Source organism: Tiliqua scincoides, chromosome 4 (assembly GCF_035046505.1).
Source record: "Tiliqua scincoides isolate rTilSci1 chromosome 4, rTilSci1.hap2, whole genome shotgun sequence".
Classification (NCBI taxonomy): domain Eukaryota; kingdom Metazoa; phylum Chordata; class Lepidosauria; order Squamata; family Scincidae; genus Tiliqua; species Tiliqua scincoides.
The window spans coordinates 136,887,107-136,959,195 of NC_089824.1; positions in this window are offsets into that span (position 1 = coordinate 136,887,107).

The window sequence follows — 72,089 nt, forward strand, 5'->3', positions numbered from 1 at the left end:
AGCCTGGGGAGGCTCTGTTCCTGGTCTTTTTTTTCTTTTTCTTTTTTTAGGGAGACTTGTTATGTGGAATAGAGAACCTGGAGTAGGGCCATCTTTTGTAGCTCTGCAGATGGAATAACCTTCCTAGAGAGAATCAGGCCCCAATACCTAAAGAGTGTGTGCCAGCTCACTGCCGAGGTACACTGTCACAAATGTGTTGTAAGGCACGTTTGCGGGCCCTAGCACCGGTGGAGCACCGGGCCTCCACTGCTTGGCAGTCACGCGGACTGCTGGGCAGCGGAGAGGTAGGTGGGGGTGTAGTGCAAGGCGGGGAGGAGGCATTCCAAGTCGTCATAGAATCGAGTAGCTCCATTGCGGGGCTACTTGCTTTACCTGGGGAAAGGTGACAAAAGACTGCCTGGAGCACACTGGATGCAGCGGTAGCCATTTTGGGGGCTGCTGCAACCCCGCGGACTGGGCAGCTCATGATTGGGCTTAGTAACAACAAATTTTCAAATTTAACAGCTAACTTAGTAATAGCAAATTTAAGTTTTTGAAGATTGGCATAACCCAGAAGTTCCCAATATTTTTCAACTGGCAGTTCCCTTGACCTACTAGACCAGGGGTGTCCAAACTTTTTGGCAGGAGGGCCACATCATCTCTCTGACACTGTGTCAGGGGCCGGGGGAAAAAAGAATTAATTTACATTTCAAATTTGAATAAATTTACATAATTTACATAAATGAATATATTAGAGATGGAACTTATATAAATGAATGAAGGTCTTGCAATAGTTCAAGGCCTATAAAAGGCCTTGCACAAAGCAAAGCTGGCCTTTCCATCACTGCCACTGCTGCATCACAGATGTGAAACAGCAAGCAGCGGAGCTTAACTAGTTGCCCTACACTGAGAGCAGTTGCCTTGGGCCAGCACAGGCTCCAGAAAGTCTCTGGAGGGCCAGAGGCTCATTGGAGACTGGGGGCTCCCCAAGGGCCAGATTGGGAGGCCCTGAGGGCCGCAAGTGGCCCCCGGGCCAGGGTTTGGGCACCCCTGTACTAGACCATTGGCTGTGGCTTCCCATTAGGGCTGCAGTCCTATACACTGTATTGGGGAGGCTCTTTCATGAGGATTCTGTGGCTCCCCTGGCTGGTTTCTATAGCTCCCTAGGGAGCCACAGCTCACATTTTGGGAACCACTGGCATAACCTTAAGCAATCTCATTTGTTTGGCACTTGATAATGGCTGTTGGTGTTCTTTCCTGGTAATGACTGCCTCTTCTGTTTGTCGAGACTGTCATTTTTATGCTCGTGTTTGTGTTTTGCTTTTTTTTTTTAGAAGAGGTGCAATTTACAAATATTAACATTAAATAAAAGATGGAATATGGAGAAAGCGAAGACAATGGCATACATTTTTCAGCTCGTTTTTTGCCGTTGTTTAAATTGCAACGTTTAATCAGTCTGTGTTATGAAGTTTGGTACAGTGGATTTTTTTTTCACGCCACTTGGCATTGTCAAGATAGACGAAGGAGAAATAAAAATGCTCCAATGACCTAGCATTTTATTGTTCTGTTTGGGCCTCTTTTTGGAAGCAATTTTGGAGATGACCTTGTGTTAATGCTCCTCATTTAAATTACTCAGAGTCAGTTTTCGAATCCAATTAGCGTGTAATTCGGCTTACATCATTTGACAACGGGCATCTTGAAAGCTTCCTTATAAGAGTGTGCTTATTGATTATTACAAATACCCTGGTTGCCCCTCCCCTTTTCTTCTGATATTTACAGTAGAACCCCAAGGTGACATGGAGAATGGAAAGTCGCGGCGTAGTACATTGATAGTGAAAATGAACATACTGGGTGGTCACTATTGACTCATCTCAATCTTTGCTGTGTAAAGTGAAGGGTACTTAGGCATGCTTTGTGCTTTGCTTACCAGAAGGTGCTTAATGAGCTACCCAAGTTAATAACTCTTGCTGGATTTTTTTTTATTTGTCAAGAGTTCAATATTTTTCTGATATGAGTTTTGCTTTCTCGTGCCTTAAATAGCAATTTCTAACTAATGGTACTTGAATGTATTCCTCTCCCTCCCCCCACCCGTCCTGCCCCCGGCCCCAAATTCATACAACAGACTTGGTTGCAATTTATAAGTGATTTTTAAAGTATAATTAACATTCATCGTTACAAGATATATGCAAACAGATATGCAAATTTGGAAATAAATATGCACACATATAAAATGCTGTTGGATTAAGTAGTCCTTAACATTTTTAATGAAATCAATATTTTATGCATATTTTTTTTGCACAAGTTATGACTCACTAGGTGTCAGTTTTAGGACTGCTTTTGAAGATTACAGAACTGTTTTGCCAACCCACGTATCGTTTAGAGAGCTCGCTTATGGGGGAGAGAAAAGATAATTGCAATGACTGAGGTGATGTGTATGGACACGGATGTTGAATCCCTCTAGTTTCATCCATGAGGCAACTTCTCTTCCTTTTAGAGGGTTTAACGCTTATTTCTGTTGCACTGTACCTCACCGCCTCCAACTATCTCTACTGTTAAAGAAGGATCTCTCCAATCTGGCAGCAAAATAGCAGATGCGTTTCAATGTAACTAAGTGTAAAGTCATGCACATTGGGGCAAAAAATCAAAACTTCACATATAGGCTAATGGGTTCTGAGCTGTCTGTGACAGATCAGGAGAGATCTTGGGGTGGTGGTGGACAAGTCGATGAAAGTGTTGACCCAATGTGCGGCAGCAGTGAAGAAGGCCAATTCTGTGCTTGGGATCATTAGAAAAGGTATTGAGAACAAAACGGCTAATATTATAATGCCGTTGTACAAATTGATGGTAAGTCCATACCTGGAGTATTGTGTCCAGTTCTGGTCGCCACATCTCAAAAAGGACATAGTGGAAATGGAAAAGGTGCAAAAGAGAGCGACTAAGATGATTACTGGGCTGGGGCACCTTCCTTATGAGGAAAGGCTACGGCGTTTGGGCCTCTTCAGCCTAGAAATGAGATGCCTGAGGGGGGACATGATTGAGACATACAAAATTATGCATGGGAAGGATAAAGTGGATAGAGAGATGCTCTTTGCACTCTCACATAACACCAGAACCAGGGGACATCCACTAAAATTGAGTGTTGGGAGAGTTAGGACAGACAAAATAAAATATTTCTTTACTCAGCGTGTGGTCGGTCTGTAGAACTCCTTGCCGCAGGATGTGGTGACGGCATCTGGCCTGGATGCCTTTAAAAGGGGATTGGACAAGTTTCTGGAGGAAAAATCCATTATGGGTTACAAGCCATGATGTGCATGTGCAATCTCCTGATTTTAGAAATGGGCTATGTCAGAATGCCAATGCAAGGGAGGACACCAGGATGTGCTCCCTGGGGCATTTGGTGGGCCACTGTGAGATACAGGAAGCTGGACTAGATGGGCCTATGGCCTGATCCAGTGGGGCTGTTCTTATGTTCTTATGTAAAGTCATTTTGTGGTTAGTTGCTTCCTGTGTGGTTCTTACTCTTTCGATTCAGCAGTTGTCCACAAAATTTGATTACTGCTGAGGAAATTGGATAAACCATAGGAACGCATATGAAAGAAAGTATGGGGCAAAAGCATATTGCATGGAAAGTCACTTGGGTTTTGTGTATCCACATCAGGTGCTGGGTAGAAACTCTCAGTCTCGGTTACTGCAGTGAGTGTGACAGATATTTCCCTGTCATAGCATTATTGGCTTCCTGGTAACTACAGGAGAATTTCATGGGGCATTTGTGGTCTGTTGATTCTGAACATTTTTGAAAGTACATAGTATTAAAATTATATAATGATACTTCAGGGGATATCTTGTTCCACATATACTGTCCTGCTCTTTAAGATCTAACATAGATAATATTCTGTGGTTGCATCTTTTATTACAGTTGGAGACCATCATGGAACAGGCTTCTTGGTGGTGGCCCCTGTGAAAGAAATCAGACCTCACTCCTTTATAGCCAGGTAATCTTTTTATTACCCTCCGGGTGATCAAGTAGCCATAAACCCTTATGGTCACTGAGCTCCCGCAGATCTCTCCTAGGCAGATTGCCAAATAGCTCTTAAACCGCAGAGCTTCCACTCCTGATAGCCAGGATAAATTTGGGGAACCCTCCCCCTTGAGTCGTACTCCAGCTTATACCCCCTTGGGCTCAGCTTAACAAAAGGAGTAGGCTCCCGTACAGGGTCTCCAGGGCCCACCCCGGTCACACTGGATTGCCTCCCACAACCAGTCCCTGTACTCTCTTCCAATCCCAATAATCCAGTCAGTTGTAATAAGTAGGATTTATTGCATAAAGGCTTAAAGCTGGGTTATACAGACAGCACTGCATAGTCTAAAATTTAGGAATTTAGGCAAAGAGTATAGCATTACAATACAACACTCAGTCTAATAAAACAATAACAACTACCTCCTAACTCTAACTATCACTCACCAAAGTCTTAGCATTCCAAATTCCGATCTAGCCCATCTTGCTGCAGTCAAGTTGGGTTCACTCCTGCCAAGGTGGTCAGGGATCTTAGGCCCCCTTAGCCAGAGACAAAGTCAGCCCCGCATAAGCGTCCCTCCCTCACCTTTATAGGTCTCCTGACCCATCCACCAATCAGAACTCGGTGCCAGCCGAACATTCTAGGGGTGAACGTGCCACAAGCCTCCTTACTCATGGTGGAATCTCCCCTCCTATCCCGAGACACTCACAGCTGAACACTGTTGTAAATCAAGCTGGCCTTGGAGCCCACTTGGTAGCTTGGTACGATATCAGAGGGCCCTGTGAAGCAACCTCCTCCACAGTTCTCCCAGGCTTGGTATGCACTAATTAAGGTTGGATACAGCTGAGGTCTGACACTGGGGCCTACCAGCATGGCTACAAGCAGATCTTTCTTTATTCAGATGTTACCTAGTCCTTGATTTCCCTTTTTTGTAACAGCCCCAAGGTTATTGAATCAAGGTATTCCAGACTTAAGCCTATAAATACTTAAAAAAAATAAGAAAGTATTATGGTTAGCTGACCTATTTTACAGTTTTTGGTTCCTGGTGTTCTGTTTTTCCCCCCCACTTATGGCTTATTTTATTGATCGTTTTAGTTATATTTGGTGTTACTTTGGTCCCCAGCTTCCAGACATGGTAAATGGAAAGGTGGATTGTAAATTCACTTAATACAACAAACAAATAAATAAAAAGAATATAACAGAATAGCTGACTCGCCAACAAATGTACGGGTAATCCTGCCCTCAGCTCTTCTGCTCTACAGTCCTAAAACAGCCCATCATTTTATCAGCTTTATTTCATTGTGAAACCCCATTGGTTTCAAGGGGATTTAAGTGCACTCAACTTTTCCTAAAATCATCCTGCACCTCACCCCATGTACAAAATGATGGATGCATTTGGGGTGGAAGTCAGATCTGCCCCATATCACCTCATTAGCCTCATCACCTTGAGAAGGCCCTTTTCTATTTACTTACATGAATTAACTTCTAATTTCAAAGCGAGCATGTTGTAAATACATGGGGGTACCCTTAAAAACTATTTGTAGTGTCTTGCTATTGCAGACATGTGGCAGTGTGTCTCCTATGGTGGATGGTTTGCTTTTCACAACAGCCCTAGTTGTGTTAGCTGGTCATACAAGCCTAGTTAAAAGATGAATTATACTATTCTGAGTGGGGACTACCATATATAATAGTTTCTCTACTCTGTGTTTGAGAATGTCCTTGTAGAACAGGAGTAGCAAGACCCACAAAGGATGGAAAACTGAAAGATGCACATTACATTAATAACCCATTTTCTGTTTTAAGGGACAGGCAGCCCAATCCTGAGCTGCCTGGTGTGCGGGGCTGTTGTGGTGCGAAAATGGCTGCCATGACACCCAGCGCGCCCCAGGCAGCTGCCGCCACCTCCTTGGGGGTGGGGGACATTTGTCCCTTGGGTAAGGGAAGCAGTCCCGCAATAGGGCTACTCAATTCTATGGCACTCCTTCCACCTGCTGCACCTCCTCCCTGCCCTCTTCCTGCCTTCCCCCACCTCCCACCGCCCCAGAGTGCCTCCTTCCTGCCTCCCCCCACACCCATTCTCATCTCTCTGCTGCCATGTGGTCAGGGTGACTGCCGGATAGTGGAATGCGGGCCCAGCATTGGAGCTGGCCCAGTGTGAGCTCGCGCTGGACTAGCTCTGGTGCTGGCTCATGTTAAGGCTTGCAAACATGCCTTACGGCACATTTGTAACTGTGCTTGCTGGCGGTAAGCCAGTGCACATGGACTCTGGATAAGCCTGAGGCTGTGATTCTATTCACACTTACCTGGGAGTAAGCTCCATTGACTATAGTTGGACTTACTTCAGAGCAGATTTGTATAGGATTGGGCTTTGAGCCCTTGCACAATTTTTGTGATGATAACACATTGTTGAACCTGGCTCAGATTAAACCAGTGAATGCTAATGAGGTGTGCATTGATGGTGGAAACCTTAATAAGGTTGTTATCCAAAGGGACTTGACTGAAGGCGATACATTTCTTAAGGCTAGTCCAGTAACCCACACTTGTTATATGACGTTAATCCACAGAAACCACCTTCATTAGCAGTCTCACAGTTCTGCATGTGCCTAAAAGTTTTCAGCTTGCATTTACTGAAATTGCAGCTTATTTCTGTGACTTGCTTAAGGCACAACTCATTCCACCGCTGCTGCATTTGGAGTTAGAAATTGGCCTATTGTTACCCTTTCTCCCCCCCCCCCCCGAAAGCCTGTGATCACTCCGAAATAAATGCATGTGCAGTATACTCCAGGTCCAGGTGACGGTCGAAATATTGTACATCAAACTGCAATGCAAATTATACAAATGTATTTGGCATTGCAGATGCTGCCCAACTGTGATACTGCGTCAATGCAGCCAGACCTATAATTAAAACGCAGAGAGGTTGTGCTTATTTGCTGCTGTGTTTCAGGTAGAGTGGGCAAAACAATGCAGCTGTTTTCCCCAAGCATCTGTGGAGGTTTCCCCATTTACCCTATAATTGGATGCAAAAAGGACCTATTGCACTTAGCCAAATGTCATTCAGAGCTAGGCAAATCCCTCTACTTGCCTGCCAAATAACCTTTGTTATTAAAAGACCATGACTTCACAATCAATCTGTTCCATATGCCTTTTATTCTCTCAACATATTTTGAGAGTGTTCCCCCACCCCCACCCCAGTGTCTTATTTCAGTGAGCTGGGTTTCATTTCAGCACATTGGGCAATCTCCACTTTTCATTCTGTCATAATTGTTTTGTGAATTGTCTCAAATTCTCCAATGGATTTATGACAATCTTAAAATTGACAATGGCCTCTTAATTGCACAGGGCTGAGTGAGTCACAAAACCCTTGCTTGACCGATTTTCTTTCTCCTCACTAGAGTCTGAGCCGCCCTTAAAAGAAAGAAAGGCTTGCAGTGACGAAATGCATGTACACGATGCCATTTTCCTTCTCGAGTTATCTCCTCTCTTATGGAACGAGACCAGAGGCTTTCCTATGGGCCAAAGTGTTATTAGTCACAATTTAAGAAAAAAAACACGCACCTATCCAGTAAAATGTGATTTTTCATGGTGCTCAAGTGGGGATCGTTGCCTTCAGACAACAGAAGGACATGCCAGCTGGACCATATATTAGGATTCAAAATTATAATTAGCTCATGTCTATGGAAATATGTTATCTACAACAATATAATTTTTTGCCAAATTCTGGTCAGTTCCAGAATGGTGTGAATTTAATTGCCGTTGCAGAGGGAGTGCATTAGGTATTGGAAACCACCGCAGTGCTTTTTGGCTGTGAAAAATGCAGGTTTTGGAATAGAATGGCAGCAGTACGCCTTCTTCCTTATCGGGTCCTTCGATATCTGTTACGAAAAAGGTGTGCAGAAAATGTTATTGGGTTAATGGTGAATTAGACCGAAAACTGTGAAAGTTGTTCTGTAGAAGCATCCATAGGAGTGCTTGGAAGGATGTTGAGAATGATGATGATAGAGAAAGTAATGGCTTTAGCTAAAGTACAATCCACTCTTGGATGCACAAAACGTGTGTACAGTTCAGGCTGACCCCTCTCAAACAGCGTGTAGTAGAATGGCAAAAAATTCATTAAAAGGGCAACAAAAATTATCCAGAAGGGTTGGAGCACCTTCCTTATGAAGAAAGGCTAAAATGTTGATGGCTTTTTAATTTAGAAAATAAATATGACTAAAGGGGATCACAAAAGCGGTTCACATGCGAATGGTGTGAAAAGTGACAGAGAGAACCAGCTCTCATAATATCTGAACTTGGAGCCATCCCATGAAACTAATTGGTGGTGAATTCATGGCAAGCAAAAAGTAAATACTTTTTACACAAAGCATAATGAATTAATTACCTATGGCAGTGGTTCTCAGACTGGTGGGTCACAACCCACCAGTTCGTGTAAAGGTTCCCTGTCCCTTTAAGGGGTAGGGTTGCGGTTTTCAAATTCTCAGGGAGTTTGAAACCTGCAGTAAGGGGTAGGGCTGTGGTTTTCAAACTCTCAGGGAGTTTGAAACCTGCACTATTCTTGCACATGGGGGAGGGGAGGAGCTTTTTATTACCAATCTCCTTGCATCATTGTTCTTTTCATTTTCTGTAGCAAAATAGTGCTATTTTGCTATAAAAGATGAACAGCTAAAATAATAATGAGGAAACCAGTAATTAAAGCCTTTGCTCTGTCAGAGGGGAATGAGACAATGGGGATATTCATGGTGATTGAGGCAATTTGAAGGGCAACTGACAGCCCAATTCTACTAGCCTGTTGTGCCTCTGGAACAAGCGTTCCAATGGCACAATGCGCTTTCCAGCAGTTGCAAAGCATGACCCACTGGAGTGAGCTGAGAGCAGTGAGTGGCCACAGCAGCACAGTGTGGCAGCAAACATCCACCACTGGAGGTAAGAGTGGTAGAAGGGAGGTGAGAGGGAGGGGAGCAGAACGGGGTGGTGATGGGGCGGAGAGGAAGGCGGATTGGGCAAGGGGTAGGTTTGGTGGCATGGTACCCACCAAATCCTAACCCCTTCCTGGGCCAGATCCGCCTTCATGGGTCCATGGGTCTGAGTAGACCTGCTGAGCCAACAGGGGCTTACCCTGAGGAGGTCTTTGGAGGCTGAAACTCCTCCATGGGATGCAGCACCACAATGGGAGTTAGTTAGGATTGGGCTGAGAAAGTCTTAATCACTGCTCACTCAGCTGTGATTAACAGAAAATAATAAAATGGATCCACACACAGGAAACCTTTAAAGGTACGGGAGCGCCAAAAATCCTCAATTGTTCCTTGTCTGCCAACACTGAGCAAGACAGTCCTGCAACTGCATTTTATTATCAAACAACTCCCCCCCTCGCTCCCTAAAGCAATCTCCACCATTCAAGTGTGAAAAAACACATGACAACACATATAGCACTGGACTGTAACCATCTGACAATGATATTGTTTGAATTTTATGTAAAACATTAGTAAGCAAAGTATAAAAAGTAGCATAAGCTAATTTATTTTAGGGAGTGCCTACATCCAGGGCTGCTGGTAATTGCTCCTGGTAAAATGGTTATTCTACTTACTGGCCAATCTTACAGGGGGCTTGGAAGATTATTGAGATCATGTATTTGAAGCAACGCTTGAAATTCATTACAGCAGTGGTTCTCAAACTTTTAGCACCGGGACCCACTTTTTAGAATGACATCATCAAGCAGGAAAATTTTTGACAATCCGCAATCCTACCCATACTTACCCAGAAGTAAGTCCCATTCACTATCATTGTTAAAAGCATATACATAGTAGCTTGTTAAAAATACAGATCAGTAACATTTCCCCAAATGCAGTCACATACCATGGTAGCATCAAATCTAATATACTAAAAATAAAATATTGAAATGGATGGGGAAACTGCCTGAAATTGGCTTGTGACCCATGTAGTGGGTCCTGACCCATAGTTTTGAGAATCACTGCATTACAGTATATACATGCTAAATGTTATTGTTAAGTATTATTCCATATTTCACTGTTTTGTCTTTGAACTCCCATTTGGGATCGGCTGTTACAGACAATACGCTTATGGGTTGGCGCAGCTCTGGATTTGGAGGTCTACAACATGTGGTCCATGATCAACATTTGGCACAAATGTCTGTTTTTTTCTATCACTTGCACGCTAATAAGTCATTTCCTTGATGCAGGGATTTTAATTTATGAAATTATTTTTTTAATTTGTTTTGATTATCTGCTTAATTTCATTGCATCAAGACTATTAAAAACATACTGGGCCAACTTTTGTAACTCCGTGGATGGCAATGAAATAGCAGGGATGAATCTGTCACCTCAATTTTAAATTTAGTGATTGGTTAGGAACACTCTCTGCTTAAATCCAGTGTTGCTTTATCCTTGTGTCAGCATTTAATTCCATTTGCATATAAGCCTATTTCCCTTCTCTAAATTTAATTTGTTAGAGTTTGGCCCTCAGCAACAACAACTACAAAAAGTAATTGCATCTCAGTGTTGGGCAATGGTGCCAGCACAGCATGTGCTATAAAAGAATGCTTCACACACATTTAAAAAATGTAGTCATTAGTGTCATTCTGCCTAGTAACAGGAACACGATGGCATTAAAATGTGTGATGGGTTTTTCATACAGACATGTGTTGTACCTTCTCATATGCACAGAGTGAAACCTCTCCTCAGGGACATATTTAATTATTTAGGTCTACGAGATTATTTAGGTCTCGTAGATTTCTGTATATATTGAAATCAGGGGTAAAGCTGACATCAGGACTATAGAGTACGGTGGTCTGATAACACAGGCCAACACAAATTTTGCTTCCTTAAATGTTACACCAATTCCTGGGTATATTTGGGGTGCCAATTCCAAAAATGGCATCCGTTTTGCCCTATCATGTCTAGTTTTGGAGATATAGTATAGTCTCATTAGTGAATGGTTCAAGCAGCTTAAGAACATAAGAACAGCCCCACTGGATCAGGCCATAGGCCCATCTAGTCCAGCTTCCTGTATCTCACAGTGGCCCACCAAATGCCCAGGGAGCACACCAGATAAGAAGAGACCTCATCATGCCCTCTCTTGCATCTGGCATTCTGACATAACCCATTTCTAAAATCAGGAGGTTGCGCATACACATCATGGCTTGTACCCCGTAATGGATTTTTCCTCCAGAAACTTGTCCAATCCCCTTTTAAAGGCATCCAGGCCAGAAGCCATCATCACATCCTGTGGCAAGGAGTTCCACAGACCGACCACACGCTGAGTAAAGAAAAATTTTATTTTGTCTGTTCTAACTCTCCCAACACTCAATTTTAGTGGATGTCCCCTGGTTCTGGTGTTATGTGAGAGTGTAAAGAGCATCTCCCTATCCACTCTGTCCATCCCCTGCATAATTTTGTATGTCTCAATCATGTCCCCCCTCAGGCGTCTCTTTTCTAGGCTGAAGAGGCCCAAACGCCGTAGCCTTTCCTCATAAGGAAGGTGCCCCAGCCCCGTAATCATCTTAGTCGCTCTCTTTTGCACTTTTCCCATTTCCACTATGTCTTTTTTGAGATGCGGCGACCAGAACTGGACACAATACTCCAAGTGTGGCCTTACCATAGATTTGTACAACGGCATTATAATATTAGCTGTTTTGTTCTCAATACCCTTCCTAATGATCCCAAGCATAGAACTGGCCTTCTTCACTGCCGCCGCACATTGGGTCGACACTTTCATCGACCTGTCCACCACCACCCCAGATCTCTCTCCTGATCTGTCACAGGCAGCTCAAAACCCATTAGCCTATATGTGAAGTTTTGATTTTTTGCCCCAATGTGCATGACTTTACACTTACTGACATTGAGGCGCATCTGCCATTTTGCTGCCCATTCTGCCAGCCTGGAGAGATCCTTCTGGAGCTCCTCACAATCACTTCTGGTCTTCACTACTCAGAAAAGTTTGGTGTCATCTGTAAACTTTGCAACCTCACTGCTCAACCCTGTCTCCAGGTCATTTATGAAGAGGTTGAAAAGCACAGGTCCCAGGACAGATCCTTGGGGCACACCGCTTTTCACCTCTCTCCATTGTGAAAATTGCCCATTGACACCCACTCTCTGTTTCCTGGTCTTTAACCAGGTCTCAGTCCAGGAGAGGACCTGGTCTCTAATTCCCTGACTGTGGAGTTTTTTCAGTAGCCTTTGGTGAGGGACCGTGTCAAACGCCTTCTGAAAGTCCAGATATATAATGTCCACGGGTTCTCCCACAACCACATGCCTGTTGACCTTTTCAAAGAATTCTATAAGGTTTGTGAGGCAAGACTTACCCTTACAGAAGCCATGCTGACTCTCCCTCAGCAAGGCCTGTTCGTCTATGTGTTTTGAGATCCAATCTTTGATGAGGCATTCCACCATCTTACCCGGTATAGATGTTAGGCTGACCGGCCTATAGTTTCCCGGGTCCCCCCTCTTTCCCTTTTTAAAAATAGGCGTGACATTTGCTATCCTCCAATCTTCTGGCACCGTGGCTGTTTTGAGGGACAAGTGGCATATCTTAGTCAAGAGATCTGCAACTTCATTCTTCAATTCCTTAATAACTCTTGGGTGGATGCGATCAGGGCCCAGTGACTTATTGAACTTTAATTTATCAATGAGGTCTGAAACATCTTCTCTTTTAACCTCTATCTGACTTAACTCCTTGGTCAGGAGGGGCCGTTCGGGCAGCGGTATCTGCCCGAGGTCTTCTGCCGTGAAGACAGATGCAAAGAACTCATTTAATTTCTCTGCCATCTCTAAGTCTCCTTTTATCTCCCCTTTCCCTCCCTCACCATCCAGAGGGCCAACCGCTTCTCTGGCGGGTTTCCTGCTTCTAACATATTTGAAGAAGCTTTTATTATTCCCCTTAATGTTGCTGGCCCTGCATTCCTCATAGTCTCGCTTGGCCTCCCATATCACCTTCTTACATTTCTTTTGCCACAGTTTATGTTCCTTTTTATTCTCCTCATTAGGGCAAGACTTCCATTTACGGAAGGAAGCTTCCTCATGAGGAAGCTGCTTGAACCATTCACTAATGAGGCTATAATATATCTCCAAAACTAGATGTGATAGGGCAAAACGGATGCCATTTTTTGAATCGGCACCCCAAATTCATATCAAACCACCATAAAGTTTGGGAGAAACGTTTCTGGCCCTCAATTTTGTAGGCCTATGTAATCAGTGTGTCCCACAATGATGAATAACAGCCATCATGGAGAGGTAGCCTGTAGTAGACAAGTTTTTTTCCGCTGTCTTAAGGAAGTTGTCCATACCTTTTGTATGATGATGAGAGTAGGACAGTACTAGTTCACTTCTCCTACCTTTTGGGTTCATTTGGACAGTGCCAGTGTGCCTGTGCCAGATCTGTGCCATTGCCCCACCCCCACTACAGTGGCATAGCAGGGTGGCATGGGCAGGCTTTCTCTCAGGGTGGCATGGGCTGGGTGCCATGGGCAGGTGAATATATATATTCACCTATATTAACCAATGTTGCAGTCGACCACCCCCTGAAGGCCACCCTTCCATTTGAGGGCTGAACTATGCGCTAAAGCCCTATGTTGAGTTCCTCCAGTCCTTGTTTCTATCATGTGGTAAAACGTAGTCTGTATTGTGATGTCATCACATGGTGTATATTTCCCTGCCTTTACCAGCCAATGTAAGAACAATTTCTTTCAAAGAGAAATCACAGAAGTCTGTTGGGCTGCCAGGTTGGTTTTTGGCTGTAGCAAGCTGATTTGCAAACTGGGATCATTAATGTCGTGGAAAAGGGTGGTGGTTTTCTGGTTTTGTTACTGGTCCGCCTCTTTCTCTCTGAATCTGTCCCTCCCTGCCCTCCTTTACTCCCTCCTACACCTCATCCTGGTTATGATATGGCTGTGCTGCTTAGCTGAGCAAGAAGTCTTAACTTTGTGCTCCTTACATTTGACAATGTTACATTTGACAAACTTTTCTCTTTACTCAGGGAAATTTAACTAGGCCAAAAGCCTGAGCAAGATTGCTTGGTGCACAGCCTAGACCATCCTGTTGGAAGAAAATGCTTTGATTAGTAATTCCTCACGTTCGTACAGTCTTTAGCAACATTTGTGTTGCCTTGAAGATCAGGCTAAATCTTCATTTGCTGCATCTCTGACCAGAGAACTACCTTTAATATTGTTTGTAATAGTCTAGTTAGGAATAAAGGTCAAATGACAATCACACTTAATTTCATGGGTTTTGCACCTCTCATGTGTGTGCTATACTAGGCTGTGTCTGTGTGTTTTAATGATGTGATGTTCTTATAAATCACTGCATTTAAAAGGTGCTGCATAGGTTAACTTTGGTTAACAGATCTTGCTTTGTTGGTTGACAGGCCTCAGGATTGAATCCCATAATAATTGGAATCTCTCTGGCCTTCTTGTTTTACTGCTTCTGACCTGATCAGTTGTATATCTGATTGGCCACAGTGGCTGTCTAATGAGCCTCTTGGGAAATGTGGACAGGTTTTGTATGCAGATTTCTGAGGCCTCTGTGGCAGGTGGGCAGCTGTCCGGTGCATGAGTCTCCTGCGGCACCAAAATGGCTATTGTGGGACCTGAGCATGCCAGGCAGCCACTGGCAGTTCCTCAGAGGAAGGGGACGATTGTCCCCTTCCCCTGGGTAAGGGAAGTTGCCCTGCAATGGGGCTACTTGATCCTGCTGTAGCTCTTTAGCTGGTGCAGAATCAAGGAGTCCTGCGTCGGGCCACGTATCCTGATATGGGGCTCCAGATCTGGCGGAGCTGAGCTCCACTGGTCCCACCCCCTCCTGCCCTGCAGTGGCGTCACTAGGATTCGCATCACCCGGTGCAGGAGGCCTGCGCGTCATCCCATGCAGTGGGCGGGGCAACGCCCCAGGTGGTGGGCGTGGTGATGTACCATTGGCCCATCCCCACTGGTTTTTTGGCTGTACCTTTTGTTTGAACACAGATATTTCAATGTGGCTTGTTTCATTGCATTCTGCATGAAATTACGCATTGATTGATATATAACATGATGGTCTTATTCCTCCAAATTCTGATTTTAGTGATTTTGAAAACTTGTAGAGTCTCTCTCTCTCTCACACATACACCCCTGTGTCAACTTACTAACAACTTATTGCAGCATTTCTCAAACTTTTAGCACCGGGACCCACTTTTTAGAATGACAATCTGTCCAGGATCCATTGGAAGTGATATCATGGCCAGAAGTGACATCATCAAGCAAATTAAAATAAATAATTATAAATAATTAAATTAAAATAAAATAATTAAATAAGGGGGAGCCAGTCCTGTCCCTCCAAGTGGATGGAATACTTCAAAGTCCTATTGTGGTCAATGGGGCTTACTCTCAGGAAAGTGTGGGTAGGATTGCACCCTGTGAGCCCAATCCTATGCATGTCTACTCTGAAGTAAGTCCCATAGTTGTCAATGGAGCTTACTCTGTAGTCAGCCTGCAATAACACCCCCCCCCCCCCAAAAAAAAAAAAAAGAATCAGTGAGATTTCCAGTGCCCAGTTGAAAGTTCTTCTATTTCAGGCACATCAGAATAAAGACCCACCTGGCTTCACAAGTGCAAAATAGAAAACTTTCCCCTTACCATTCAAGCCTCTTTTTTGTTCTTTTTTTTGGGGGGGGGGGGAGGCTGCCTTTTGGAGCAGCTCCATCGGATCAGGACCCTTCTGGTGTCCTCACATTCCCCTTTGCCTGGCCTGACCACCAGCCAAGGCACGTCTGCCTACTCAGGAGTAAACACGACTGTGAGGCGGCTTTGCTTTCCATAGGGCTCCATAGACTGGGAGGGAGGCAGCTGGGAGGGAGGAACCTCCTTCTCCGGTGTTTTTGGGGGCTGCACTCATTGGTTGAGGACCATTCTGATGTCCTTGGAGCCTCTCATCCTGCCTCGACTAAGGCAAGTCTGCCTACTTGTGAGTAAACACGGCCACATGGCTTATTTTCAGGCTCAGACTCACAGCTGGGAGGGGGGAGCTTCTCGGGTGTTTTTGGGGGACTGCATTCATTGGATTGGGACCATTCAGGTGTTGTTGGATTCCTCTCCGCCTGCCTTTTCCGACGGACTATGGTAAGTGTGCCTACTCGCGAGTAAACGCACGATATGGCTCACTTTCACTTTCCATAGGGCTCCATGCATTTTTTCCTTCCGGTTTTTTGGCCATAACCTTTGAATGAAAGGAGCAATTTCAATTCTGTTTTTGCACTGCACTCCACTGGTCATTCTACATCCAGCGGTGTATGACATGATGTGGCAGCTAACCCAGCGAAGTTAGCGCATCCTCCCCCCAGGGAGCATCACCCTCCCTGGCGCATCACCTGGTGTGGCCCGCACTCCCCGCACCCCCTAGCGATGCCAGTGCTGCCCTGCTTCCCCTGCCACACCTTCCCCTTGGCCTTCTCCCTCCCCAGAATGCCTCCTCTCCACTTCCCCCCGCCCTGTCTCACCTCTCTGCTGCCCAGCACTTTTCATGGATCGCCAGGTGACAGACCGCAGGCCCAATGCCAGAGCTGGCCCAGCGCAGGCTCGCACTGGGCTAGCTCTGTCACTGAGCCTGTGGTAAGGCTCACCAACATACCTTATTGTATGATTGTGACAGTGCGCGCCAGCGGTGAGCTGGCGTGCAGGGGGCTGGATTGGGCCCTTAGTCCTCTCTAGATCTTGCATGTTTGCTAACCTTTTTACCTGCCTGCACAGAACCCTGCTTGACTTGCCATTTTAGAGAGGTGACACAGGTACCCTGAGATATTATATGCTGGGGTTCCTGGAAGACTCTCCCGCAAGAAGGATTGATGTTCCTTGGGGATTCCATAATACATGGACTTAAGACATAAGAACATAAGAGAAGCCCTACCAGATCAGGCCAAAGGCTCATATAGTCTACTATCCTGTTTCCACAGTGGCCTTCGGGAAGCATAGGACTACACTGTTACAGCCAATCCTACTGGGCTGCCATGCTGATGGAACACACGCTACACACCAGCAGTCTGGTTCCGTTTCTGTTCAGATGGAACACATCCTATTTGGATAGACTTGACGTGTCCCAAAATGTTTTCTAGCACCTGGAAAATGCAACCTCCTCTTCCTGACACCACCATCTCATTCACACATTGAGACCTTTGAGCTTTGCCTGTCTAGCTGGTCTTCATATGGAACAGGTAGCATTCTGAAAATGCTACTGTGGAAGTCATGGCCTTCAGCATCCTACCTAGCAACCCGAATTTTCCTTCTGGGACTGCCTGACTACATTTTTCAGTGTCATTGATGTCTCATCCTCAGAACTGTTGATCAGGCTATCTAGATGATGAATGACCTCTGCAAACTTTTTATTAGGCAGCCATCACCATGCGGTCTGTCTCTTTCTATATATATCCAATGACTGAATCACCCACTGCTAGGAGTCCTCTGCCACTGGAGGACTATCTTCAGCATGAGAGGATATGGGTAATCATCCAAGGAATGGGTGCCTTCCTCAAAATGATGTCTTTCTTCACCAAGACTCTTATAAACGACGACAGTAGCTGTCAGACTGGGAACAGGATGGCTCTGTGAGTTATCACCTCCCTGAAGGTCTCATCCACATACTTCTTTGCCTCTCTCAGTGTCTCCTGCTCAGCTACCTCAGCTTAAAGGGAACAAACTACCCTGAAAGCCAAGAACTCATTGCACCAAGGACATAACCACAACATATTCCCAACAGGCAGAGAGTCATACATATGGGGACTTGGGCAGTATGCTAGAAAGCACTCACTCGTCCGCTGGCTTTCTACTTTCATATTTATTGTGCATTTGTTTTAGTTTTCTTTAGGGTTTTTATAGCTTGTTTACTTGGAAACTTGATCTTTAAGTTTTTTTTTCTGTATTTCGGTGTTTCTCAAACTGTGGGTCAGGACCCACTAGGTGGGTCACGAGCCAATTCCTGGTAGGTCTCCATTCATTTCAATTTTATTTTTAATATATTAGACTTGATGCTACTATGCTATGATTATCTGGATCCTTTTCAAACTGGTTTCAGGCCAGACTTTGGGATGGAAACTGCCTTGGTGGCCTTGGTGGATGACCCACACCAGGGACTGGACAGGGGGAATGCGTCCCTGTTGGTCCTGCTGGACCAACAGCAGCTTTCAATAGCAGCTTTTGATACCATTGATCATGGTATCCTTCTGGGTTGATTGGCCAAGTTGGGGGCATTGTTTTGCGGTGGTTCCGCTTCTACTTAGAGGATCGGTCCCAGATGCTGGTGCTGGGGGGTTGCCAATTCAACACCCTGGCCCTTGAGGTGTGGAGTGCCACAGGGTTCAGTTCTGTCCTCCATGCTCTTTAACATTTACATGAAACCCCTGGGAGAGGTTATTCAGGGATTTGGAGTAGGGTGCCATCGATATACTGATGGCACCCAGCTCTGTCTCTCCTTTCCTCCAGATTCCGGGGTGGCAGTTGAAGTCCTGGAGTGCTATCTGGAGACGGTGGGAATCTGGATGAGGGCTAACAAGCTGAAATTAAATCTGGATGAGACAGAGATTCTCCTGGTCTGGAAATCCTCAATGCAGGTGCTGGAGTATTGGCCTGCACTGAATGGGGTTGCACTCCCCCAAAGGAGTGGATCCGCCTGGACTGCTCCTGGATTCCCAGGTGGTGGCTATGGCCAGGGGGGCCTTTGCTCAACTCTGACTGGTGCACCAGCTGCGGCTGTACTTGGATTGTGCAGACCTGGCCACTGTGATCCATGCCACAGTGACATTGAGGTTAGATTATTGTAACACACTCTATGTGACCGCCCTTGAAAACAGTTTGGAAACAGCAATTAGTGCAGAATGCGGCAGCCCAGGTAATTACTGGAGGTAGGCGGTTCAGCTCTGTCGGGCCAGTTCTCCAGCAGCTGCACTGGCTGCCTATTTGTTTCCAGGTTCAATTCAAGGTGCTGGTTTTGATCTTTAAAGCCCTATCCTGTTTGGGGCCAGGGTATCGTAGATACCACCTACTCCCATACACTCTGGCTCATCCCCTTAGGTCATGAGAGAAGGCCCTTTTAAAGTGCCACCATCCAGGGAAGTATGTGGGGCGGTTATGCTGGATCCCAACCCCCATTCCTGAGGAGTTCGGAGCAGCTTCAAGCCACTCCGCTCTCCTTGGACTTGCGCCTCCTCAGGAGGTGGCGCAAGTTCAAGGAGACCCATGGGGCCAAGGTGCCTTACCCAGAGATAAGGGGAAAAGTTTTCCCTTACCTCTGGCTGAGCCAGTTTGGGCCCCTATCCTGCTCTGGATACAGCACAAGTCTCTTGGCTTGCTTGTTCCAGCTCAGGATAGGATTGTGCACTAAGTATGTAAGTAAATGTGACTGCATTTGGAGAAATGTTACAGATCTGTACTTTTAACAGGCTACTATGTATATAACAATAATAGTCAGAGGGGCTTACTCCTGGGTAGGTTTGGATAGGATTATAGTCTGTAAAAAATGTTCCTGCTTGATGATGTCACTTCCAGCCATGACATTTCTTCGAGATCAATGACATCACTTCCGGTGGGTCCAGACACTTTGTCATTCTAAAAAGCGGGTCCTGGTGCTAAAAGGTTTGAGAACCACTGCTGTATTTTATTTTCAGGAGCTTGGTTTTGAAGAGGTGAGCTGTTGTTATTACCATGGCCTCTTCAACCTGCTGCTCAACTCACACAGATGCTGAACTTGCCTGTTTGCTTCCCATTGTTTTGTCACTGGGGCTCCCTTGTGCTTGTCGAGCTGACTGTCTTGCTTCGGGGTTCATTCTTGCTTAGGGGTTCATCAGCCACAGCTCTAAGGCTGAGTGCCACCAGCTCCTGAGAACCATGCTCCATTAGTTTGTGCTACTTTACTCTTCTCCGTTCCCCCCCCCCCATGCATTCATTTAAAATGTCAGATAAGGCTAATCCTCATGTGACATTACTACAGATGGGCACATGATGGTCTTTACTTAAACCAGATGCTCTTTGTCTGGCTAATCTGAGGGAAAGCGGGTTATCTAAAACAAATCAACTTTATGTATTTTTGATGGTATTGGGTGTAGAAGGGAACCTGTCTTTTTTAAACAAAACAAAATTGGCTGTTATTAATGGATCCTCCTTATTCCCCCCCCTTCTCAATAAAAAGAAAAAGAAAAAATTTGCTGCACTACAGTATACCTGTTCTTAACCTGAACACACATTGGTGTGTACATATATGCCTAGAATGAGGTTGGAAACATTATTCTCTGGCAGATATTTTAATTTTTAATTCAGTGCAAAGTGTCACGAGCCAGATGTTTGGTGCCTGTTCAGCATATTCATGGGTTCAGTGTTATCAGGCAGTCCTCAGGCACGCTACCCCAAATTAATTGGCAGCTTCCGTTCACAAATTTTGGGTAGTGTTTGATGGCAGGAGGACAGTGTGCGACGCCCCTGAAAACGGTGGCACCCAGGGACTGTGCGTTTTTCATCAGATCAAAGTAATCAGTCAGAAAAGTTTGGGCAGTAGTTCAAATACATTTTAATTTCATAGTTAACCTGCATGTCTGCATTAGGCCATCTGGGTGGTATTTGGCATTAAATTATTTACATGTTTATAGATGGCAAGGAATAAACCCTAGCTTGGCTCATTTCATTTGAAGACTACCTCTGGTGCAGACAGGTCTAGCCTTACCCCTAGGTGGCTGCCTAAGGCAGCGCACTGGCAGATTTTGTCCTCTCAGAGCTTCACATATGCGTTTCTGCAGCTTCATAATGCAGATTGTTGCAGAAAGACCCAAGGTCCTAGGGAGAGACTATGAACAGTGGCGTAGCTAAGGGGGTGCAGGGGTAGCAGTTGCAGCAGTCATCAAGCTTTGGGGGGCAATAAACTGAGTTTGATACTAGTGACCAAAATTGTGAAAATCTTGGTATGTATGAATAATACCATCATGTTATATATCATTGGAAAGGTAATTTAATGCAGAATGGATTGCAACAAACAGCACTGGAATATCTGTTTTCTATCAAACGTTATGGCCAATTAACCAGAAAATGAAAACACAACTGCCTTTACAGAACAAAAACGGGATTTGCTTAACTCCAAACGGACCTAGGAGACTGATTGTTCTGAGTATCAATGAGAGGTTATAATGATACCGCATGGAACCAATAACTTTTTATTTATTTACTTAATTAATTAAATTTGATTTTGTCATGGAGGGGGAACTACAAAATCTTCTTTGACCCCAGGTAGCAGATAGATGCCTTAGCTATGCCACTGACTGGGGGGAGGCAGAGCAAGTGGGTGGTGAGCTGCTGGGGGGAGGATGTGGGTTGCTCCCAATTTTCACTTTTTATAAAGCCCGGGTGTGACATCACTTCCGGTTGTGACATAACTTCTGGGGCAACATTTTGAGCTTGGCACTGAGCTACATGATCATTAGCTGTGACACTGGCTAGGAATATAGGGTGGTCACTCTTTAATCTGGCAATTTGTTGTTGTTGTTGTTGTTGTTGTTGTTGTTGTTGTTCTTCTTCTTCTTCTTCTTCTTCTTCTTCTTCTTTATTGTTATTATACTGCTTTTCAACAGGAGTAGTTCACAAAGTGGTTTACATAGTAAACAGAGATGTGCAGTGTGGGGGAGACAGGTGAGCCAGAACCACACCGTCATTGTTTGTGGAAAAGTACCACAGCCACCCCACCTGCTTACACCCAAGAAAGCTCTCCTTATACCTGCATTTAGAATGAGGAAATTTATTAAAACTATTCATACCCCTTCCTATAGGACAAGGGTGTTCAAACTTTTGGGCAAGAGGGCCACATCAGCTCTCTGACATTGTGCCAGGGGTCAGGGAAAAAAAAGAATTTACATCTTTTGAATAAGATTTACAAAATTTGAATAAATTTATGTAAATGAATATATTAGAAATGGAATTTATATGAATGAATGAAGATCTCGTGATAGCTCAAGGCCTGTAAAAGCAAAGCATGTCTTTACTTTGCTGCCGCTACTGCTTCTCAGACATGAAACAGCAACTAGCAGAGGAAGGCCTCAGCCCACAGCTTGCACAAGAGGTTGAACAGTTGGCCCTTGTGCTGAGAGCAGTCACATCGGACTGGCATGGGCTCCAGCAAGTCTCTGGTGGGCCAGAGGCTCACTGGAGACTAGAGGCTCCCCGCAGGCCAGATTGGCGGTCCCTGAGGGCCACAAATGGCCCCAGGGCTGGGGTTTGGGCACCCCTGCTATAAAACAAAGGGAACTAGCAACAATAAATAAGACAACAGACATGACTACATATTTTTATATATTTTTAACTGCCGTATCTGACTTTCTCTCTAGCAACATGTCCTGCCTAGGCTCGTTTCCCTGATGAAGTTCTGAAAAGGTTACAGAACAAAACACTGGACTTTCTAACAACATGGATTTTACACAACCATGGTCTTTTCGCCTGGATATGTTAAATGGTTAGATATGGCTACAGTTTAAAATAATGAAAGCAGGAGAACAGCAGCCTGTGCCAACATTTCCAGCAAAAAATAACAGTTAAAACACTTTTTAGAACAGCTTGGGGTCACTGTCCACTTAAAAGCATATGAAGAAGTTTGGAAGATACCCCTAAGGACAGAGTTCCCAAGATGAGGTGCCACCCTTGAAAAAGCCCTGTCTCTCAGTCCAAACAAACAAGTGTAAAAGGCAGGACAGAGATTGGGACTTGATCATTTTAATAAGTAATAATATAAACGGATATGTATTCATGTGCTTGGTATGTTAATGTAAGTAGAGCTGGTAGTATTGTTAAGTTTAACTTTGTCTGTCTGTAACTTTTTTTACTTCAAACTGTGCTGATGCTTTAGTATGAATTACTCTGACCAGTCTTCAAAATCTGATGACCAAGAAAGGCGGTATATAAATACATGTATTATTATTATTATTATTATTATTATTATTATAACCGGAGGAACCTATTTTCTTACTGCATGGAAAGGTTTCAGCTATAGAACAATGTTCATAACTAATGTTAGCGCTGAAATGGCAACCGTACCAACTTGAAGTTTTCCTTTCCAGGTGGTCAGGGGATGTATATTTTGAATCCTAATAGAGTACTTCCAACATTCTTCAACACTCTCCTGACCTGATCAATGGTAATGTGTAAAACCTTCATTGTTTTCATATTAACCAAAGCCAAGAACAACAGCATCTTCACTGAATTCATGGGGAAGGCTAGGAGCATACCACTTTTGTCCCCATCCTCTTAACTCTTAAGGTTTAGCTGGAGATCTGAACAGTGCTATGTGCGTAGACTCTGTATGTGTGATCAGAGACCCTTCTGGAGGGTTCTTGACTATGCAGGTGAGCCTAAGTGAATACAGCTTGAACCTGTCATTTCACGCTAACCTTAGAGATTCAGGCCAAAGAGGTATGAGCCCTCAGTCAGTGCCTGATCACTGCTGCCACCCCTTTTCCTGGAGAAAACTTGGCTGGCCCCTGTTGGAAACAGAATGCTGCATTAGATGGAGCTTTGATCTGGTTCAGCAAAGCAATTCTTGTGTTCTTAAGATCTTATCACAAAGGTCCAGTTGTTTTGTCATAGCTGATTTGGAAATGACATTTCTGCATTGGTAAAGGCTGATAGGCAAAGACTGAAACATCATTTCCAGATGTAATGTGCATATGGAAATTATGCTGTATTGTGAAGTTGGGCTGGGGAGTGGGGGGGATTTGTGGATCTGTAAGTATTTTCATGATGTGCCTCCTCTCTCTCTCTCTCTCTCTCTCTCTCTCATGCAGTTTCTGCATCTGAAACCATGTTCTCGTGCCATTGATACATACACTTGCTTATTACTGTTAATGGATTATTCATCCTCTTTTTGTCCCTGAGCTAATCCTAAGTATGTGCCTAAAGCACATCATGTTGGCCGTGGACATCAGTCAAGCCAGAGTTCCCCTGCAAGGTGTCAAACATTTTGGCCAGTGCAGATGGTGAAGATATGTTTAATAAAGAGAGAGGGGATTAGCTGGGACAGCAACAAGCTACGAGGAAGGGGTAATTTCATTTCATATGAATCTCTGTGACATTTCAGGCACCCGAGGACTGATTAAAATTGTATCAAAGCAGCTCCTTTTGGGCAGCTTGTCCTAACACTGACCCCCGCTTATCTTGTCAACTATTTTATACGCATGTATTATTTCACTGCGGCGTGAATAACTAAAGAGCAGTTGGTTCTTGTTTGTGCTGATGAAAAACTAATTTGTAAATGAATACGTACCCAGGAAGGCCCCCGGATTCAGCTAAATATGTTTAAAATTGAATAATTGATACCTGTCATTGGGGTTTCAAAGGGAAATATATATAGGTCACCTCGAAATGAAATGCATTTTTAAAAGGCAACTGTCACAATGTTTACTTCTAGAGTTTAAGGTTTCTCTTCATATTCAGAAGCTGAATATAAAAATGAGAACTTAGCATAAGGTATAAACAACGTGGCATTCTGGTTTTTTGGGAATTGTCTATTTTCACCATGACTCAGAAATACAAAGAAAGGGAGGAAACAGACTTCAGGCAACTTGCAGGCTCTGTATTGTCTGCTATGCAGATTGAATTGTTCCTTCCCAAGGTTTTCTCAAGGAGACGGAGGGAATTAAATTGAACAGTAGGATATAGTTGATGATTTGTTTTTGATTTGTGTATGGGTTCCTTTTTGGCAACTCCGCAGGCTGCAGCACTGCGATTGATGCAGTTGTGATTGGCACACCTTGTGTTCATCGAGAAAAATTTTTTTTTTTTGAGACGTAGAATCAATCCAGAGCAACTTCATTTTACCCCCTGACAGGTAACCTGGGCTGATTCTCAGATCTCTGTAAGTACCTTAAGACTTGGCAGTTAAAAAAAAAAAAATCATCACTCCCCTTTCTCTCGGACTGACCAACCCTGTAGATCAGTTACACATCAAACAAGCAAGTCACTAACTTGGCTGTCTCTACACACTTGTTTCAGGTTTGTACCACTTGAACTCTCATGGCTTTCCTGGATTTGTGGTTTGAAGAGAGTGTTAAGAATCCTCTTGAAAGAATTTCCTACAAAAGAACTACCGGGGGAGGGGGGGGCTATAGGCTCAGTGAAAGAGCATTGGCTTTGCATGCAGAAGATCCAACCTTCAATTCCTGATATCTCCAGGTAGGGCTGAGAAAAAAATCTTCCCTGATACTGAGGGTAGTCTGACTGCCAGTCAGTCACTATTGTCCTGGATAGATCAATGATCTGACTCTAAGGGCGCAATCCTAACCAACTTTCCAGCACTGGCATAGCTGTGCCAGTGGGGCATGTGCTGCATCCTGTAGTTGGGGGGCAGTCATGGAAACATCCTCAAGGTAAGGCAATGTTTGTTCCCTTACCTCGAAGTAGCATTGTCCTTAAGTCAGTGCTGGAAAGTTGGTTAGGATTGTGGCCTAAGGTACAGTAATTTCCTAAAATTCCATAGAGACAGTAAGCAGTTAAAGTCAGTGGTATAGACACAGCTGTGAACTTGACACTGGAATCTCTTTGAAAGTTCTTAATTTCACCAGTGGTCAGACAGCACAAACCCATCACCATATTAATACAATTTTGGCAACCTGTGAATTTTGGATACTAGATTTCCAATTAAGAGATGGATTCAGTCAGCACGGAATCTCTCTAGGAGTCACACAATCCATTTATATGTAAAACTTGACCATGAAGTCATCAAAGCATTTCTCCAACTTTTTACTAATGGGACCTGGCTGGAGAATGTCTTGGTTCAAGATATTGAATGCTGTCCATGTACAGGAATTGCACCAAGCCGATGCCAATCATTATGAATTTGAATGAAGGGCTTTGGTGTAATCACCAGAGATCTCTTCCTATTGAATCCCAAGCGTGGCTTACAGGAGACACTGATCTCTGATGAGACCTCTTGACTGACTCTGCCTTTCCCATGACTGCTGACCATGGATGGGGTGGGATGTCATCATCAGACCTGAGGAATTTTTCAGCTCTGTGGTGCTCCTGATCTTCTCTCACCACTCATACTAACCTGTTTCCTGAATTGTCTCCTAACTTCTCCTGCTGTCTGCTAGTGTGGCAGCTTTTTAGAAAATTTCTATTTTCACAATGGCTCAGAAATAAATTGTGCCAATGTGTTGTGTCATGCATTGGTGTTGGGTGGTACATGCGTATGTGTGCCATGTGTATAATAATAATAATATAGGTATTTCTATACCGCCTTTCTTGGTCCTCAGATTTCTCCTTAGACTTTATTCAAGGCGGTTTACATAGGCAGGCAATTTTTAAAACCCCATAGGGATTTTTACAATTTGAAAGAAGGTTTCTATCTTTCAAGAAACCACAACATTCAGGTGTTTCTTTCTTGATCTGGCCGCACATTCTGGCCTCCATCCTCCCATGCTCAGAGCAGATGGAATAGCTCGGCTCAGCTTGTCAGCTGCTTCAAGGTCGCCCGGTGCTGGTGGCCTCGAACTGGCGACCTTTGGATGCTATCTTCAGGCAAATGGAGTCTCAACCCTCTAGACCAGACCTCCTGCCCATGTGTATATGTGTACTGTGTTGCTCACCTGTGTATTGCTGCACCTGTTTGCAGTATATTGTGAAATAAGTCTCCTTTCCCCTCTGGAGCCTCCCAATCTGCCCTCCCCCTACTGGATACAGCATGTATTTTTTGACATAGCTACATCACTGGGGAGAATGGGCCCTTAGTTACCTAAGGTATTGATCCTGACCACCTTTCCAGCATCAATGCAGCTGCTGTGCAGCCCTGAGGTAAGTAAACAAAAGTTCTCTTACTTTGAGGAGGTGTCCATGACTGCCTCCCCACCAAAGGATTCAGTGCACACCCCACTGGCACAGCTGCATCTTCACAGGAAAGTTGGATAGGGTTGGACCCTGTGTGACAGTAATCCCTTCTCTCAACGCACTGACAGTAGAACAAACACTGTATTTGCCAACAATTTGGAAACTATGCTAATGTTCAAGGAACTGGAAGATCTGATTCTTTTGCAGAAATAGACCTCATTTAGACACAGTTTGGCCTATCTTTAGACATAGTTCTGCCTATCTGAGGGTACAAGCCTAACTCCTTCTGTCAGTGCTTTTCAGCACTGGCATAGCGGTACCAATGGGGCACGTGCTGCATCCTGCAGTTGGGTGTCACTCACGAAGTCCTCCACAAAGTAAGGGAATGTTTGTTCCCTTACCTCAGAGCTGCATTGCACTGACATAAGGGGTTAGGATTACACCCTCAGTCTGACAGGATTCTATGAAACAACAACTGTTCCTGATCCTAGTTTGAGATCCTGGTTTGTTAACTAGCTATGGCTTCTACAAACCACAGTTCCCCATATTTAGGTAAATTGGTAACTGCCATTTGTCACAACCTGCAAATGGAACCTTTCTTGCCTGACTGTGACAGCTGAAGCTCACCATGGTGCATTCTCAATACAACAAACCAACTTTGTTCTTTCTGAGTGTTGATTATTGTGTGTTATAACAAAAAGCCCACCAATTTTTGTTGCCTTTATATTCTCCATCCCACATTTATCTGTATTCAGTTTTATTAGATATAGAGGTTTTCATATTTTTGCCTTTTGAGATAGAACATCTTGTTTTAAATTGGTTCATTTTAAAAATTGAAGTTTTTTTAAAAATTAGTTCCTCTGAGTTATTTAGGAACTGAGTGAAAATATGAGTTGTTTTAAAAAACAAATTTTAAAATAAAAACAATGTCCATTTAATCTTTGTATATGAGCAATTTACTTAATAAAAAACCCACATGGTTTCTTTCTCTTCCATTCTTTTATTTCCCTCTTTTGCCTCTTGGGCAATCTGTTCCAATTACAGTGCCTCGCCTTTTCATTGTGTTAGGACTCCCCCACTCCCCAACAATGCCTGAGAAAAGTTAATCAAAAAATAAAATTAAAAAAAAAGATGTCACTAAACTGGGTCTCATGGGGCTGCTTGATGGATACACAATGATGACCTTGATGGGTAAGTTGGTAGAAGAAATGAACCAGCTTTTCTCCATCTCAACCTTTGAAAACAACAAGTTATTGCCAACCCTTCCTACTCTTATTTTTACTGAAATGTATAGAACAGGGGTGGCCAAACTTGTTTAATGTAAGAGCCACGTATGATAAACTTCAGATGTTTGAGAGCCATAATATTTAAGAAGCACAAGTTCTTAAATATAAATGAGGCAATAGCTTGAATTAAATGGGGCCCACCAAGAAAAGACCATGGAGAGCTCCATGTTGCCAGAAAGCAATGCTACAAATGTATGAATGGTTGTACTAGGTCAATGTAAATTCCTCATCACCTCTCTCTATCCACTGTTCTTTTGAGATCAGCATTCTGCCAACTAATGGTGGCCTCATGATAGTAAAATCTGTCCTATCACTGGGGCCTGGAATGGAAAAACCATTTCTTCATCCATTTTTGTTCTTATTGTTTTCATGAGTCCTCTATAAAACTGAAGTGGCTCTGGGTAGGCAGCCTGATAATGACTCATCCATCCTTTCAAAGTGATGAACTCTGCAAGATTAGAGACTTCCATCTTGTAAGGAACCTCAGTTGGGGAATCTTTTTCACATATTTAGTGAAGGCTCGTTTCAAAAGAAGTGCTCCCATTGCACTTGACTGTGGGGGTTCTTGTAAATATTGGCTGGAGCTGAAATTACCATCTTAAATGGGTTTAGCTCTAAAACTTTGATTGGGTCAACCCTCCGGGGGCTGCCATTCTTTCTCCAATCCTTTTCAAGAAAGAAGCTTTTTTAAAAATCTTCATTACGAAATTGCACATTGCCTTTCTCCTCCTAAAATGGAGGCACCCAAGGTATTAACAATCCCACAAAACAACAACTAATAACAAGTGTATTAAAAAAAAAAAAAAAAAGGCCAGAAGCCACAAGGGCTAAATGGCACGTGAAATGTGTCGTATTGAAGTTACAAATTTAGGTTTCCTCATGTAGTGGAGCCATGTAGAGCTGAGCCACGTCAGGGAGGTAGAGAACATTTAACTGTTTGGCTCCATGATATCTTTCAGAACTACCTCTAAGAAATTGCATTTTAACCCATTGTAGTCAACATAGCAAATACAGCAGCCAAATCAATAATCTAATCAGGCAAGTTTATGACTAAGGAAGCTTTCAGAATGTGATCTTCTATCCAGGGTTGTTTCCTGCCCACACTTGGGAGGATACTCTGTTCCTTTCTTAATGTCTGTATGACTGCACAGTAACTAGCAAGAGCTGCTTTGTACCACAACCTATGCAAACCTGCATGTAAAAGTTAGCATGTAGATATGCCTGTTTCTTTGATGGCTTCCCATGTCTGTGCAGCTAATCAATAAATTTTTGGGACTGTATTTCCAGGAAAGTTCACATTAGGAGTTTCGTATGCAATATAGTAGGCACTATATAGGCACGGAGTGCAACACAACTCTTTCCTGCATTTCTTGTTTAGGTCAGAAGTTCATGGTCTTCTCCAGTGGAAGATGTCCACTCTGACTTCTTCCCAAGCTAGCAGTGCTCCAGCTCCCAGGAGAGGCAGTGCTGGAATGGGGAGGAGCCACAGCCTGGGTATTTTCCAAATGAACTCAGATGTCTGACACGACTCTGCCAACTGGGAAGAAGCCACACTGGAGTGACCTGCTTTGTGTGAAAGGTGATGCTGGAATTGCTTCTTTATTTATCTCACTGAGTTCTTTCAGAATTATTCGTTCTTCAAGCTTATCTGAAAATGCAGAGATGGTTTCTCTTTGAGAGAGATGGAAGGAGGTTGAAGGTGTCCAGGATCAAAGGGCCCATGTGGACATAGTATCTGTGGCCCAATTCTATCTGGGTGGGCCAATGTCCTTGCACCTTTTCCACTGACGCTGACTGCCATAAAGCCATCAGTGCCGTCATAAAAGGCATTCCAGCAGCACGCTCTGTAGTGCATTGCTGGAGGCACAGGTGGCTCTCCCACTGGCCATCTGAGCAGGTAAGTGGGAGAGGTGGGAAGGAGGGAGTGGGTGAAACTGGGAAGGCAGGGGGCATTTTGGGGATGAGGCAGGGACGTGTGGTGCGAGTGTGGTAGGTGAGGCAGAAGCACCCTATCATAGTCTGTGGAAAAGCACCGCAGCTGCCCTGCCTGCTTGTAACTCTCCTTACACCCGAGGAGGCTCTCCTTACACCATCTTTTCAGGTGTAAGGAGAACCCCCTCTAGTATAAATGGGCAGGGCAGCTGTGGTACTTTTCCATGGACTATGATGGGGTGGTACTGCCTCATCTGCCACTCCCGCACCTCATGTCCCTGGGCTGAGGAGGCTGTGGGAGGGGTGGATCCAGTGGGGATGGCAAGAGCCAGATCCTAGCCCCCTTTCCAGCAGCCTTTCTGCCCCCTTGTAACACTTCATCACTGTATCATTATGCTCACCGCAGTTTTAGAGTAAGTGGTTGTGGTTATCAAGCCCTGCAGAGAGAGAGAGAGAGAGAGAGAGAGAGAGAGAGAGAGAGAGAGAGACTCTATATGCTATGTTGACACCAGATGGTGCTTGGCTCTTAGCCACTCTGCTTTGAGGGTCCTCATGTGTGCAGAACCTTCAATGCTTCCCCCCCCCCAGGGTGCTACTTTCCTCTTCCATCCCCCATGAGATACCTTCACTGACTGCCTACTTGTGCAATTGTTTTTGACAGCAGTGGGGATGGCTTTGGTCGCCAAGTGGGTCAGCTGGTGAGCAACCTGATTATTGAGGGGGGCAGAGGAAAGAAGAACTGCCTGTGCCATTTTCATACAGGCAGTTCCTCCTCCTCCATCCCTCCTCAGGTCAGCTGTCTTGCTGTCCAGAAAGCAAGATAGCTGGAGTAAAATGAAATTGACTTTGAAATTGAAATTTTGAAAGTAAGTTGAAAGTAAAATTGAACTTGAGGAAAGAATAAGAACCAGTGCAAGAGTCAGGCTGATCCTCCCACTTCCCCCCATGCCTCCAACCAATCATGTTTGGTTGCAAGTGGATCTTGCAGTTGGCTGGGACAGCCAAAGAAGGGAGAAGAAGCAGTCTGACACTGCTAATTTCCCTGAAGAACTAACCAACTTAGAGGGAAGCCAGCTCTGCTCTGCAGCTGCTGCCATATGAAGGTGGATGCTAGAAAGCTTCACGGGTCAGCTGGGTAGGCACTGGAGGCCCTTGACCAATGTCCAACCTGCCTGACCTGATGCTGCCCATGCACTTATGCAAAGCCACCAATAAGCATGCACATGATAAGCGCATATAATTTCCAAATACGAGAGCTAAAAAAAGAATGGATGTTCCTGGCAGCTTCTTGGATGATCCCTTTTCTCCAGCACTGGAGATGAAGTTATTACACAGAGACGAAATTAAATGATAATGGAGACTATCACAGACTGCATGAGAAGTTGGACATATATATCTTCTGCTCAGTGAATGTAGAAGAAGTCTATATTACAAAACTTCCTGCTGGGCCACAAACACACATCTGTAATGGTTTGTTTTCCATGCTAGAAAAATTGCCATTGTCATATTCCAAACTGTGTTTAAATTGTTTTATTATAAACTCTCTGTTGGTCTCTGCTTAACTGGGAAATCATTCACTCTAAATTTATCTTCTCTCTGCATGGCATTGACATCTTCTGGCACTGTCAGCTCTGTCTCTGTTACAAAAAAAGATTTCCCTTCTCGAAGAGATGATACTCAGCTGATTTAGCAATCTCCCGAGCATCTTTGGCAATCTCCATACAGGTTAACTCTTCCAATGTCCTCCCATATGAAGTTTGATGCTTCATTTCAGATGAATTCATTTGAGGCTTTCCATTTAATGAGAAGTGAAACCTGTACGAACTGAAGAGGTATTTTGCCAAAGTTTTAAGATGGAGAATGAACACACACACACACCGTTTGCTTCATTGTCACTAATGATTTTTCTTCCTACAAAGCAATCATTAGATGTTTGCACACTGCACCTGTGTGTTCATGCACATAGCCAAGACCTCTCATAGCCAAGACCTCATAGCTGTGTCCTCTCATGCCTCAACAAATATCGGGCACCACTAGTTGCGCATCAGACGAACATGGGGTGTGAGTCTTCAGAAAGGTTAGGTGGGTGGGATTCAAAGATGCTCTTGCCTCCCAATGCTTCTGTGCGGATGTCAGGGATGCTTGCTTCCTCTTCCAATTACGGCAGCTGCCCTTTTGCCTTCTGGAATGCCACTCAGGCAGGTCCCCCAACTTTCAGAGGAAGGCTTTTTAAGGAGCATATTAGGCTGAATGTGTTTATGTGGCAGATGGGATCTTGACCATAGTCTCCATTTAGGTTTAGCTCTTTAGCACAGAACTCATCAGATGATCCCTGTTCATAGTTCTGACAATTTCAAGTCCACTTTTTCTCTGCTCAGAATCTGGGATGCCCAAGGGAAAGCCCTTTTCTCACTACTGTGTCATAGGCACAGACCATGATGTAGTGCATGGGTGAAATTAACATAATGGATCTGCACCTTTCTTTGTAGTCCTAACATACACACCTATATTTTAAGAGCAGCTCTGTATATGTGTGTGTGTGTTGGGGGTTTCCTTAACACCTGAACTGACCACCAGATCAATCCTATGCATGTTTCTTCAGAAGTAAGCCATACTGTGTTCAGTGGTGCTTACTCCTAGCTCAGTGTGCAAAGGATTACAGCCCAAATGAGATCTAAGTGGTGGTGCAGCAGAGGCCTACATCATGACTTTTTCAGTGGTAGAACTGAGTATCAAAGGGGTATCTCCTTCCTGAGATCACAGACCTTTAGGATTCCATGTCATAAGAACATAAGAACAGCCCCACTGGATCAGGTCATAGACCCATCTAGTCCAGCTTCCTGTATCTCACAGTGGCCCACCAAATGCCCCAGGGAGCACACCAGATAACAAGAGACCTCATCCTGGTGCCCTCCCTTGCATCTGGCATTCTGACATAGCCCATTTCTAAAATCAGGAGGTTGCACACACACATCATGGCTTCTAACCCGTAATGGATTTTTCCTCCAGAAACCTGTCCAATCCCCTTTTAAAGGCGTCCAGGCCAGACGCCATCACCACATCCTGTGACAAGGAGTTCCACAGACCAACCACACGCTGAGTAAAGAAATATTTTCTTTTGTCTGTTCTAACTCTCCCAACACTCAATTGTAGTGGATGTCGCCTGGTTCTGGTGTTATGTGAGAATGTAAAGAGCATCTCTCTATCCACTCTGTCCATCCCCTGCATAATTTTGTATGTCTCAATCATGTCCCCCCTCAGGCGCCTCTTTTCTAGGCTGAAGAGGCCCAAACGCCATAGCCTTTCCTCATGTCATGCCCTCCTTTTCCAGAAAATCTTTAGCTATGCATTATGGCTTTAAAATGATCTGGTTTTAGTGTTTACAACTCCTAGCTTAGTGGTTAGAAATGGGGGCGGGGACAATGGGCCTGTGGTCAGGCCCCTGAACTCTCACTACTGGTGGCAATAGTGGCTCATGTGCCAGGGGCACATGAGGCAGGGGCAGGGGCAGCATAGGGGTCTAGTGCAGGACTTTGCCCCAGGGATCCCAGCAACTCCCCCCCCCCAGAGAGAGAGAGAGAGAGAGAGAGAGAGAGAGAGTTTCATAAAATTTGGGAATTGTTTATTGTTGGTCTATTTTTGATATGTTGCAGGGCCCTTATAGCACAGTCCTAGGCGTATCTATTCAGAAGTAAAGCCCACTGAGTTCAGTGGGGCTTATTTCCAGGCAACTGGGTATAAGACTGCAGCATTAAAAGTGTGTTTTGAACTCTAATAAGTGAAGATAGTTTGTGTCCATAGATGGAATGGTCAGGCAATCACTTTCCCATTGGCACAGAATGCAAGTGGATAAAAATGTCAGCCTTGATTGAAAATAAGAATGGGCTCTGGCCTTGAGTTATGAATGAAAGAGGCTTCTAGGAACTGGCAGGTAATCAGTAAGATTCTTGAAGACCCTGCTCTGCAGATGGATTATTTCTCACTGTGAGCTGTCTTTTCAAATCATTACATGGTGGAGCATGAAAATGAGACATCTGAAGGGAGCCACTGTATAAAGGACTCCACTGCCTTTGTGTTGTCCCATCATGCTTTGCTTTCCTGTGTAATGACACTGGAAACTGTCCTATTAAAGTTTTTCATCCTATCTTGTTCCATGGGGATCTCACTATGTAGCCATTTCAAAAGTGGGAAAAACAGTGATCTGAATCTAAGAAGCAACATATCACAGGCTCTTACTTCTTCATACCCTGTTAAATAATTTTTCCATTTCCCATACCTTGTAATTCAGGAGTGATATGCTAAATGGAGGCTAGGGCTCAAGCCAGCTGGAATGTCTCACTCTGTTTTGGTGAGTGAGAACTATGAATTAGATTTTCTGCCCTATTGAGTTTCTGTACAATAAAAGCCATTAATGGCAATGCCAGTGCGCAGTGTTGCAAACGTGCCGTAAGGCATGTTTGTGGGCCCTACTGCTGGGCGAGCACTAGTGGTAGCCCAGCACTGGCTGGAGCCAGGCTACCACTGAGTGGGCACCCAACCTCCACTGCTTGGTGGTCGCATGGACTTCTGAGCAGCAGAGAGGTAAGTGGGGGCATGTCGGGAGGCGGGGAGGGGGCATTCCGGGAAGGGGAGAGGCAAGCAGAGAGTGGGCGAAGGGCATGGAGGAGGCATTACGGGGAGATGGGGAGAGGGCAGGAGGGGGTGTGCTGGGAGAGAGAGCAGGGAGGGAGGGAGATCCAAAGCCTCTGCGTGGGGCTCACCGCCCGACATGCAGGCACTTGATTCACTGCCGACCTTTTTGTTGGCGGTAAATTGAGTAGCCCCAAAGGGAATGAAAGTCCCCTTCTCTCGAGGAGCCGCTGCTGACTGCCTGAAGCAGACAGGATGCAGCGGCAGCCACCACAGCCGTGCACCCTGAGCAGCTCAGGATTGGGCTGTAACTATTTTGTAGACTTCATGGATAGGTGTATCTGGGCCTCTGTCTTGCATCCTGCCCCATGCAGCTCCTACTTCCTTAATGATCAATGAATCTGTGATGAAATCCAATCCTCCTTTTTCTTGAAAGGGATCAGGGCACTGTACTAATTGGAGGAAGATTCAGTGACTCACAAAGTAGATGGAAGTGAGTCAGCAGGATAGCTAAAAACATTGAACAGAGGAGATGGAAACACAGATGGACGCAGGCACATCCCTCCCATCCTATCTGCCAAAATAAACCCAATTATAGGACTTAGGAGGGGGCTGCCCAGGTTGGAGGGGGTCTATGGAAGGACGGCCTTAGGAGGTGTGGGGCCCAATTGCTGGGTCCAATAACTTTTTCTTGGCGGGGCCCTAGGTTCCCAGCCAGGGTCTATAGGATCTTAGAGATTTAAATAAAATTTATTATAGATTTTATATCTTTATGGTAGAATGGAAAGCAATCAAAACATGCATTTTAAAAAGCACATGTGAGTTAATGAACCAAATGAATCTAAGCACATTTTAATATAAAATTTCATACAAGTAAGCCTATAAGTAATTAAAAAAATATATGTGTTTTTGACAAGAGTAGATTACCCTTGCACAGGGTCCCCTTAGGTGTGAGACCCAATGGTGAGCAATTGGTCCAATTGGCTGAAATCTGGCCCTGCATGGAAGACAGTTTGCCAACAGCCCTTTGAAACTTGGCCCTGATAGAGTCATCTGACTTCTTGATATCACTCTCCTGGTGCAGTTTCTATCTGTTAACCTGCCCACCTCCTTGCAGTTCTTGCTCCTGATTAACTGTCATAGTGCGGAAGGAGCAGGGAACAGGATTGAAGACCTTCTCTGCCTGCCAGTTCATGAATCCTAGGTTGGAATGTGTCATCCATCCTCATATCTCTTATGATGCTTGCGCATCCAGAGTTGTGTGCTTCCAAGGCAAGGAGGTAAAGTAGACAGAAGGCACTTGAATGGCCAACACAGGGCATTAAAATGCATCCAGACCTCACCATGCTGCCGGACTCTGACTTTGGCACCTGAGGCTTTGTTTGAATTGCTGCCCCAATCAACCAACCTCCATCCTGATGTGAACCACAGGAATAGCTGCATGCCTTTTACTGAGAAGGATCTCTCTGTTGCTTCAATTCCTGCTGGCCGGTTATTGCTGCACCTGTGACTTCTTAAATTAGCCACAGCTGGACTAGCTGGGACCACTTGTCTGCCAATTCTCAGGAAGCTGTGCACAAACTCAACCACGGGGAAAGAGGGACTGCTGTTTCTAAACCAGGTCTCCATAATAAGCCAAGGATCATTACAGAGGCACGAGGAGAGGTAAGGCACATATCAGAGACTCCTTTCTGTACAGTTTTGGCTAAACCATGGTATCTGTGCCTTAGCAACGAACAGGTAACATTTTGAAGAGACACATGAAAATGGAAACCAAACTCTTCCTTCTTCATGGAGATGGTCTAGATAATAACACAACTGTGGAAATCTCAGCATGGCAGTAGTCGATGAACATTCATGGGCAGCTGTACTCAAAAGATATGGAGGCTCCATGCCAGGGATTTTCAAATTTAGCTTCCCCAAGTCAAGCAATTGGAGCCTCCTGTGGTGTAACTTATTAAAAATAAATATGACTTAGCATGGAGACCTCAATCTCATTCTAGGCACAGGACCAAGCGGGAAGCTTTGCATCGTTGGCTGGCAGGAGCCAGGGAGACGTCCAGTACGATGACCCCACATCACACCTTACTTGTATTAGACATTGCAAGAGAGGGAACAGTGCTGGAATTATGGGGGAAATGTAGGGGGCCTTTGTGACGTTTCATAGCCACGGGAGGGTAGCAGAAGCACATAGATGGGCACTCTGGTCAAATTGGTTGAGAGGGCAGGGAACAGGTTGTAGAGTAACAAGCAGCCAAGACTAAAGCAGAAGGGTTAACTCCAAACCACATGCGATATTAAGCACTTTTACTGGTTGACAAGGCTCCTATAATGGCTTACATAAAATTGATACAAATAGCAAATCACTACAGCAAGGAAAAGTGGGGAGGACGACTTATCTTTCTCCACCTGCTTCCTTGGCCTCTGTGAGGAGGAGGGGCCCAGTCCCAACATGAGAAGCAGCATCAGATGGAAATGTTTATGGTGACCTCTGGCCTTGCTGGCTACTACTGCTGCTCCTCCTCCTGAACAAAAGTAATTGGTGACAATGGGAGTTTATTTGTCTTGTTGGATAATTGGGGAAGTGGGAAATCTGAGTCAGGACCATTGTGGGAGAAGGCAGTAACGCTCCCTTATCATGATCCTGGTTCAGAATGACCTCCCTTGTGGCTGCTTTTTGTGAAAGAAATTCCATCAGTGCTAAAGATGGGCATAATGTAAGATCTCATCAGGCCCTTAGAAGCCATTTCCGCTGAATCAGGAACAGCTTAGAGGAAGCAGAAAAGTTTCTTTGATAAAGTGACGCCATATTGTGGGACAACTGAACAAGGGGTTATTTGGCATGCTGACTTAAAGGGGGCTTCAGGCTTGCCCACTTGGGCAATTCCCCTATTGGCTTTGGTCAGAGCCCTCAATTAGGTGTTCTTCCCCAGGCGTCTGCTGACTCATTCCCTTCAAAGGTCTCTTTGGCTGAACCAGACCATCACCAGACAGCTAGTTCTGTGCATCCTCCATGTTAGCTCATTAGGCCCTCAACCTACTGCTTATATTGGTGTCATGACAAAGACAGAGTTCAGGACACAGCTAATAATAATACTGAGCGTTTGAACAGCAGTTTTTGGGTGTGCAAAGTGCTTCAAATGCATTATCTTTATGTAATGCACCATTATGTTGGTTGTGCCATCACTGAAAGTGGTGAAGGGGATGGCGGCCAGAAACAGGGCCTTTTCAGTGGTGGCACCTGCACTATGGAATTCCCTCCCCTTTGAATTGAGGACAGCTTCCTTGTTATTCCAGCGGGGCCTGAATACTTCTTTATTCAGGAAAGCCTTTGTTGCCTTATAAGGGCTGCTTTTATATATTATGTCTTTTACTGCGTGCTTTTAATCTGCTGCTGCTATGTATTTTATCTTGTTTTAATTGTTTTTTATTTTTAATGTTTGTTTGTATTTGTTTGTATTTTACTTTGTTTGCGTTTTAAATTTGATTGTTAGCTGCTTTGGGTGCCCTTAGGGGAGAAAGGTGGAATACAAATCGAATGAATGAATGAATGAATGAATGAATGAATGAATGAATGAATAATCCTTACCACAAGTAGTTTTACCCTCATGTTGTAGGTGAAGCTGAGAAGGAGAAGCAGGGCATGGCATGCCTCAGGGCAATAATGGACTTGCCCCCACTGCACCCCGGGGCAGGCCCATAACATGCTGCCCCCCAACACGCCACACCCTTCCATCATGCCTCTTCCCCCAGGATACTCACAGAGCCTTACATGATGCTTGGCAAGGTGTGAAAAGCCTTCTGAGGCCTTCTCGCACCATTTTAAAGGGAAGAAAAAAGTAGAACACTGGAAACTTCTGGTTTCCTGACAAAGCCAGAAGCACTGCTTAAGATAGTGCAAGAAGCCTCAGAAGAATTTTTGCACCTTGCCGAGTGCCATGTGGGGTTTTGCCTTCCATGTAATGGCTCCAGTGGGCAGGCAGGACGGTGCGGTGGGGAGGGGAGGGAGCAGTGGGGACACAGCAAGTGCCGCGCCTGGGGCTTTTGCCCCCGCCCCTGCACCGCCACAGTATCAGGGCACCTAGTGATGCATGATGGAGGTGGCCAAGACCAGGCCAAGCTCTCCTGGTGCTTAGGGTGGTGTACCAGATGCTTCCCCCTCACTATGTTAGCTGCCACCCCTCCTCTTTTTCCCACTTCCTCAATTATAAAAGCAAGTGGAGAAGAGGATCTCCCCACTCCCCTTCTTCCTCTTCCACTATCTCCCCATGTTTTCAAATCCAGGGAGTGGGAAGAGCAGTGGAGGTGGGTGGGCAGACCTGGATGTCCCGCGCCAATCTGCTGCCTGAGGCCACTGCCTCAGTCAACCTCATGGATGGAGTGGCCCTGGAGGTGAGGTTCGAACAGGTAAATCCTGATTCTCTTATGAACCAATCTTATTGAGCCCATCCACCAGTGGAATGTGAGTTCTGCTGGCGGTGACTGCTGTAAAGCAGCCATAAAGAACTCTCTGGTAGTGCACAGAGTAGCATGCTGCAGGAGTGCCAGTGGGAAGGCCAGGATCTTCCTGCCCTTGGCAGTGGATTGCAGGGGATCTACGGATGGAGGTAAGATGGTGGGGGAGGTGGAAAAGGGTCAGTTGAGGGCAGAACAGGCGAGAAGAGAGGAGGAATGGGGGTAGGGAGGCTGCGAAAGGGGATGGATCTGGTGGCTAAGGCATGCATCGGATCCTATCCCCTCCATCAGCAGCCTTCCTGCCCCCTTTCTCTTGTTTGAGTTGCACCAGTGAAATTGCTGGTGTAAGTCTGAAGTAACCACTTGAGGAGTGGGAGACTTGGAGATGTAAGAGGATTTAAACCTCTTTTCCCCCCAAACCGCACTCCTTTTCATCACAGCTGCATTAACGGGGGTAGGGTAGGGGAAGGATAGGATTGGTCTGTTAAGTCACTACCAATTGGGCAGCAGATTCCTTTCCTACATTTTCAGTTGGGCATTTTAGCTTACATAAAAAGGGGAGGGCAATATTACAGGACTGCAGGAAGGGTATGGCTGATATCTGAACACTCTGACTCTTCCCCTGTAAGATGTACTTCTTTGAAAATGTCTGACTCTGCTCTATCACACAGCTTGTCTCCAGCTCTTTATTTTTCGTTGTGATCTGTAAAAAGCTGCTTTATATACAAATGGAAACTAATTTTGAAAGGTCAATTTAATGCAGCACTTCATATGCTTTCCAGTTCTCCTCCCACAGCACACCTTGCTCTTAAATCTTTAAATTTAACCCTTCTGTGGCTCTGGTTGTAATAACACCCTGCACAACTGCATCTCGCTGTTGGAAAGTCTATTTCCTTCAAGGTTAAGCTGAGATGAAGCTGTAACTTGCCCGAGATGAGACACGGATAAGTCAATCGAACTAAACCGTATTACAGGACCCACCCGTTCGCCACACTGTGGTATCTGATTCTGATACTGCATTATCAGCTGACAGATGTCTTGTTGAGCTTTGTTCTTGCCATTATGGTTTCAAAAGGTGCCTGCAATGAAGTGCAGATGACTATCTAAGAAGTCTCAGAAAGTGAGCTTAATCAGATTGCTTGACAGTGTCTAGCTACATTTCAGACACTAGAACGGAGTAGACAGCTATCAGAGATGCAAAGAGTTCAAGGACACGTGCTCGCTGAATGAATAGCAACCGTCTATACAGTATTTCTGCCATTTTTTAAGCTTAAACACCATGGCCTTGGCATCTTATTTTTTTAAAACTTTTTGTACGGCAAGAATTTGATCATTCAAAGTCATCTCATTATAAAGAAAAAAAAATTGATTCCTGGCTGGGGCCACTGTCTGGGTGGAGTTTGCACATTCTCCCCATGTCACATCAGTGGTTCACCAGGAAGAAGCTTGAGGAGTGATTCACCCATCACTATATTCATTTCCCGTCTGTTTGAGTGCAAAGTAATTTGGTCAACATTAGCGCCAGCTAATCCAGTCTTCTCCCCCTTCTGTCGCCTGTTTTGTAATCAATTAAGGGATGGTTGAATTATTCTTCCCACTCCCAAGTCTTCATTTTTATCAAAGGCATTCACGGAAGCAATTAATCCATTTTCCCCCTCCCAGCCAGCCCTTTCTTCCATCAAAATTGCTTTTTAAAAGCATCAGTGGATGAAAAGACTGCCTCTGATTTGTCTGACCCAGTGCCGTTTTGCACGCTGGGCTCGCACAAATTAAAAATGGCGTCAGCTCCTCACTGTTCTACATTTTTCTTCCCTTCATTGCCCTGCCAAGGGTTCATGCACAGAGGATCTCTCTGCCCTAAGCTGATCCTGGCAAACTGAAGAAACATCAAACCAGATACCTCAACGTGTTTAGTATTACACAAGGAGCACATGCTAATAAAGTAAAAGCAAATGCATGATGAAGACACAGACATGGAGAGAGGAACAGCTTCTCAGACCTGAAGCTGGTATAACTGAATTAACTGAAATGCAAGAACATTTGTCTTTGTTTTCTTTCTTTCAAAAAAAGTAAGTAAATTTCAAATTGCATTGGTTAGCATGGAAGCTGCGCACCTGCCCTCCCCCAAAACAACCCACCGGCAAGCATGTTGAATTTGTTTAGGTGGCCATTTTAGTATAAAGAATAACCAGAAGTTGCACCAATGTATTTTAGGATCAATTCAGTATACAGGCAGGCCCCGGTATCTGCAGATCCATTATCCATAGATCCGATTATCCACGGTTCTCTGCACCCCCACACTCTTTCCCTTGCTTTTGTTCTTGCTCTAACACATTGCTAAATAACCTTGCTTTTACAGGTCACTAAAATGGGAATGCGGCAAGCAGGCATGCAGAAGGCATCATAGAGGGAGATTGCCAAAATGTTAACAGGAAGCCCTGCTTCCTGTTCCGTTTTGGCAGCCTCTCTATTATGCCTTCTGCCTACCTGCTCATTGAGTTTCTGTTCTAGTGACCTGTAAAAGCAAGGTTTTTAAGCAATGTATTAGAGCAAGAACAAAAGCAAGGTAATGGGCTTGGTGGGGCTTGCACAGAGACCCCTATAATTACTCTAGGGTTCCCTCTTATCTGCAGTTCCCTCTCAGCTGTGGGTGGTAGGAGTGGGTATGGGGGGGGCAGGAACGTATACCCCATGAATACCAGAGTCCGCTTGTAATTTGCATATTTTGAAGGCTGATCCACAAGCCATTTCAATTCCTGCTTTTTAATTTGGTTTGAATTGGGTCTCTGAGTAGTCACAAGGCTAGAACACTAGCCTGCCCATCATAGACTATACACTAACTATTTTTGCCATGCGTAGAGTCAGATAGGGCTAATGTAAAGAAACATGTGGTTCAGATAGTCAACTAGGGATGCTGAGAGCTTTCACATTTCTGGGACAGGGCCTCATGATGTCACAAGAAGGAAAAAATTGAGTACCAGGGAGGAACCCAGCAGTAAAGGGGGCAGTGCCCAACACTAAAGGAGCAGGACCCAGGAGCCTCCATCCTACAAAGGGTCTGAGATAGACATTTGACATCTGTCTGCCTGAGATAAAGCAGGAGCAATAACCCCAGTGTAGTGTGAAAGCTAAACAAACACATCGGTAAAGCAGCTACCACGTTCTCCAGACTCACAAAGAGAGTCTGGTCCAACAAGAAGTTGACGGAACATACCAAGATATGCAAGGTATGCAACTTGTCCCTCAAAACGGCCACGGTACCAGAAGATTGGAGGATAGCAAATGTCATGCCTATTTTTAAAAAGGGAAAGAGGGGGGACCCGGGAAACTATAGGCCGGTCAGCCTAACATCCATACCGGGTAAGATGGTGGAATGCCTCATCAAAGATAGGATCTCAAAACACATAGATGAACAGGCCTTGCTGAGGGAGAGTCAGCATGGCTTCTGTAAGGGTAAGTCTTGCCTCACAAACCTTATAGAATTCTTTGAAAAGGTCAACAGGCATGTGGATGCGGGAGAACCCGTGGACATTATATATCTGGACTTTCAGAAGGCATTTGACACGGTCCCTCACCAAAGGCTACTGAAAAAACTCCACAGTCAGGGAATTAGAGGAGAGGTCCTCTCGTGGATTGAGAACTGGTTGGAGGCAAGGAAGCAGAGAGTGGGTGTCAATGGGCAATTTTCACAATGGAGAGAGGTGAAAAGCGGTGTGCCCCAAGGATCTGTCCTGGGACCGGTGCTTTTCAACCTCTTCATAAATGACCTGGAGACAGGGCTGAGCAGTGAAGTGGCTAAGTTTGCAGACGACACCAAACTTTTCCGAGTGGTGAAGACCAGAAGTGATTGTGAGGAGCTCCAGAAGGATCTCTCCAGACTGGCAGAATGGGCAGCAAAATGGCAGATGCGCTTCAATGTCAGTAAGTGTAAAGTCATGCACATTGGGGCAAAAAATCAAAACTTTAGATATAGGCTGATGGGTTCTGAGCTGTCTGTGACAGATCAGGAGAGAGATCTTGGGGTGGTGGTGGACAGGTCGATGAAAGTGTCGACCCAATGTGCGGCGGCAGTGAAGAAGGCCAATTCTATGCTTGGGATCATTAGGAAGGGTATTGAGAACAAAACGGCTAATATTATAATGCCGTTGTACAAATCGATGGTAAGGCCACACCTGGAGTATTGTGTCCAGTTCTGGTCGCCGCATCTCAAAAAAGACATAGTGGAAATGGAAAAGGTGCAAAAGAGAGCGACTAAGCTGATTACGGGGCTGGGGCACCTTCCTTATGAGGAAAGGCTACGGCGTTTGGGCCTCTTCAGCCTAGAAAAGAGACGCTTGAGGGGGGACATGATTGAGACATACAAAATTATGCAGGGGATGGACAGAGTAGATAGGGAGATGCTCTTTACACTCTCACATAATACCAGAACCAGGGGACATCCACTAAAATTGAGTGTTGGGCGGGTTAGGACAGACAAAAGAAAATATTTCTTTACTCAGCGCGTGGTCAGTCTGTGGAACTCCTTGCCACAGGATGTGGTGCTGGCGTCTAGCCTAGACGCCTTTAGAAGGGGATTGGACGAGTTTCTGGAGGAAAAATCCATTATGGGGTACAAGCCATGATGTGTATGTGCAACCTCCTGATTTTAGGAATGGGTTAAGTCAGAATGCCAGATGTAGGGGAGAGCACCAGGACGAGGTCTCTTGTTATCTGGTGTGCTCCCTGGGGCATTTGGTGGGCCGCTGTGAGATACAGGAAGCTGGACTAGATGGGCCTATGGCCTGATCCAGTGGGGCTGTTCTTATGTTCTTATGTTCTTATGTTCTTATGTTCTAAGATCCAGGTCTACAGAGCTTGCGTCCTGAGTACACTTCTGTACTGCAGCGAGTCATGGACTCTTCACTCACAACAGGAGAGGAAACTGAACGCTTTCCACATGCGCTGCCTCCGATGCATTCTCGGCATCACCTGGCAGGACAAAGTTCCAAACAACACAGTCCTGGAACGTGCTGGAATCCCTAGCATGTATGCACTGCTGAAACAGAGTCGCCTGTGTTGGCTCGGTCATGTCGTGAGAATGGATGATGGCCGGATCCCAAAGGATCTCCTCTATGGAGAACTCGTGCAAGGAAAGCACCCTACAGGTAGACCACAGCTGCGATACAAGGACATCTGCAAGAGGGATCTGAAGGCCTTAGGAGTGGACCTCAACAGGTGGGAAACCCTGGCCTCTGAGCGGCCCGCTTGGAGGCAGGCTGTGCAACATGGCCTTTCCCAGTTTGAAGAGACACTTGGCCAACAGACTGAGGCAAAGAGGCACATAGCCAGGGAGACAGACCAGGGACTGACTGCACTTGCTCCCAGTGTGGAAGGGATTGTCACTCCCGAATTGGCCTTTTCAGCCACACTAGACGCTGTTCCAGAACCACCATTCAGAGCGCGATACCATAGTCTTTCGAGACTGAAGGTTGCCAACAACAGTGTGAAAGAGCAACATGAGGCCTTCACCTCTACTAAGAACTCCACTAAGTTCTCCAATGTGAGCATGTCTTCAGTTGTGCAGAGGCCAAATTCTCATAACCTTTTTAGACAGAGAAGGAGAACATGAATTAGGCATCTGTGATATCAGGCCTCACTGGGCTGGGCTGCCCTCACTGGGCAGGCCTCACATGAAGGGGCTGGTTCCCACTAGAGGCTATTGGTGTGGTGGAATGGAGGAGCACTATCTCATAAGAACATAGGAGTAGCCCTGCTGGATCAGGCCAAAGGCCCATTTTGTTTCCCACAGTGGCCCACCAGCCACATGATTAACAACGCTACCATTGCAGGGTTTCTTATTGCATGGAGATATGCATAGAAATATTCAAGATATATTGACAAACATATATGTAGCAGGGGATGGAGCTTGCCAAGATGCTTCTCTCCTCCACCATGCACATGTTCATAGAATGTACAGAGGAGTTTCAGCATGTTGAGGCCTCATTGGGGTAAGGGAACAGGTTGACCCTTGAGGGAGGATCAGGCCCAGCAATGGGGTTGTGTTTCAGCAGTTGCTGCTGCCACTGAACCTGCCCCTTTCCTGGGCCCAATCTGCCCTCCTCCCCACCCCATCACCCCTCCCCCATTCCATGGTGGGCAGGAAGACAGAATGGGCTAGGATAGTGGTTCTCAAACTTTTAGCACCGGGACCCACTTTTTAGAATGAGAATCTGTCAGGACCCAGTGATGTCATGACCAGAAGTGACATCATCAAGCAGGAAAATTTTAATAATCCTGGGCTGCAATCCTACCCACACTTACCCAGGAGTATAATTGTTAAAAGCATATACATAGTAGCCTGTTAAAAGTACAGATGTGTAACATTTCTGCAACTGCAGTCACATACCATTGTAGCATCAAGTCTAATATACTAAAAATAAAATATTGAAATGGATGAGGATCCACCTGAAATTGGCTCGCGACTCACCTAGTGCATCCTGACACACAGTTTGAGAAACACTGGGCTAGAGTATTGACACATGCGAATGTACTGATCTAGCCCTGTCTACCTTCCTCCCTGCTCCACCTGAGAACTCCCCCATTGTACTCCCTTCATGCCCTGTTCTCCCTCCACAGCCTTTGAACTTACCTATCCTGGTCCAGCAGTGAGCCTCCTCTGCTGCTGCAGGTTGTAGCAGAGCACACAATATGGCCACTGGTGGCGTGCTGTTGTGTTTCTGGAAGCCATTTTACAACAGCAGTTCTGCCCTCCACATGCTGCATAGGACTGGGTTGTAGGTTCAGCTGTTGGCATCTCCAGGTATGGTCAAGACAAATTCCTGCCTGAAACCTTGGAGAGTCATTGGCAGTCTGCATTGACAACACTGATCCAGAGGGACCAATGGTCTGATTCCAAATAGGGCAGTTTCATATGACCCAAATCTCTTTCTTCCAGCAGTTGGTTTCATTCCTAGATCAATCATGTTACAAATATTTGGAAAACTCTGCCACTTTCCAGTAGAGGGCAATAACATATACATTTATCTCAAAAGCTAAGCAGGTACCATGGAAAAGTGAGCACTGATGTTAAAACAGTAAGTCCAATGACTAAAATTTCTGCATTACAGGCCATGCCTCGTTCCTCTAAAATCCTGAGATGGAGACACACAAAATATAATTCATTTAAGAGGATTTTGCTCAGACTACCTTTTCTTTCTTTCTTTCTTTCTTTCTTTCTTTCTTTCTTTCTTTCTTTCTTTCTTTCTTTTTAAATATTCACTATCACATTTCCCATAAAAGAATTATATGCCTTGTTGTCTCTGGATCAAAGAAATAAAATAAAATTGGAGATTCAAAAGGTAATGCTTGTGTGAATATATATATATATAGCTTTTTGACCAACAGTAGTTCTCAAAGCAGTTCAAATAGCAAAATCAATCAAAAAATGTTTCTGGTCCCTGACGGCTCACAATCTATTTCCCCATGTGAACTGCATTCTCAAGAACAGATTGATCAGGACTGCTCCCTTGGAGGAAGAAATAACTTTCTAAGGGCCCAATCCTATGGAACTTTCCAGCACTGGAGCAGCCACAATCCAGCCTCCTGTACTTAAGGAGGCCTCTGTGATTGCCTCCCCACCACAGGGTGTAGTGCATGCCCCATTGGCACAGCTGCACCGGCATTGGAAAATTGGATAGAATGGGGCCCTAACAGCCCAGTCCTAAAGGTGGTGCTGCCACCGGATGCAGTGGGGCCAAAGCGGCTACCACAGCATTCTGCGGTGATTACAAAATCAGAAATTGGTCATGATAGTTATTTTTAGAATCTCCGCAGCTTGGGGAGCCCTGTGGAGGCTTCCATACAGAGCTTGCGTCCTGAGTACACTTCTGTACTGCAGCGAGTCATGGACTCTTTGCTCACAACAGGAGAGGAAACTGAACGCTTTCCACATGCGCTGCCTCCGACGCATCCTCGGCATCTCCTGGCAGGACAAAGTTCCAAACAACACAGTCCTGGAACGTGCTGGAATCCCTAGCATGTATACACTGCTGAAACAGAGACACCTGCGTTGGCTCGGTCATGTCGTGAGAATGGATGATGGCCGGATCCCAAAGGATCTCCTCTATGGAGAACTCGTGCAAGGAAAGTGCCCTACAGGTAGACCACAGTTGTGATACAAGGACATCTGCAAGAGGGATCTGAAGGCCTTAGGAGTGGACCTCAACAGGTGGGAAACCCTGGCCTCTGAGCGGCCCGCTTGGAGGCAGGCTGTGCAACATGGCCTTTCCCAGTTTGAAGAGACACTTGGCCAACAGTCTGAGGCAAAGAGGCAAAGAAGGAAGGCCCATAGCCTGGGAGACAGACCAGGGACAGACTGCACTTGCTCCCGGTGTGGAAGGGATTGTCACTCCCGAATTGGCCTTTTCAGCCACACTAGACGCTGTTCCAGAACCACCATTCAGAGCGCGATACCATAGTCTTTCGAGACTGAAGGTTGCCTGCACCCCAGGAGGCTGCTAGTCCTTCCAGTAAGTACAAGAAAGCCCCTTGCACCTGTCGGTGGTGTGATCCTGCGGATTGTGTCACTGCGTTCCCCACTCTCCTGCAAAGACTTCCTGTGGCTCCCGAACTCCTGGAGAGTTTGGGAATCGCAGATATAAAGGAAAAAATCAGAAGCTTGAGCAGCACCTGAGGTGAAACCGTTTTTTTCCTTTTTAAGTCTCCTAAAGCTAGGTGGGTCCTGATAGAATGTCATTCTAAAAAGTGGGTCCCAGAGCTAAAGGTTTTGTGAACCACTGGTCTAAGCTACCCCATACATTGCAGAGAACACTGACTACTTGACAATACAAAATGAAATCACAAATACTGTACAACGAAAAGCAGTTGTTGAAAGTCATACTGAAAAGTGAGGACAGTATCCAACAGTTAGTCTAGTATTTGAGCAAAAGCAAATATTCAGAGCGAATAACAAGTGAATAGTAACATTTTCTGCGATGCACTCTGGTATTCCTGAGAAATGATGAGCTTGCCAAGATTGGAACAAATGAATAAGTATTTTAAAAGACAAGTGTTCACTTTCATGACCTTAACTAACAGCTTAAAAATTTTTTTTAATAACATTAAACAGCAGCGCATATTTCTTGATGCTAATGGATGTGTTAATTTCCATACGGCATTTTCTTACGCCATTTTTAATTCAGCTCCCTTTCCTGTTTTTAGTATAATAATTGCTTACAGTATTCTGACTTGATTTTATATGATTAATTAGAGCCATGCTGGAAAGAAAAAGGAAAAAAAAAGCAACACCACAAAACAGGTTTCCAGGTAATATTGAAATTAAATATGTTAATTTGTACCACAGAGTGCAGATTTTATATGAGTTTTAATTTGGTATAGAATCCATAGTTCTGTATCTGTAAAGTGCCCTTGAAAGGCTGCCCTGTTTTTCAAACAGTGATACCATGGGGAAATTCAGATATAGAGCTTTTAGCTAAAGGCTATTCAAACATAAAATTAAATGGTCGCTAACATGGAAATATGGCACAGCTATTTTTTTTTACTTCATTGTGACAGTAGTACAGTTAGTTGTAATTCTTATAGTTAATGGGTTGTATCGTAAGAAAATTACTTATGACTAAGTACCATTGAAATCAGTGAGATATATTAGTCATGCCGAAGGCTCCCCCCCCGTCTCTTGGTTGCCTGAGGGCCAATATCTGATTCCTAATCCTCCTCCATGCCTGCATTATCTTTTCAGACATTGCCTACCTAGCTAAACTGAACCCAAAAGTCTGGGGTAGGGCAAAAAACCAAAACCAAACACTCTCTTCCTTGGTCAATGTGGAGTGGAACAAAAATCTCCCACATGGCCCCAAGTGGTGGCCAACTAACCTCAGACTGCTGCCTCACGGGCAGGCTCTTTGTGCCTTCAATCAGAATGGCACTGGGATACCTCTGAGCATTCAGCAACCTGGCTGGTTCTCATCTCCACCAACCTGAGCCTAGCATATCTCACGAGGGGCGGAACTAGGCATGGAAGCCTCCTACCCATATACAAGAGTGGAGCTGTGTTCTGGGAATCATCAGCATGTTTGTTGAATGGATTGCCTGGATCAGAAGTGCTAAACTTGTGTGTCAAAACCTAAGAGAATCCCAGGGACTGGATATGCACTCTATGAGCCAACTACTCATAGCACTCTATGAGCCAACTAGCATGAGTAAGGAGAGGCCACACACTTCTGGGAAATGGAATTTTAATATTTTACATCAGACACTAAAATGCCTTAGGGCATTTAAAATAACTAGCATGGCTGCAAAAATCTGCTTCTCCTTTCGTAATTGTTTTAAGATTAATTAACAATGCTGAGGTGGTGTTTACTAAATCTGTCTCATCCAGCAAGGGACAAATCCTATTCTTAATGTTCTATTAAAAGGTGATGTCATAAGTGGATGCCCTTGTATAGCAGAAATGTATTTTTCATGCTTTTCTCTATAACCTTGGATTATATAACTAGATAGATATAGATAGATTCTATACAGGGGTCTTTTCATTGTCCTCTCTCATCTCTTTAAGGAATAGCACGATGTGTGAACTTTTGTCGATGGCTCTTAATGATAAAAGAGAAGAGATTATTAGTCCTTTTGTTGAGAAAAAAAATGTGTTTGACACAAGTAACCACGGGGCCTGATTCTGTTCCCAGTGTATTACCTGGTATGTTGATTTCTGTGGAAACAGAATTAAAATAATCAGGAAAACCGTTTCCCCACATACAATAGGAAAATACAGTAGCCAGCCATTTGGGAGTTAAACTAATCTTTATGCTGACAAAAACTTTCTAAATGGCTTCAGCAATGAGAATAGTTAATCTGAAATATTTCATGGCTAAGATCTTCATTTTTTATTCATTCTCTTCATACAGAGTAGAGATAATGTAAGTGAATGTCTAATATTTTTACTTTTGAGGAAGGTAGAGACCACCTGGAATTAAATGGTAGAATGAAAGTGTACAGAGACAGAGATACCTTGCATTTCATAAGGACTAAAGTACATTCTTATGAAGAAGAAAAAGTGAAATATGGGCTTGTTCTTGGAATTTCTCCGGACTGCCCAGAGCTGCTAATGTAGCTAATCCTGGGAGAAGATTCACTTCATTGCAAAGTCAATGATGGTAGCTTTCTTTAGCTTTGTCCTGAATATGTATACAAGAAGGTGAGACAGTAAAACAGTTAGCAGCTTTTTTTGCCATAAATGTTTCCGGGCAGAAGTTTCAGACTATTCTCTCAGATGTTCTGTAGCACCACCTTCTTTTGAAAAAGAGAATCTATGACTGACTAAATATCTGCCTGTTTTAAGGAAATTAAACAGATGTTATGTGTCTGCAGCAACAAATGTTTTTAGACAAATGCTGATCTCCGAGAAGGCAAGGAGTAGGGCTCAGTGCATGCATCATCAGGACGCACTATAAAAGCTCTCACATATGTCTCCCATGAATGACTGAAGAAAGTTTTACAGAAGCTAAGATCTCTGGGCTTGTGTTTTGTTTGTGCAAGGCTCATGGTAGCTACTGTAGAGTTCGGTCACCTGTTCAACAGCTCCCAAGGTAATTGTGGGGCCCTGGGCCATGGGGGACCCTCCGAATCGTGAAGGGCAGCAGTGGGGCACTGGGGGTTCTGGTTCCAGCAGCAATGACCCAGCCACTACTCAGAAAGGAGTGTGGGGGAAGGGGGTTGCGTCACCCTGGTTCTTCTCCCCATCTGCTGGAGCTTCTGGGATCCCAGCAAGACCTGGCTCACAGGCAGGCCGGCTTCTGCTCCAGCTGGCTGCCTAGCTCAGACTGCCTTCATCCCCAGCCCAGCTGGGCTTTATGCTGGTGACCAGCCCCTCCAGACCCCACCTCTTCCTCCTTGGGAGGGCTAAAAGGCTGGGGCCTCGTGTTCTTCCCCACTCTCTGGCTCTCCTGGCCAGTGCGCAGCTGGCCTCAGGGGATGTGGGGCACCTCGTCACCTTGGGACAAGGTGGCCCATTGCAGGTGTGGCTCCCACTCTGTGGCTGAAGGGGGAAGCCCCTGCCAGCAGGGCCTGATGCCAGGGGCCTGCTGGTCTTGCTGGGGTCCTGGCCAATTCCCCCCCCCAGCCCATCCTTGCTCAGCACATCGCCTACTGGAAGTGCTGCCGGAGGGGAGAAGTGGCAGGCAGCTGGCAGCTGGAGCCCCCGCGGGGTCTGCTTCCCCCTTGTCCTGAAAGCAGCCTGCTTCTCCTGGGTCTCCCTCAGGTAAATTGGGAACAGTAATATATAGTAAGCTTGGAGCCACATTTTTTTTTTACACACTTCCAGGCAGGGTATGGTTTAGAGGAGAAAGGTAGGGTGACTCAGCATATCTACTGCTGTTACACAGCCCTCCACGATGAGCTGCAGACTAGCTGCCTTCCTAAAAAGCCACTCAAAGTTGTGTGCATCATGGCGGGCTTGACACCATTGTCACAAATATAGGCTATGAACATACTTGGTGTGTTACTGAGTGGATGACAAGACAGAACATGGTCAGTTTGGCCCATGTGTGAAAATACAAATAAGACATTCTGCACATCGCACTGGTTGCTCTCCTGTAATTTCCAAATAGTGGAGGCAAATGACAGGGGTTCATCATGCTATGTGCATCAGGTGTTCTGCCAAGCCAAGCATGGCCCACTAGTTGGTTTGTCAAATATCTAGATGGTTTCCCTGGATGCCTTTAAGAGGGGATTGGACAAATTTCTGGAGAAGAAGTTCATTACGGGTTACAAGTCACAGTAGGCATGTGCAAGCTCTTGGTTTTAGAGGCAGTCAGTAGTTGGCAACTGTGGGACATCACCAGGCCTTGCCTCTGCAATCTCAGGTTTGGGGGTGCCTCTAATCTGGTAACTATACCTATTAGTCATGTCTGGCAGCCCATCAGGGCCTGGACAGATCTTTTTGATACTTCCTTGGGTGTACCGAAGGTTGCTAAGAACCTGTTCATTCATACCATGACTTGTGGTCTGCATTCTGCAGGGCAGCGCACAAGTTATGCACCTACTGGCATCTGGCTGTCCTGACAGGCAATTCTTATGCTCTCAAAACCACAGCACTTCTGCATTAGGGTGTCAAAAAATGTTGTGTCTGCAAGTTAGCGCAGGTCAGAGATAGCTTGTGAAGGGATCTACTGCTCTGTGGAGTTCCTTCTAATCTCCCTTGTGGAGGCTTCTCCTTTACCTCCTTATCTGGGGCTGCCAACCCCTGAAGTACGTGACGTGCTCTGACTTTAAATAACATATTGCAAAACACACATCTCAAAAATAAATAAATAAATAAATAAAAGGTTGGTTTTCAGCGCCCTCATATGAGAGAAACCAAGTATCTATAGGAGCAGACAGCTCAGCAAGGCTATCACGCACAATACAAAGCTGCAGCTAACCTAACCAGTTGGAATGGTCACAAAAAAGCCTGTTTCCTAGCAATTAAAGTGATAAGTTGCCGGTGATTATGCTGTGGAACTTGGCAGCCGGGTGATAAGGAGACAGCAGGGTGCGAAAAGACCGAATACAACTTCACTACTTGGACACTGCCCATATCTGTTTGTGAAAGGCTTTGCCTACAATTGCCGAGCAGCTCTGAAAATCCCAGCTTGCTTTCAAAATTGCCTGTACCACTCAGATCACCTTGAATGCCAACTCCAAGCTCATGTGCTTTTTAAAAGCATCATCGGCACTTCTGTGGCTGTTACCCCTGCAGTGAGCAAGATGTTCTCAGTACCTTTGTATGAGCTGATGCAGAAAGGAAAAAAATACTTCCTGATTTGCAATGTTTGCTCAGACTTCATGGCTACACCCCCCCCCCCCCCCAGTACTGATAATCAGTGAATGCCTGGGTCCAACTCTTTCATCAGTATTCAGGGCTGGGATTATGGACACTTCTCATTTTCCCTCTGAAATATGATTGCTGAAGGGTACTCCATATCCCATAACACTCCAATGTGTTCAAGGCCTTCTAATTAATTAACCTGCAAAGGCCATGCACCCTATTTATATTCTTATTTCTTAAATGTGACCATTTAAAAATGTGACCGCCTAAGAAAAAATTGATGGGACAAACATCTCCTTTTGAGATGGAGGAGATATGGGAAGGCGGGGAGGTGGCCTATTAATATGTTGGATGCTCTCATTCTAAAGCAACGGCTGAGGGGACATGAGAACTGACAAATAATGTACTGCCCCAGTGCCCAGGGCAGTGATGTCATGATGGCACAGGACGTTGTCACATCATTTCCCAGTTCTCCCTGGAGGAGGGGGCTGGTGCATGAAGTGACCTTCACCTCCTCCTCCAGGGAGAGCCCGGAGGTGACTACCCGGAGAAGAAGCAGCCAGGCACAGGTATGGCTAGCGCCTCCTCCTTGGGGGGAAAGCCTGGAGGAGGGGTTGGGTGCTTTGGCCACTTCGGTGCTTCTGCATGCCCTATTGCTTCTCCTCTAGAGGCTCCCAGAGGCGGAGCCTGAGGGAAGTCTTGCTTCCAGGGTGGGTGCTCCTCAGTCTCCACCCTAGTTATGCTCTGCATGAAGACACATCTTGCTGAAGCTAACAGGGTCCAGATCTGGTTGATGCTTTGGTAGCAGGCCACATGGGAACCCTCTTTTTGACAACCTGAGTTCCAAGATGGAATATACATGTAATTAAAAATCAAGTAACCATAGGTCACTTTATGGCTGTAGGCTGAGATAGTAGTGTGATGTAAGTCCCTGCCCTGTACAGCCTCCAAGGCAGCTGCCTCAAGTTCATTGTCCAACTGCTAGGTCAATCCACAACACCAGCAAGTATATAAGTAACTTTGTTAGTCCTGCACAAGCAACATGTTACTGGTACAACTATCAGCAGAGAAGCCCAACCCCAAATGCCTGCATGTCTCCTTTATAGCTTCAAACAGCCCCAACCCCACAAGGTTTCACATTCCCTTAAATGGGCATGTTTGCTGCATTCCTTCCCTGCCCATGGAGCACAATAAAAATAACATCTAAAGGGGGAGGGGACTTCACTGGAGTGGGAACCTCAGTGGAGGCAAAGAGATAAAATCCCTCTGCTCATTTGCTGTGGATTTGCATCATTTTGAGCCCCCTCTGGCAATCTTGCACAAAAAGCAGAGGATCTCATTGAGGCATAAAATGCCGTTTGTGGTAATTTGTGATCAGCTCATATTTTCAACTGAATTGCTTAGTGAGGGAGAGGATCAGCATCCCGGAATCATCAACTCTGGAGAGTTGACCTTTAAGTATATGAATTTGCCAGGGGAAAGCCCAAATGCCTGGAGGTAATGGAGTGTTGCAGTCCAACAGGGAGCCTCCCCTCCTCCACAGAACCCCTGTGTCACTCATGCTATTTTCATGATCCGGCCCCCCTGCAGCCCTCCAGTTCTAATTATCAGTAATTGTGCCAGGGTTCAACCATCCAGGAGCCTGGGCAGCTGCCTTGCCTTGATCTGTGCTAATGTCAACCACACTCTTGACTTGTCCTCCTCTCTCAGGAGCTGAAAGCAGGGCTCTTATGCCTCTGATTTACAAATACTTCTGAGCCAGAAGTTCAGGGAGGGGCGCAAATGAGAAGAAAGAAGAACATAAGAAAGGACTATACCTGAAGGTAGTTATTATCTTTATATAAAAAAGTATATATTTATACATTTGGGTGGATGGGGGGAATCCAATTCCCATTTCATGCTGTTCCCGTTTTATCTGGTCTTCTCAGTTAGTGAAGTCTTCAAGAGCTTTTTCAGTTAACTATAACTTTGTTGCTCTTTCTAACTATTACTCTTCCCTGAAAGGTATTATTATTCGTGGCTGTCACGATAGCTCTCAAATGTCTCTCATTCCAAAGGATATAACTTATTCCTGCACAAATAAAAAGCCATGAAATCACAAAGGGGACAGAAAGTGTTACTCTGAGAAAGATAGACTCCGGCAATCTTTCTGCATGTATAATATTATTAATATGCTCACAATTTAGGGCCTTTGGGTAAAATACAAAGTGCCTAAGTAATTTAATTACATTTTGATGGAGGCTTAGGCTGGCAGAGCAAATTGAAGAATCAGCTGCATCTTCTTTCTAAATGCCACGATACATTTTCAGTCAAACTAGCTGCAAAGTGCATGAACACACAAAGCTCCCTTATGTTGAATTGGACTACTGATCCAGTTAGCTGGGTATAGCTCACCCTTGCTGGCAGCAGTTATCCAGAGTCTTAGGCAGAGGTCTTTCTCAGCATCTTCAAACTGAGATCCTTTCACCTCGAGATTCTGGGTGCAATCCTATCCTGTGCTGGAACAGGCAAGCCAAGAGGCTTGTGCTGTATCCAGCGCAGGATGGGGCCAGAATTGGCTCAGCCAGAGGCAAGGGAAAACATTTCCCCTTACCCCTGGGTAAGGCGCCCTGTCCCCTATGGGTCTCCTTGGACCTGCGCCACATCTGGAGGTGGTGCAAGTCAGAGGAGAGCGGAGCGGCTTCAGGCTGCTCAGAACTCCCTGGGAACGGGGGTTGGAATCTGGCATAACTGCTGGATCCCAACCCCGCCTCCCACACCCCGCCCACCCGCCCCAGGGCCAACCACTGCCCACCCTCCCCCGCCAGCAATGCCTCCCTCCCGCCTCCTCCCCGCCCACCCCAGAGCCTTGGATTGGCCCAGCATCAGCAGTTTAAGAATGCGCTGTCTGTGAATTGAACCTAGGGACCATATACTTGCACTACTACTGAGTTATGCCTTCTTCAAATCTATGGTCTCCAGAAAGAAGTTTCATCAATGACAAGCCAACTTTTGGGCAGTCGGTTATCATGGTTGGACCTGATCAGTCTCCTTATCATTATCTGAATGTTGTGCATCACCTGGAAGTCTGCTTTCCTTTTGGCCCAAAGAAAAATCCAAGAACTACCAAGTGTATTTTTCTTCTTACAGCATTTCTAATTAATGTTATTTGGCTAATGGGCAGCCTGATCCTATTGAAATTCACCCACACCAATGCAGCAGGGCTAGCTCAGTTTGCTCTGTATCTCGTGGGGGAACTTAGGAGTCTGGCGGTCTCCCCTGGGTAAGGAGACATTTGTCCCTTTCCCCCAGAGAAAGCCCCCAGCTGTGGCAACAGGTCTACTTGGGCCTGTGCCTGCTAATTTGCAGGCACAAGTCCAAGTTGATCCATATCAGCATATCTGACCTGGGAAGGGAGATAGAATATTGTGTGTTCCAGGACCACTGATCCCGCCCCTCCCAGGCCTGATCTGCGCCTCCCCTCCCCTTCCTTTCCTCCACCGCTCTGCTGCCTGGTGCAAGGCTTACCTGCTCCAGCGCATGCTGCAGCTTGCAATGGCACCAGTGGGATGGCACAGACCTTCCTGATAGCACAATTAACTCCTATGCTGTTGAAAGTGCTTTATGGCAGATTGGGTCTTGAAGGGGGGCAGGATCCACTTTGGGCGATCCATCAATTTTCACCTGCTTTTCTCTCTTGGGGCCAAAAGCAACTGTGGAGAGTTCGTCCAGTTGAGCCGACCGCCCCCCCCCCTTCACTTCAAAATAGTTATGTGTGTCTGGACCAGTGACATGTTTAACATAACATGTACTTTGGCCCTAGCACTGGATACATGCCTGCAAAACTGAAATAAATTACCCCCCCCCAGTATTTCTATTTAGTTAGGACATGAATGGTTGCTACATGTAGTTTGTGATAGTAAAATGCTGAGAGGAAAAGGGACAGTGTCTGGTTAGCGCTCTGACAGTAAATCCTGAGCAAAAAGCACTGAACAGAATGTGTGTGTGTTGGTGTTCTTCTATGAGTACACCTTAATTACAACAAATGTGAGTCTGTGAGGAAATCATTCACTGTTGCAGAAGCCTAGATCTTCATTTGGAGAGCCACCACATGAAACTATGGACTGGTTGTCATGTCTTCAGCCTCCAAGTATGGCTGCTACACTTGCCCCAGCTTGGATGAAAGGGGCTTGTATGAGAACATTTATGTCATGGGGAATGTTTGGTCAATGTCGTAGAGCATATTGAGCACAATGCTTCCTTTTTCTTTAGTAGTGTCTGTTATATAAGAGGAAAACACAGTGACTTCCATTCAGTTATTCATATATCCTTAAAAAAAGCATTGTACTATTATTTTTCCTTCCAAATTAATCAAAATAATTAAGTCCTAGACTAAGACCTTACTTGCCACATAACTGCCTGAAGCTAATTTGTATTGCTGAGTTATAAATCTCTGGAACAAAATGAAGTTATGTGGGACACATGTTAATATATACTCTTGCTTCTTGCCGAATGAATGATGTCACTCTAATTTAGAAATAACTACACCATATTATTATGCAATATGCTGGCAATTTACTTTACAATTCTGCTGTCAGCTTACAACATTATTAAACAACTAAAAATTTCAGTAACCTTCCTCAACAAATAAGGAAGGATATTTTTTCATTTATTAATTGGCATTTGACCCTCCCTGAGGCTGACAACAAGGCAGGACTGAAGATCATGTCAAAAGCTATGTTAATATAACCAGGTTTATGTAAGGATGCCATCAAAGCTAACTCTGCAGCCCAATCCTATCCATGTTTACTTTGAAGAAAGTCCTATTGGCTTCCATGTGACATGCAGCTTTAGAGAATGACTCAACATTCAGTCTAGTTTAAGAATGATTCTGGAAGATATCTGTTTGGTATCAGTACTCTCATGAAAGTGTGCCCACATCACCCTGCAGAACAGTTCTTTGCAAGTTGAAGGATTTCCCCAATCCATATGAGCCTATGATCCTTCTGAAAAATGAAGTGTATGGGTTTTTTTAATAGTTAACACTTTAATATTAAAATATAGTAGTTTTTTAAAAAGAGGCAAGCTACCCCTCTCCTCTCTCATGCACCTCACCCCATTCTAAAAGAAATGAGAAAAAAGGGCAAAGGAGAATGATGGGAATTCCTTAAATTTTTTTAGTTTGCATTGCTTATATGGTGCTCTTATATGGGGCTCACGTTCACCTTGAGAAATGTTCGAGAGAGGTGCTAAAAGTTGCAGAACTAGTAAGTTTCTTCCTGTGTTCTAGAATTCTGGCTAGCCAGGATTCAAGAATGTGGGAAGGAAACTCACTACATTCAGCATTTGCCTCTGACAGTGGTCAGGTGTGGGGGATCAGGGGATATGGCCATAGCAAGTTGGCATGGGGCATGTGGCTAGCCAGTGTGCTCTCATTTCCTCTCTGTCTGGGTTCAAGCAGTATCAGGGACACAAGACTTGCCTTTCTGGATTGGATCAAGAGATCACTGTTCTAGTTCCTGATTTGGTTTCCAATAGCAGTCAGCAAGATTGTTCTGGGTGCTCATAAACAGGGCATGACAGTGATGACATTCCTCTCTTGTTCCCTCCCCCAGCATCTTGGATGCAGAGCTGTACTGACTCTATACATGAAGGTTCCATCTAACCATTATGGCTAAAAGTTACAAAAGTTCTACCCTTCGTGAATTTGTCAACTCTTTTTAAAAAGCCATCTTTGCTTGTAGCCATCACCACCACATCTGATGTCTCAGAACACTGAAGCTCAGCTGCATCTCTACAGGACAGAGATGTTTTCAATTCAGAATTTTAATGCTAAAACAATGGGAGAAGGCAGACACTCCTCTTGAAGGCAATTGTGAAACCGCCAATCCCACAGTGAGCTCACAGTGTTGTGTCTGCTTGCCATATTTGTAAGTGAGGACCCATTCCGGCTGGAAGTTTTCTTGTGTTTAGAATTGCATTGGTACCTAACCCCACACTCTCCAGTGTTTAAATGGGAAAACCTCCACAGCTTTGTTCCCCTCCCAAGGCTACCGTTTCCCTTACCTCTGCTAATCATCTAGTCCTAAGGTGCTCATTGTTCCCTCCTAGATTCAACACTATTGTCCAGCTTCTCCAGAGCAGGCCTCCAGGAGGCAAATGATGGTATTTGAAATAAGCAATAATCTAAGTGCATTGCAAGCCTCTGAAGTACTATGCAAACATTCTCATACTCTATAAGATAAATCAGTATTATTGTCCCCATTCTTGCAGATGGGGAATCAGGACCAAGAGACTAGACTAGACTAGACTAGACTAGACTAGACCACTCAGTGCCAATCCTATCAGCCGTGGCACTGGAGCTCCACTGGCACCGCTTACTCTGTGGTTGCAAAAAATGCATTAAGGCACTTTTGTGCCAGCACCACTGGCACTGAGCCGAGCCAAGCCTTAAAGAGGCTTGACCAAGCCAAGCCAAGCCAAGCCAAGATGGATGCAGTGAGCTTCTGGTGGTAAGTATGACTGCCGGTTGGTAGCAAGGCTGTTTGAGGCAGGAGGAAGGCAGGAAGAGGGTCGAATTGGGCAAGGGAGGGCGGGGGAGGGGAGCAGCGGGCCCAGGAGGGAGCAGAGATGGTGGCAGGGTTTGCTGCCGTTTCTTGGATCCCCACCCCAGCTGGGAAACCCAACACAGGTCTCCTTGGTTCTGCGCCAGTTCAATAGCTGGCAATGATCTGAAGAAACCCATTGGGACCGCCCAGGTGCTACACGAGGTAAGGGAATGTTTGTTCTCTTACTCTGGGGAAACCTGGCCCTGCTTCCCTGCCCCATAGGATACAGTGGTCGCCGTTTGGGTGCTTCTGTAACCCTGAGCGCTAGGGAAGCTTAGGATTGGGCTCTCAGTGAGTTCACGGCTGTGGTGAAATTTGAACAGGGGATACCCGGCACCAGCTCTCGTAAGTTATGTGTGGTGTGTTGTCTAGGGGGAGCAGTCCTCCAGGATTTCAGGCAAGGGTCTTTCCAAATCCCATCAGAGATGATGTCAACGATTGAATTGGGACCTTCTGCACACAAGGCCTGTGCCCTGATACTGAGCCACAGCCTCTGAGCTAGTTTGACTTCCCCCATTCACCCAAAGGCTCTGCTGTGGGGACTCTTGACACTTCCTGAGTGGACTCTTGACATCCCCTGCCCCGTCTTTCCGTGCCTTGCTTGTGGGTCCAGCAGAAGTGCTGGATGAGAGGCCTTTTTGCTCGGTCAGGCAGAGCGAACGGAAGGCGGCAGTGACATGGTTAATGACAAACTGCAGTTGCTCCTGGAACCGAGCTGGCTTTGTTGAGGGGTGCTGAGGCTGTGCCTGTTCCTTCACTGGCAACAGCACGCAGGCAGAGCAGGAGAGAGGGTTGAACCGTGGTACCCAGAGACACACAGAGAAAGGGCAGCTTGCCGCCTGCTGCAGTCCTCAGCACGGTTAATCACGCGCTCCCCTTTCGCTGCTGATTTGCAAGAGCAGATTAATCAGAGAGCGCGGCTTGATGAAATTTTGCTGTTATTGTGCCCATTTTTAGCAACATCTTTTATTATCTTCATTATTCATTTACAGGGGACCAGCATCAATTATGCAAATGAGTTCACAGACTTTGCAGATTACTTCATTTGCCGCTATTGTTTGTGGAAATTTAATTATTAAATATTATTAAGCTTGCGTTTTCTTCAATTTTCCAAGGCTTAGTTTCATTTGATTTTTCCTCCAGCTGCTCTCGTTTCCTTTCAGTGCCAAAACAGCTCCTCATCAAAGCGGCCCTGGCATGTGAAGACCAAATAAAATCTCCTCAATTTAATAATTTTGATGTTAGTCCCTTGTTCTCAGCTGCTTGCTCAAAGCAATGCAGAGAGAAATCGCAGAGCACATTCAATTTAATGAGCAGAAATTGAATTCAAGTTTGTTCAGAATTGACTTCAATTAGGCAGAGTCTTAATGATAAATTAATCTCTTTTCTTTAGTCCCTAGAATTTGTTTTTCAAAGTAAGGAAATTGGACTACATTGAAAGACCAAATAAAGAATACCAATTTTAACTAGATTATGGAACAGATAGCAAAATTTAATTCTTTATAGTAACGTACTTGGACAAATAGCATTCACTTGGTGGCATGTATTATAATTTATATTCATTGTTACCACTCACACTTTCATGGCATGGATAAAATGGCAGTTGAATTAAATATGGGCTCGTAATAGACTTCAGAGTTTTAATCTTTATTAAGAAACTCTAATTGAATGCATAATTAGCTTTTCAGGGTCTAGGAAACTAGGTTTAATTTCTATGTGGGCTGAAAACATAGATCAGGACTCTTTAAATTGTAGGGCTTTTTTTAAAAAAAAGATGAGTTTATTGTTGAAGGGAAATTACAGGATGAGACGGCTTCCTAAGAAAGCATATGTTTTCACTGCAGTAGAAGGATTGAAAACCATGAGCAAGGCAGCTCGACATTTTTCAGGGCTTCTGGCCATATCCTTGCTGGACTCTGATGCTACTACTCTACTGCTAGGCACTGTACTGTACACTCGAGTAACACTTGGGCCATATGCACTGGCTGGAAAACTGCTTTGCTGCTGCAGCTTCCTCTACTGCAGTGGTTCCCCAACTGTTTAGCACTGGGACCCACTGTTTAAAACAACACTTTATCATGGCCCACCTAGTTTTACAAGACTAAAAAAAAAAGTTTCACTTTACCAACTACTCAAGCCTCTATTTTTATCCTTTTTACTATGGTGGGGGGTGCCATCTGGAGCACTCGCTTGAGCTCCATGTTCATTAGATCAGGACCATTTTGGTGGCCTTGCCTTTCACTTCACTTGGCCTTCAATCAGAGCCAAGGCACATTTGCCTACTTGTGAGTAAACACGCACGTGTGGCTCAGTTTCGCTTTCCCTAGGGCTCAATACGTTTTCCTTGTCAGCTTGGAGAGGGGGACCAAGAGTTTGTTGCAGCCTGCATTTATCGTATCAGAACCATTCTGGTGAAGTTGTGTTCTACTCAGCCTGCCCATTGAAGTGGACTGAGGTACTGTTGCCTACTCACGAGTAAACACGCACGTGCTGCTCAGTTCCGCTTTCTGTAGGACTCAATACATTTTCCTTCTTGGCTTGTCAGTTTCGCAACCCATCAACAACCAGGTCGCCACCCACTGGTGGGTCCCAACCCTCAGTTTGGGAACCACTGCTCTAATGAAATATGGGAACTGTCTGTGAAGACACTGAGAATCCTTCATTTAGAAATTTTCAGTCCCTAGAATTATAATTTGGTTAGAAGCATGGCAGTTAAACAGGCTTAGAACTCTTTAAGGCCAGTACGTGAATTATGGGAGTGTACTTATCTTTTGTGATTCCCCCCCCCCCCCACTTCTGAATCCTATGGGGAAACCATGATTTAGCCAAAACTGAGTCAAGTGAGGTGTGGGGTTTTTGGCTTCCTTCAGGACCCCAAATTTCCTTCTCCATAATTCAGGCACTGCTTAAAGGGCAGCTGGTAGTTGAGGCATGAATGAGCCGGGGGGGGGGGAAGCAAGTTCCTTGCAGTGCCTGGGAGCCCTGGGGCTCTCTGAGACCCCTTCAGAGGCTCCATGAGCAACCATAAGTAGCAGCCATTTGCTTGGTGCTCTAGCACTCTGGTGCTCTCTAAGACCCCACACATGCTCCAGCAGGTCTCCCTGAGATTTCATTTAGGAGTGAAAAGCGCTCCAGAGACCAAAAAGTTTGAGAACTGCTGCTCCAGACTGTAAGATTCAAAGACAAACTAATGTGTAGAGGGTTGGTTGAAACCGACTGATAGAAGATTTGGGAGAGAAAGGAAGTTGTTCTTACATGTAGGACATTATTACTCCAAGAAGTGGAGTTCACTGCTCCAAGAGGTGGTGCCTGATGGCCACTAGCCAGGGTGACCTTTTTCCAGGACATGTCCTCTTTTTTTAACCTTTTATGCTGGAACTTAAATGTTCTCCTTTTCCCTGTGAGCAGACCCCTGCAGGCAGTGCATAGCCTTCTTATAATTAATAAATTATATGTAATAAAGTGTTTAAATTTAATAGTAAGTAATACAGTGTTTAAATTAACCACATGAAATCAATATATGAGTGTTTTTAGCCTTTATTTTGTCATGTCTTACGTTTTTCTTGGATGTCCTAGATTTTGGAGTGCCTTGTCCTCTTTTGTGGTTATGGCATCTGGACACCCCGCACTAGCCTAGCTGGCTTTAAAAGGGATTAGCCAAATTCTTGGAGCTCTCTTACTGTCCACTTGTTGTGATGGCTCTGCTAACTCTGGGTTCAGAAGCAATCTCTGAATACCAGTTGCAGGCAAGCAATGGCAGTAGAAGGCTATTTGTCCACATGTCTCATTTCTGAGCTTTCCAGAGGCAACTTGATAGCCACTGGGAGAAACAGGATACTGAATGTGGTAGACCTGATCCAATAGGACCCCTCTTATGATCTTAATGTTTCCATATTTGTTGCCACTTAGTGGCCAAGAAGAGTGGCAGAGTATCTGTTTGGCAGAGACTGAGCATGCTCCTGAAATGCAGGCTTTTCCTCAAGATGAGTGTCATGCTGAGGGTTGTGTGAAAGAGCATTAAGAGGAAATCCAGTTATTACTTGGCATGTCTAGTGCAGCCTCCATACATCACACCGGCAATGAGAAGTTGGAAGCAGCAGTAATTTTCATACTGTGTAAGTAGAAGTGCAACTGTTTACTAGAAGGAGAATGGCTGCCTTTTGAATAATGAAGGAGCTTGATACAGATCTGGAGGGTTGACTCCAGTATGCAAAGAGAAGCTCATTCTGTACTTTGTTTCTAGTGATACTGAGGATGATAAGCAAGAAGCATGTAATGGCGTTGAGTGTTTATGGAGCAAAAAAGTATGGTTTTCATTAGAAGTCTGGTAGTGTCTGATTTACTCAGTGACAAATCCTTGGAGAAGCTGATTAGAATTGTGGTATCCTTAATGAGATTTTAAGTTGTGGGGGATGGCATGGTCCAGCTCGTCTCTGAGGCTTTCATGGTGTGGCTCAGGCCTATGGGTGTAGCTCATGTTTTATTCTAGTTCTGGTTAGGAAGGTATGCTCAAAAGATGTGCTGCTAATGGTTTGTGGGTGTGTTTCTATCAACTGTTCTCAGGACACAGAGGTTGTTTATTTTTCAAATTTTTAGACTGCCCTTCCTCCAAAGAGCTCAGGATGGTATACATGGATCCTTCCTTCCTTTTGTCCTCAAAACAACCCTGTAGGGTAGCTGAGGCTGAGAGATAGTAACTGGCCTGAGGTCTTGTCTTCTCACTGCTACAGGTGTCCTTCCACAACTGAGACAGTATCTAGAAGGGTGGGTTAAATGAGTGAACCACTTTCTATAGTTGCCTTTAGCCAAATGTGCTGTGCTGGTTAGTCAAGCAAAGGCTACAGTTGTATGCACACTTAAGTGAGAGTGAGTCCCACTGAAAAAAATTGAGACTTCTGAATAAATATGCATAGTACTGCATTCTAAGAATGTATCTATACTGCAGACTGAAGAGCAGACTAGGAATCCTGTTGGATCACATAAAGGTCCGCCTAGCCTAGCACCTTGCTTCCCAAAGTGTCCAACCAGGTGACCCCAGGGAGCCAACAAGTAGGGACATAATTATTCATGCTTCCTAGGGAGCACTGGGAACTGTAGTTCTGAAGCTTTTCAAGAGGGAACTGTCCACAGCACATCATCAATTATAGTCCTTATGATTTGAGGGAGGCTCTGGCACAGTATAAAATGGATATAGGGATCTTGTATACATAGACCCTAGGAGCATAGTACTACTGTATTTTCAGCTTCTCAGAGATCTGTAATGTTGGTATCATAGCCATGTTCAACAAGGCAGCACAAAAGTCCAATACCCAATGCCAGTGTCCCACAAAGTTTGGTCTTTATGGAACAGAGAGATTAATGGCATTGCTTCAGGCTAGGTTAAAATCTTGAAGTACATAGATCTCCAAAGCTCTGGATTCTTCCACTTGGCCTGCATATTCTGCAACTTTATTTATGCAACTGGGTCAGATTTGTAGTTGCGCTGATGGTAAGAAAAAGCTATTTGTTAGCTCATGATACTGCTTGATGGTTTCCATACCAAATACATGCATATTATGGGTCAATATTATTGATTGATGTAGCACTTTGAGCATACCACCAGCTTTAAAATTGTGTTTGCACCCACAACAGCTCTGTGGAGTAGACAAGAATTGTTCTTATTTTACAGATTGAGAACTAATATAGAAAGTGAGACAGACCGGTTCAAGACCAACCGGTGAGTTTATGGAATTTGAACCCATGTTCAGTCTAATGACTATATTCGCATATACATATTTGTCACCACCCCACAACATGATAGGTCTGCATGTGTGAATGTGTTATCACAGACTAATCACAACAGAAATACTTCCATATTATCTGATGTCAACATCAATACAATGTTTTTCATTAGCGAAAATTCCCATTTATGCTGAGTTGTTGCGCTTTAAAGGCAACCATGTGATCATGTATGGAGAAATCCAGGGCTGCTGGTGGGTTTGTAGCCCAATGAGACATGTAGGGACTGCTGGCTGGCACCTCCATGTGGTTGCCATTGTTGTTGGCAACCTTCAGTCTCGTAAGACTATGGTATCGCGCTCTGAAAGGTGGTTCTGGAACAGCGTCTAGTGTGGCTGAAAAGGCCGATTCGGGAGTGACAATCCCTTCCACACTGGGAGCAAGTGCAGTCTGTCCCTGGTCTGTCTCCCTGGCTATGGGCCTTCCTTCTTTGCCTCTTAGCCTCAGACTGTTGGCCAAGTGTCTCTTCAAACTGGGAAAGGCCATGCTGCACAGCCTGCCTCCAAGCAGGCCGCTCAGAGGCCAGGGTTTCCCACTTGTTGAGGTCCACTCCTAAGGCCTTCAGATCCCTCTTGTGGTTGCCACAGCCGCTGCTGTGTTGAATGAATAATGTGGTTGCCACAGCCGCTGCTATTTGTGTGATTGCAACAGTGCTTTTCGAGCTATTGTGATTGTTCAATGATGGGGATTGCTGCATCAGTAGTCCCCATGTGGAGATACCTGTCCATACAGTATGTGCACTGATAGCATTAATTTTAAGTCTGTAGTGTAGGAGTGCAGCTTGCCACTCCTCCATACATGTTCAGTGTCCATATTTATCTCTTTGCCTTTCTTCCCTTTTTGCATTTTTACGGCTCATTGTCTTATGCCACCCCACTCTTTTGTCCTAGGTTGTTTGCTTTCCTTGGAGAAATGGCACATTTCTTCTGCGTGATCCTTTCATTGCATTACATTTAGGCTACATTTGTTGTATCGGTGCAATCTCCTGATCTGATACTAGAGGACAAGACTGAAATCATACACACAGTAACCTGAGAGTCCGTTGCAACAAACATTCACTTTTAAATAAGCATGTGGAGGATTAAACTGTGCGAGTTTCTCCATTTATAATTCACAATTTCTGAGTCCTTGATGGCATGGGAAACTGTTTGGTTAAATCTCAGAGTCATGTGGCGTCACTTCCATCACCAAGCGCATGTGGAATAATCTGCGACAGTCCTTCTGTGTGGTTTCTTATGACAAATAATGAACAGTTTATGAGAGGAGCTGTTGTAGCAGCACGAAAAGTTTGCATTCTCTTAAAGAGTATGTCTCCAGCTCTACATTGCTTTGTTCCATCCTGGAACGTAGGCAAATCATATTACTTCTCCGCTTTCCATGTGGTGCATCACAAACTGTGAGATACTGCAGAGTCTCAGCTCAGCTTGTCTTATTGCACCGGGCAGCAGAAACGAATCCATTCATCTTTAAACTAAAATGTGGAACAACTGGGCAGCCTCTGATGAAACACGCCATAGACGTGCATATATCTTTCATATTTCTGTGTCCTGTGGAACTGTTTCGAAACACGGCTCATCTGATGGTATCAGAGGTGTTCAGGATGTCCTTGGGGTGCAAACTGTGAGAGAACGCTGTTTGTTCTCTCTCTCTCTCTCTCTCTCTGTCTCTCTCTCTCTCTCTCTCTCGTAGTTTTCATCTTTGTCAGCACTGTACATGCTTTCTGTGGTTGCAGTCTTACAGCCTCATCGAAAGTATGGTTACGAAGAAGTCAGTCCCATGGAGTTCAATGAGACTTCCTGGTAAACATGTTTTAAATTGCATCCTTAAGATGGCTTTATTTATTGTCACCTGGATGTTTTTCCAGTGCATGAAATAATGACATGGGGTGTGGGGAGGAGGGGAATGGAGGGGCTGTGAAAGCACAAGAATTTTATCCATTCATTTGAATGGCATGTGGTGAATTGTAGCTGTTGTGTGACTTTTGTGTCATCTCATGTTGACACAGTTGGTTTATACCAGTGGTCTTCAAGCTTTTTTTGTGCCATAACCCCAATAAATAAATAATGAGACTGGGGATCCACCACTGACTTCCCTCCCAGGACCCGATCTGCCCACCCCCATCCCTACCCACCCTGTCTTTTCCTACCTCTTGTGTCTTCACAACAACCTTAGGAGGTAACGGCCTGAGCAGGACCAGCCTTAGGAGTTGTGGGGCAAGACATAGAGAAGAGGCTGTGCAGGAGCATGTCAGTAACTTAGTTCTGATAAGGCAGTACCGTTATTGGATTGGATCCAAACCCTGTCTTGGACCTGCACAGATTTGAATGGTTGCTGCAATGCCCCCCCCCATGAGGCTTCATGGGGTCACGACTCACAGGTTGAAGACCACTGGTTTATAATGTATCACCCAAACTTCCCAGTATAGTTAGCAAAGCTGGTTTGAAGGGTAAACACAAACCATGGTTTGCCAGTTGGGAAGTAACTGCAAACTATGGCTTAATCACCTAAGAAAATATCTATTTGAAGAAGGAGAGGGGATGGGAGAAGGCACATGAATGCACGTCTTATTCCGATAACTACTGTGGGCAAACTCACTTACCATTTTCACATTTACTGATGAACACTCATGTCACACGGCTGATGAAACCCGGCCTTTCCTTAGATCTATCTTAATGGATAACAAAGTATGCCACTCAGACCCAGTTTAGATACCAGTTTCAGATCTGGATAAGTCACTATGTGTTCCTTATCTGTAAAATGGGAAAAATAATGAACAGCACAATTGTTTGTTTGTTGTTATGAGGACAAAAGAGACAGACTGCAAAGCATGTTACATGCTAAAATGTTATCTAAGTGAGTAATGATGATGATGATGATGATGATAGTAAAAATAGTAAAAACAGTAAAAATAATAAAATAATGCTGTGTATTTGAGTTCTCAGACTCTAGCCTTCAGAGTAGTGATGCAATTGCATTGCCCTGGAGACAGAGGAATGAAGTACCAAAGGAATAAATTAACTATGCTGTCACATTAAAATAAATTTGCAAATGTAATTTGGGTAACTAGATTAATGTGAATTAATTTAGGAATGCTTAAATGTAACACAATTACATCTAAAATAATGCCCAATATAAACAGCAATCATGATTGGAAAATATCAAATTTATCTAAAAATAATGTGTAGGTTTTGAGAAACTGTTCATTTAAAGGAAACAAACTGCTGACAGAGTGTTGAAAGTGCACTGTCTTTTTAAAATTACAGATTTTAAACAGCAATTGCTTTGGGGGGATAATCATTACTAGATTCTATAATTATAATAATAATACTACACAATTTTTAATAAGCTTTCCTGGCAGGCTATCAATGTGCGAACAATGTATTTGGTGAAAAAATTGCAATGGAAAGCAGTCTCTTTCTCTATTTTACTGTGATATGGCAGTTCACAACCCAGATAAGAAAGGAACTTGGATCCTAATTGGGACCAGGATATAACAGGAGGGGAAGTTTAACTCTTCCCCACCATGTTGTTTTTCTTTGGAAAACAGCTGTAAAAAGCTACTTCGAAGGTACATGACTGCTTCAGGGGTTGCATTTCAGTCAGAAAACAGCATTAGGGGGAAAGAAATCACCTCCCCTTCCCCATGTGCCATGGTCCCTCTCAGGATCAACTAGGGTGATATGGTGGTTTGTGTTGAAATGCAGAAACTCGTCCCTCTGTAGCCATTTGAATGTTTTCTTCTGCTGCCATTTATCCCTATTATATGAAATTTAAAGCTCTAGCTCATTTCATGCATTTCATTTCAGTAGGTTATTTAAAATAAATCTATAAAAATTGAAAAATGGAATTTAAAAAAACTGCCAGATAATATAAAAGATATGGAAGAGTACTAGTCTATGCATGTTTACTGAGAAGTCTTGCTGTGTGCAGTAAGAGTTACTCTCAGGTAAATGTGCATGAGATTGTAGACTTACAACCCAATCCTATGCATGTCCCATTGAGTTCAATGGGGCTTACTCCCAGGAAAGTGTGCATAGGATTGTAGTCTTAGGCCCCAGTCATAGCCTTTTCCTCCCCCACTGATGCAGCCATGCCACTAGAATATGTAATGCACCCCAGAGATCTCCTCTGGGTAAAGGAACCCTTACCTGGTGGTAAGCCTCCAGTGTTGGAATGGGTCTACTTGGACCTGCGCAAGTGATTCATGAATCAGGAAGGCTGATTGAGGTTTGGAAGAGGGATAACATATTAGCAGTGCTGCTTTTGCTGATACTGCCTCCTTCCCCATTCTGTCCACCTCCTGCACTAACTTACTAGGGTCAAGAATGTGACAGATCCACTGGTGGGCTACCATGGCAGCTCACTTCTTGTGGCTGCGGCCCAGCTGCTCCTAATGTAGCATGAGTTACATATTGTCTGTCAGGCAGCCTTTGGGAAAGATGATGGCCTGGACACGAACATATCCCCCCAGGCAAATTTCTAAGTTTCCCTGCTACTGAGCCAGATGCTTCTTTTTGGCCAGAAATGGTTGGCAACCTTCAGTCTCAAAAGACTATGGCATAAGCCTACAGCACCCAGTATTCCCAGGAGGTTTCCCATCCAAGTACTAACCAGGCCTGACCCTGCTTAGCTTCCAAGATCAGGCATCTGCAGGGTAACAGTTGCTGCCTTTTGAAAATGTTTCAGATGTAGCACCTGAATGCTTCTGCTAATTATATTACTGCTCCTGCAGTAGAAGAAATCCTGGCACTCTGTTCTCCCTTGACTATATCCCTGATAGATTCTCCCATGGTTTTGTAAAGAAAGGAGAGGTGCTTTCATTTTAAGTATGCCTCTTAAGTACCTACTTAGCAGGCAGCAGTTTGGTGACGGGCGACCATCCCTGTCCACCTACTTGACTCCACTCCTCCTCCTCCCACTCCCCTAGACCTTTTTCATATCTACTGCTGCCAAGCCAGATTTCCTCCATCCTATATGTCAGTTACAAGCTAATCAAACTTATTTTGTATAATATTTTTAAAGATGAATACATATTTCCAGGCGCTGTTGCTATTACCTTGGAAAGGCTATAATTTTTGGCAGTCGTTGCACCATGTTTGACCTGCTGAGGTCAACATTAACAACAAAGAGATGGGAGTGGGGGAAGAAAGAGAAAGGAAGAGAGGGACAAAGCACCCCTTCATGCTTAGAAAATATGGGGAGTGAGGAAGAAATAATAGAATCACAGAATATTAGAGTTAGAAGGGACCTTGGAGGTCACTTAAGGCCCAGTCCTATCCCCTCTGGGCACCCATGCTGAACTCCAGTGCAGGCACTGGATGTTATGAAAATGCCATAAGGAATGTCTGCAGCACCTGGGGAGTAGGGGCTGCCACTGCTTGGCCTCAGCACTGAATGGAAATGTTGTGGGAGTGCCTGAGGGTAAATCACACCGCTGGGTGGCAGGTAGGCTTTCTGGGGCAGGGGTGAGGCAGGGTGGTGATTGGCCCGGAAGGGGGGTAGGTCTGGCTGAGGTCTCATCCACCAGATCCTATTCTTCATGTCGGGCTGCAAAGCCCAACATGGAGGTTCTCCAGTCTGCTCTGGCAAAACAGCCGGTGCAGACTTGAGTAGCTTCATCGTGGGGCCTGCGCCCTTACTTGAGGAGGCCACCAGCAACCTTTGTGGGGCCGCAGGATACAGCGATCACCATTTTGGCACTGCTGCACCTGGTGGCCCTGTCGGGAATTGTTTGGGCTGTTAAGCCAGTGCCCTGTTCAGTGCAGGCAACCGGAAGGAACACTGAACCCTGTTCAGTGCAGTGAACCGGATGTTCACTGTTACAGCTTCTGAAGTGGTGGGTTAAATGCTCATTCGGAGGGTGGTGGAAAAGGGCAAAATTTTCCGAATGCCAAGTTTGGATACGAGTTTTAGATGCTATGGGAGGTTCATCCCTTCTTCAGGGGGGAAAATGGTTTATAAGAACTTCATTGACATCTGTATTTTAAAGATCATGCTGTCATGAATACTCAAACTACTTAATTTGAAATGTATAGTTCTCAAATGAAGTGTTCATTAATGAAATCCTTCCATATGCGGTCCACGTCACGCTGACTGTTCAGATTCCCTGAACATTCTAAAACTGCAAAAAAACAACACCCACACCCCTTTTTGCTCCTTGGTGTGTGTGTGTGTGTGGGGGGGGGGGGGAAGTCCTGATTGTTTAATGAGGCAGACATAAAATAATGTGGTTTATAAATAGGCTTTCCTGTTGAAATGTGTGGATAGCTAGTGCACTCTACAAGTTCAGAATGATCCTGGAACAAAGGAAGAAAATACTCATTTAAGTTTTTTTTGTCTTTTCAGAAATTCGAAAGAGTCTTCTGTAGTGATTCATGTTTATTTAGAAAACAATACTGAAGTACTTACTTTACAGATAGCAGCCAAGAAAGGATGAGATAAACCCCCAGTACTATATTTATATTTTATTTTGTAGACATATCTAATCTGCGGTGGCGTGAGAAATGTTGTAAAATGTGTGTTGTTGAAAATTGCTGTGGCATCATACTTAAAAACTTGTCCTTTGGAAGCCAGGTCAACTTTCCCAGCAGCGTCGAGTAATATATATGTATGCTGCAGAGGTTTTTTTTATGTCTTATAATAGAGATGGTATAGATAATAGGCTTTCATCTATTACATTTATCATGTTGTCTTATCTCCTCAGAGCCATCAAAAGGCTGTATTCAGAAAATATTAAGATAGGGATGCCTGCTTCATTTGATACTCACACAAGGGGCCCGATCCTGTTTCTATTGAACTCGCTGGTGCTTTTGT